We start from the raw sequence: 72,089 nt of genomic DNA, 5'->3' as shown, positions 1-72,089 counted from the left end.
TCTATTCACGTCTTCAGCCATTTCCTAACTGTATTATTTGGCTCTTGGGTGCTGAGTTTGGTAAGTTCTTTACAGATTTTGGATATTAATCCTTTATCAGGTATGTCATTTGCAGATATCTTCTCCCTTTCCATAGACTGTTTTTTAGTTTTGTTGATTGTTTCCTTCTCTGTGCAAAAATTTTTATCTTGATGAAGTCTCAATAGTTCATTTTTTTTGTCTCCCCTGCCTCAGAAGATGTATCTAGTAAGACGTTCCTACAGCCGATGTAAAAAAAAATATTAGGATTTTGATTGTTTTCTGTCTCACATTTAAGTCATCCCTTCATTTTGAATTTATTTTTATGTATGGTGTAAGAAAGTGGTCCAGTTTTATTCTTCTGCATGTTGCTGTCCAGTTTTCTCAACACTATTTGTTGAAGAGACTATTTTTTCCATTGGATATTATTTCCTGCTTTGTCAAAGATCAGTTGACCATATATAATTGTGGAGCCATTTCAGAGTATTCTATTCGGTTCCATTGATCTTTGTGTTTTTGTGCTGGTACCATACAGTCTTGATGACTACAGCTTGTCATTTAGCTCGAAGTCCAGAATTGTGATGCCTCCTGCATGCCTTTTCTTTTTTAAGATTGCTTTGGCTATTCTGGGTCTTTTGTTGTTTCATACAAATTTTAGGATTGTTTTTTCCTAGCTCTGTAAAAAGTCCTGGTGGTATTTTGATAGGGAATGCATTAAATATGTAGATTGCTTTGAGTTATTTTGACTTTTTAAGAATAGTAGTTATTCCAATTCATGAGGATGGAAGGTTTTTCCATTTTTGTGTTTCATTTCCAATTTCTATCATAAGTGTTCTATAGTTTTCTGAGTATAGATCCTTTACCTCTTTGGTTAGGTTTATTCTGAGGTATCTTATGGTTTTTGATGCATTGTAACTGGGATTGATTACTTGATTTTTCTTTCTGCTGTTTCATTATTGGTGTTTATAAATGCAAAAAAGGGGCAGCCCCGGTGGCGCAGCGGTTTAGCATCGCCTGCAGCCTGGGGTGTGATCCTGGGTACCCAGGATCCAGTCCCGCGTTGGGCTTCCTGTATGGAGCCTGCTTCTCCCTCTGCCTGTGTCTCTGCCTCTCTCTGTGTGTGTCTCTATGAATAAATAAAGAAAATCTTAAAAAAATAAATGCAACAAGGTTCTGTACTTGATTTTATATCCTGCAACTTTGCTAAATTTGGGTATCAGTTCTAGCAATTTTTTGTGGAGTCTTTTGTGTTTTCGACATATAGTATCATGTCCTCTGAGAATAGTGAAAGTTTGACTTCCTCCTTGATGATCTGAATGCCTTTCATTTCTTTTTATTTTCTGAGTGCTGAGGCTAGGACTTCCAGTACTATATTAAATAATAATGGTGAGAGTCGACATCACAGTCTCATTCCTTACTATAGAGGAAAAGCTCTCAGGTGTTATTGAGGATGATATAAGCTATGGCTCTTTCATGTATGGTCTTTATGATGTTGAGATATGTTCCTTCTATCCCTATGTTTTGAAGGTTTTTATTGAGAATGTATGCTGTGTTTTGTCAAGTGCTTTTTCTGCATCAATAGAAGAGGATCCTATAGTTCTTATCCTTTCTTTTACTAATTTGTAAAATTAGTAAATTTCGTAAATTTACTAATTAGTAAATTTTTGTAAATTTAGTAAATTTGATTTGTGAAATTGAACCACCCTGGCAGCCAATGAATAAATCTCACTTGATTACGGTGAATAATTCTTTAAATAAATTTGTGAATAGTGCATATGGTTATTTTTAAGAAAAAAAGTAAGAAATCATAGACTTTTATACCTTCATTTCAGCTATTATATACCTTTGTTATGGATATTTATACAATTATATGGAGAATTTCAATACTGTCAGGAGAGGGAACGGTTGAGACAAGCAGTTTGCAGGAGTCCTAATAGACATTCAAAAATCAAGTTGATTGTAAAGGGACACCTGAAATACCCAGAATAAATTTTTTGAAAATATATAATAAAACAATAGAAAGCCAAATACAATCCACCTCACCCCACAAAAAAATTATGATATATATTAGAGGAGAGACTATATATAAAATTATATTATTTTTAAATAATTGATGAGTTAGCGATGTTAAAATGAAATGCAAAATATGAAATAATTAGGCAATTTAAGCAGCCTATGTTGTACAATAAATATATGAATGAAGTACCATTCACTGAGTGATAGTATTGAAAGAAGAGATTTTCTTTTCAAAGAAAACTGTTGCAATGACTATGAAAGGGAAGTGTTAAGAATATAAGAAAGTTATAATCCCCATCTTCTAAAATGGAAAGCCAGATGATAATGTATAACATGGTAAATAAAGAAACAACAGTGCATGACAAGAGTTAAAATAATGAAAAGTATTGTCTCTAGAAAGTGGGGTGATGTTCAAAGAAAACAAGGCCAGTAAGTATCTGTTATTGATTTTTTATAACCTCATTGTAAGCACTATGTGACTTTAACACTATGTACATTTATTATTCAGATATGAAAACAAGCAACTTAAAAGTACAATTCAGAAAAAAAGGGCCCTCAAAACACAAAACAAATAAGCATAGGACAGATAAAGTAAAATAAATTTGACACATAAAGGTAGTGAAAACACAAAGCTATGTATATGTCTATGTATATGTATGCAAATACCCATGTCCACTCAGGAAAGCGATTTTAAAGGCACTTCTGATGTTTTATAGTTCATATGAAAAGGCTAGCAAAAAGGACCAGATTGGGTAATAGAAATTACTGTAACATTTGTCTCCTTGAAACCTTTTAAAACATAGAGATACAATGCATTCTTATCACAGAGGATGTAAAAAAAAAAGGTTTAACTTATCATCATTTGAGAATTATTTTTATGAACATGATTTGCATCCAGTTTAAATTGTGATGAAAAGGAATAAATATGTTCTACTTCCTCTCCCCCAAGCAATTGAGGGAGATTATGACTACTTTTTTGGAAGTGATTAAGAAAAACAGAATGAGTCACAAATGCTAGAAGTTAAACAGAGCTGAAATGGTAAATTATTTCAGAGCAGATGTTTAAAGGAAATGAAACCAACATTTGAGAAGAAAGAATGGGAATTAGAGATCAGGAGTAATCTTTTCAGTGATTTTTGCTGTACTCTACTTTTGACAGAAACAACCTGTCAAATCACTAACTGCATAGAAACTGTTGCTTTAGCAGGGGTACAGTTTCATTCTTTTGTGTGTTACTGTCCAGTTTTCCCAACATCATTTGTTGAAGAGACTATCTTTTCTCCACTGGATATTGTTTCCTGCTTTATCAAAGACTATACGACCATACAGTTGTGGGTTCTTGAAACCAACAGTACTTATTGACACTTACCCTCTATAAAATACTTTCCATAAATAGGATTGAAGTATTAACAATGATAACATCCCTATTCTGTGTATTAAGAGGCTTATAAATAGAAATGCTTTATGAGATGGCCATGATTTTATAATCACTTGAATAATTTTTGGGAACATTTCAATTTCAGCTCTGCTCTTCCCCAAGACCCAAACTTGTCCACAACACTATGCTGCTTTGTACACTTAGATAATTCTGCTTTTGTTTGTTTGGGAGAACACTGTCAAAGAATGTGTAAGTAAAAATAAAATTTTATTAATTCTGAATATATGCTTAAGAGTGAAGCAATGTCATCTAATCCACCTATCCAAACATTCATTGCAGAAAGTTAATAGGTACTTAAAGGGAAATTTTTCCTTTATAACTTATTGAAAAACAAAGAAAATAAGTTTAAAGTTACCTACTGTGGTAGGGAGAATAATGGGCCACCAAATATATACTTGCCCTACTTCTCAATCTATGAGAATGTGTAAGGTTATAGGACAATGGAGAACTAAGGGTGCAGATGAAATTAAGGTTGCTTAATTTAGCTGCCCTGGGATGGGAATATTATCCTGGATTATCCAACTGGGCTAATAGAATCACAAGGTCCTTATAAGTGGAAGAGGAAGGCAAAAGAGAAAGAACCAGAGATGAATGATACTGTGATGAACACTCAGTGCTGATGCAGATGTGCAGATGGGCCTGGAGCCATGAACTAAGGAATGTGGGCAGCTTCTTGAAGCTGGGAAAATCTAAGAAATGGACTCTTCCTTCAATCTCTGGAAGAAATGCAGCCCTATTTGCTAACACCATTTATACTTATTTTGGACTTTCAAACTCCAGAACTAAACAGTAATAAATTTGTATTCTTTCAAGTCATTAAAGTTGTGGTAGTTTTCCTGTGGCAGAGATAGGAAACTATGATACTGACTGTAGGAGAGACAAAACTATATTCATCTTAGATTTTTGGCTGATACTGTAACAAAAAGATTAATAAGAGAAAAACAGTCATTAACAAGTGCAATAGACATCATATGGGAGAAACCTAAACACTACGTAACTCAAAGTAGGGGCTAATCACTTCAGCTTATATAACATCTCAACAAAGAAAAATAAATTCATAGAGAAATGCCAGCACAAAAGAAAGCAGTTTCAGGCTTCCAAGGGCAGCAAACTGTGGGAAGAAGATAAGTATAAGATAGAGAACAAATGGAGTAGAGTATGTTTGCAGATTCCTCTGGTACCATCTCTAGATTGATAGGAGTCAATCTCCAGAAGAGGGAAAATTTACTCCCTTCTTTAGTCTAAATGGAAAGAGTAGAGGGAGCTTTTCTTGTGTGCTGTTTCTTAACTGCCTTCAGCTAAAAAGAATTTTTAATGTCAATAATTTGAGGGTAATACACTGTGGTTTTCTTCACTACTATATCCTATCCATCTGTTGCTAACATCCTTGCTAGATGTTAGCAATAGATGATGAAACAAGAGAGAAAATACTTATTTTCCTGTAAGAGCTTGAATTTTATGTATTACTCAAGGAGTTTTTTTTTTTTTTTAAGGCAAACAAAATTAGATTGAAAGTAACTATCAAGGGAATGGGCACCTGGGTGGCTCAGTCACCATTCAGTATCCCACTTTTGATTTCTACTCAGGGCATGATCTTAGGGTCATGAGATCAAGCCTGAGTTGGGCTCTGTGCTCGGTGGGGAATCTGCTTGAAATTCTCCCCCTCTCCCTCTGTGCTCTCTCTCTCTCTCTTTCTCAAAGAAATCTTAACAAAAAGATAGTAACTATCAAAGAAAAAGGAAAGTGTTGGGAAAGAAAATGAAAGACTTACTCAAAATAGGTCTATAGTTTGCAGTGGGCTAGAATCTTTCAGAAGATACCACAGGCACTGATAACTATAAAGTAGGAGTCAGCTATGCTCAGAATATTGTAAAATAGTATTTCCAAGACATAACATTGAGTTCACAAATTGTGAAGACTAGAGGAGCTTGATGCTTAGAGAATAGAATTATGGCATTTTGACAAAAGCTTACTAATAAAAAGGGTATAAGTTGATTTTGGAAAAACAGTTGAAGGTAGAATCTTAAAGGCTAGGATAAGTAGTTTGGACTTTAAAAACTACAATGAAAATCATCAAATAATTTAAGAAAGGAAATGACATTATCATATATAAATATTTTTAAGATGACTTCCCATGGATAATGCTGAATGGAACATGAATAAAAGCAGTTTTGGAGAAGAGTATGGAGGCTTTGATTAGTTTAATTGCAGTAAAATGCAGAGAGTTAAATAAAAATGAGACAGGGCAAGAATTGCTAATGGAATGGATAGGGGAGGAGAAAGATGAAAAAAGGATGAGTTATTATTAGGTTTCTAATTAACTGGATAGATGCCAATGCAATTTACTAGAATGGAGGAAATTTTCTAAGGAACAGTTTTGGAAGCAAAATATAGAGTTTCATTTCAATAGGTTAACCTTGAGAGGATTAGTAAAAATCTAAATTAAAATATTAAATAAGTTATTCAACACAGGCATATATATATATATATATACACACACATATGCACATAAATATATATCTGTAGACATGCATACTCACATAAACATATATATATATATATAATTTAATGAGCTAGGTTGTTGTATTTTATTTGGGATTTTTAAAAGATAAATGTACTTTAGCAAAGTTACTAATAGTAGTTATTAATATAATTTGTTCAGTTTGTTAGTAATAGATTCTTGAGGCTATAGTAAATGAACAGTTGTCATGTCAGTGACTAAAATGAATCATGTATGGGGAAAACAGATACAACTTTAAGTGAACTCTAAGCTTACATTTATTATAAGATTATAAACCAACAGTACTCAGAACCAGTTAAAAGCAAACAAATAAACAACAACAACAACAAAAACCCACTGATGTTATAGAAAGGGTTTTTGATGTTTTTAAAGTAAATTATAAATAGATATTTTAGGTTTCAAAATAGATAACACATTGAACTTAAATAAAATTGTATGATAATTGGTCTGTAAATATTCATTAATGTGCTTACTTTTCTATCGAAACCAGTACTAATTGTTAAGTGCTTTGAATTCTCAAAAGCATTTGTGTCCTGTCAAGTTTTCTGCTATTGGCATGTGGCATATGGTGTTAATCAAATTTCATGAAGGCTAAATTGAAGATATTTATGGCTTATGATTATAATTTTACAAGTGTGAAACATCTGCCAAAAGCCAGGGAGAAAGAAAGAGAAAGATTAAGAGAGGAAAGGGGAGGGAGAAAGGGAGGGATGGAGAGGGGAGGGAGAGAGGAGAGAGAGAGAGAGAGAGAGAGAGAGAGAGAGAAGGAGAGGTTAAAGAAAAGGAAAGGAGGGAAAGAAAACTTAGGACTAGAACCTGAGGAGCTTCTTCATGGTAAAATATTGGGTAAAGTACAAATGTCAAATGAGGTGGGAGGAAAACCCCAAGAAACCAGTGTGATTTAATCCAAGATAAAATCATGAGAGAATCATCCTCCATATTAAATAAACAGTTAAGCAAAATGAAGACAGAAATCCATACCAAAATGTAAACAGTGGTCTCCAAGATTTCATTCCCTGAGACAGAAAGTCTATGGGACTCCCCATAAGTGACAATGGAGAAAAGCCAGATTGCTAATTGAGTGCAGGACTTGGGCTTCCTCAGTTTACTTCAGTAGGTGAACACACTTTTGATCCTGCCTGCTGTGCAGGCACAATTAGCTGTTTGTGCTCAAGAGAGAAGGCAGAGACACCTGTGCAGATGAAAAGTAGGCCTGATAATTGACTTTTGACATAATCACTAATATACCAATTTCATTTCTGAATTATATAACCATCTTCTCTAGAGGGAAATAATTTATGTCTTGGGACAATTTCTTAACCTAGAAAAATGGAATAAAATTTTCAATAATTCTTAATTATGTATAAGCTAAAATTTATACCTCTAATTTAGGATTCAGTATTCTTCACAGCCCCATCCTAGCTTTCACTGAAAACATCCTCCTATTATCCTTTACATGGGTTTTGTAGCTACCAACGAATTATAAAAACGTGTATTCTTAATCAAGTTTGACACCCTTATTCTCTTTGCTAACTACCTAAGCATAGTCATTTTAATAAACTGTTTAGGTTGAAGTATAACCTTCATACAGAAAAATCACACTAATTATAAATAAGCTCAATGAATTATTCCAAAATGAATAAAGATGAACACATCATTGCAACCACCTTGCAGGTCAATAATTAGAACATCACCTGCATACCACAAAAGCCTCCTTCTCCCCCTTTCCCATAACTATGTCATTTCTTCTCCCTGATAGACCCACTACTAAATTACAATGAATTTTTACCAGTTTTCAGCTTTATGTAAGTAGATTCATAGAATATATTATTTTATAAGTGCCTTCTTTAATCAATGTTTCTGTGTTTCTTCTATGTTATATTGAATGGTAGTATTTTCATTTATTTTTATTGCTGAATAGTTTTTCATCTGATGATTGTACCTCATTTTATCTACTCAACTTTGATGGGCAATTGCAACTGATACTGCTATTAATACCTACATATATGATGAGAGTATATGTATACATTTAAACTACAATATGAACTATCTAAATTACCTGACATTCAAAGATTCAGGGAAAGGAATCCCTGGCTAAAAATAATAAAATCAACAAAGTGTGAATATAACAAAGAGTTGGTTATTATTACAAAACATAACGTGCACGTGCACACACACACACACACACACACACACACCCCTAATCATAAAGGGGCGAATAGTACGAAACAGGTAATAAAAGCAGACAGGACCCACATCTTGTGGGTCTTGTCAGTGGTAACTGAGTTTGCATTTCAAAGAGAAATGCTGACAGATTATTTTTAAAATCACTTTGGAGTATTATTAACATACAAAATGCTACAAAAGTCCAGGCTAAGGATGGTGATGATTTGTTCTCTGTAGTTACAGTGAAAATGAAGAGTAAAATGGAATGACTAATGAGGTGTTGTTGATGAATTAGTTGGTATGGGAAAAATTTTGAAGAATTAAAGAGGCATCAGTGATAACTTGAATTTTTAAATTGAGCAACCAGACAGATATAGCCCCTATTCCACAAATACTGGAGGAGTTTCAGAATTGATGATGGGCAAACTAAGGCAAAAAAAAAAGTGACTAAGGAAAAATTTCAAATTACTCATCTAGGAGATAATTTGGTATTTGAATTAACAGAAGAGAATGGGTAAGGAAGAAAGCTATATATACTGTCCACCTATTACATATTAGTAACTGTTCCTATGTTAGAAACTTTATAAATATATTATTTATTTTAAAGTAGTTCTACAATATAGCTAATAAGAGGGTTAATAATACGTTGCTTTTAAAGAACTTAAGAAATTCTCCATGACATGTTGTTCTCGTAAAATGTGATGAGTCAGAATCACATATAGATTTTTGGAATATAAACTATATTCCACTTGTCTCTCCAAGTGTTTTCTCCCTAGGACATCACAGTACTTTTCCATAGTAATGTTCAGGATGATTATTCTGACAAAGAGATGACTATATTGCAAATTAACAGCCACAGAGAAAGGAGTTTGGCGCCAAGACAATCATGGATATTGTAATAAGGGTGAAGCATAGTCTTTACAGGAAATATAATATCTATTATGTTCTGTTTTATATCAAAGAAAAGTAAAATCACAATTCAAAGATTCTAGTTTTTTTTCCCTTATAAATGAATCAGATGCCAGAATGTAAGGTAAAGGAGCAGATGACTAGGACATTTTCCAGTTTCCATTAAAATAATGAGGTATTTAAAAAACTTTATATGTAGGTTTTTAAATGGTCAGCAGTAATGTGAAAGCTTGCTGGACATAAATATACATCCACAGTTTAGTAAAATGGTAACTTTGTGGCACTCCCCATATGAAGAAATGAAACTATAGTGTTATAAACAATTTGAATTGCAATTAAAATGAGATTACATTAAATTACTGTTTCTGTTTTTGGTTTTACTACTTCACACGAGTATAAGATTTTTATCATTGACCTAATAAGTTTACATATTTTTATTAGTTTTTTTCACCTCTCAGAGCTCTCTCCAATAACTTTTTTCCTTAAGTTTTATTTAAATTCCAGTTAGTTAACATACACTGTAATATTTGTTTCATGTGTATAATATAGTGGTTCAAAACTTCCATATAGCACCCAGTACTCAGATTTTTCTGTAATCAATCACTTCTTTTCATCATTTAGTTGAAAAAAATCATACTTTTTTTCTTATATTTTTATTTATTTATTTAAGAGAGAGAGAGTGAGAGAGAGATAGAAGAGAGGGGAAAGGGACAGAGGGAGAAACAGACTCCTAGCTGAGCAGGGAGACTGATGGGGGGCATGATCCAGGACTCCGGGATCATAATATGATCTGAGTTGAAGGCAGAAGCTTAACTGACTGACTCACCCAAGCACCCCACAACTCAAAAATTTCAATAAAATGATATTATTATCAAGTATTTCTGGCAGTAATTATGATTACATGATTTGTAAGCCTCATATTTGTTCTCTGAAATAGGTTGTTAATGTATTTTGATCTCTCAAATTTTCTGTATGTCTTTAAATATAATTAATTACAGTGAAACATAATAAAATCAATAAATTTGATGTCAGTATTTTTTTTAAAAATCAAGTTTTATATGAATAAAGAACAAGAATTCTACAAACTTGTTTTAAACTATAAGATAACTGAGAAGCATTCCCAATGTAAATACTGTTAATGATTAGGCATTTTAAGTTTAAAAACAGTAAATAATTCCATTAATAGTGCAACCATATTTGTGTATGTGGAACATCTATAAGTGCGCTTGTGTGTGTGTGTGTGTGTGTGTGTGTGTGTGTGTATAGCTTCGGAATTTACAAATTACTCTAATATAGTGATAGAATAAGATTTTGATGTATTAAATAATGAGCTTTCATTTTCATTCATTCCTTTTACTCCTGCCATTCCCTGTCTCTAGACCTTCTGGACCTTCCACACTATTTTTTTATTTTTTAGTTAAAAAAAAAAAAAACATTTATTTATTTATTTATTTATTTATTTATTTATTTATTTATTTATTTTAAACATAGAAAGAGAGAGAGACAGAGACACAGGAGGAGGGAGAAGCAGGCTCCATGCTGGGAGCCTGACGTGGGACTGGATCCCGTGACTCCAGGATCGCGCCCTTGGCCAAAGGCAGGCGCTAAACCACTGAGCCACCAAGGGATCCCCCACTTTTTTTTTAATGACTTAGCAAAGAAACTTGAGGATGGAAAAAGTTATTAACTTTTAATATTATAGTTATAAACAGGAAAGTTAATGTTATATATCTAATATAGTATACAGTCTATATTTAGTATATATTTATATATAACATATATATACATACACTAAATCTGAGACAATTTTTGCCCTTTTCCTTCTTACTAAAAGCTTTTAAAAAGAGAAATTTTCTTCTCTTAATTAAACAAAGTAGTCAAATAGGACATGAAAACATGCTGAAGCTGGGGTAGGTCTCAAGAGAACTGCTTTCTGCTTCTCTAACTTGAAGCTAATCGTTTAAAGGATAGTTTGTAGGTGGAACAAATAAAAGGCCAGCTATTTGGGAAATCTGGTCAACAGGGTTATTATTTCAGCCTCATCTAGTTAAGGTATAGGAAAGCAGGTAAACATCACAGAGAAGAAACAACATCCAAGCTAAAATACAAATAGTATGGGTTATGTAAAATGGTTATGTGCAATGTATAAGCAGATGGAATGAGAGCAAACACAGTCTTGTACAGCCCAGAAAGGAAAAAAAAAAAAAGAACGAGATGATCTTTCATATTAATTAAGAGAATATGTCACTAAGAGCCAGGAAAAGGAGAGGACTTGTAGTCAGAACAGAGAATGCAGAGAAGTGCATGCAGGAAAAAAACAAATAAATATAGAAACAATGTGAGAGTACAAACATCTAGGTTGATGACAGCATGAAGAACCAAATATTAATATGGACAACTTGGTGCCTACTGAAATATGACAACCAAGGACAGGAGACTAGGTGGTCTCTTCCCACTTTGCTCTGGCATTTTAGCAATAATCAGATAGGCTCCCCTTCCAAGATAAAGTTTAGGGAGACAAACAACAACAACAACAACAACAACAACAACAACAACAACAAAACATGTTGAATGGACTGACTTTAGTTTAAATTGTGTAGGTTTTATTCTATTCTATAACCAAACAGAGTTTATCATTATAATGAATACCATTACCTCATGAATCTGGATTAGTTACGAAAATGTGACCCTTTGACTTACATTAAGCATTTAACTAACGAATGGAGAGGTTAAATGATTTGAAAAAGTTACAAACTTATGCATTAACAAAGGTAATGTTTAAACTCAGGCATGTTCAAAGGTGTATCAGGAAGTAAGAATCATTGAAAGCCATTTTAGAGGGCCAACTATTATATATAGTATATATCATTTTCTAATTTACAGCTTGTGTAATCCCCTCTATTTGAGTATGGACTGGACCTAGTGCCTTGCTTCCACTGAATAAAATATGACAAAAATGATGAGATGTCACTTCTGAGATAAGCTATAAAAGACTGAGACTTCCACCTCCCTAATATTCTTTCTCTAGTTCTTACATAATTTCCTGATAAAGGGGATCACTTGGGAGTGAGGGACTGAGAATGACTTCCAGCTCACTAGCTAGTGAGGGACTAAGAACAAAATCCAACAGCTATATGAGTGAGCTTGAAATCAGATGCTTCTCCATTCAAGCCTCTGGATGAGACCAGAGACTCAGTAAACACGTTGATTGCAGCTAAGAGACTACAAAGCAGAGGACCCAAGTAAGCCATGACTGGATTCCTAACCCAAGAAAACTGTGAAATAATAAATGTTTTAAGCCACTGAAATTACATAAATATATAATTAGGACAGGCTAGTCAGAGAAGCCAGATCAAACCAGAAGGGAGGGGCAGAGGCATGGTCAAGTTTCATGGGGAGAGCAGAGGCATGTACAACTCAGAGGGTGGGCAGGGGCAGGGTGACAGAACAGGATCGGGGTACAGCATGGCCTTAAAAATAATAGACTCATCTTCTTTTAACCATATATCCAGGTTAGGTTCACTAGTTCAGCGAATTCTCCCAATCATGGAGAGACAATAACCCAGAATGATTAATTACAAGATGGAGAGAAATTGTCTAAAAGTTTGAGATTTTAACTGTTCAGAGAAAACTCAATCCTTGTGTTTTAATTTTTATGCTGATAGTGACCTGTACCTAATAATTTTTTATTCCTTACCATTTATCTGAATTTTAATATGAACTCTTAACTATGCTATGTGCTATGAAAATGAATTACTTTTATTTTGTGCATAGAAAATTAAATATCCTATTAAGGAAAAGTTGATCAGGTATGTGGAATTTATATCTATATTCTGATTTATGTACAATGACAAAGACAATTTAAAATGCAAAGTATCTAGCTTCTCATGAGATTTTTTTTCTATGTAATTAAGCATCACTCTTTTCAATCACTACATCTTTAAGGAGGAATAAGAATTAAGATCTCACACTTTCATGGTTTAGCTATATGAACATCAATGTTTCATTTAGATTGTGTGTTTATTGAAGTACAGAAAAAAAGAATTTCAGTGTCATGAGATAGTTTTGGTTATTTGTACTCTGAGAAGAGATCTAGATGCTAAAAACCCAATATTAAACAATAAAAACAAAATAAAATATGCAAATATCTATATGGTTATTGAGCTTTAAATGCCCATTACGTAACTTTAATCGAGACCAGTGGGTTTTCCCACAAGCTATTTCAAATGCAAAGACAGAGTAGTGTAAAGGCTCATGTTTTCCTTATACAGATAATTTATTGTTCTTTGGGCTATCAGCATGATCCCACTATCTTTAAATGATTCTTAGATAAAATGTGAAGATTTCAGGAATTTGAATGAGAAAAAAATTTTGTCTATACTTTTAATACCCTCTCATTGAAATTTAACATCTCTTCCAATTATGAATCTCAGTTATAAACCACATCATTAAAAGCAATACCATGACATTTTTTAGAAAAAGATGTCCTAGATATTTACATACCACTTTACACATATTGCATATATCCCTAAAAATCATTTGTGGTTGTCACTACTTTGAAATTATAGTGTTTTATTAACATGAGACTGCATCATATATTAAATGCATTAATATAGAAGCACACAAGCTTTCATATTACAAAAATTTTAATAATTACAGTTAATAGAATTATTTCCCTTTACAGTCCATGTATTTTGTGTTTTTTAAAGCATTATTCTGAAAAGAAGTCCATAAGCTTTATATCTTGTGATGGTTTTAGTTTGAATGTGTTTCTCACATGAAAATCTGAAATATTTATTTCAGCTCTCAAATTCTATGCCCAAGGAAGGAATCTTTTAATCTACTCATCAGTATTTATGGATAAATACTCTCTGCATTGGGTGCTCTGCCATGAGAATTGTTTTGATTTGTTCTTTCCTCCTCCCTGTTTCTCCATATCTTCCTCCCTAAGTCTTTCCTCCCTCCCCTCCTTATTCCAGCCTGAGCACTGTCTCTTCTCTGTCTGTCTCTCTCTGTCTCTTTCTCTTCTTTCCTTCCTCCTGTTTCATTTTTCTAAATATTATAGTCAAATTATTCTCAACATAATGTGAGCTAATATATTTACCTGGAGAAACATCTTTACAAATTTGAAAAATTACCTGGAGAAACATTTTTACAAATCATGAAAAAGTCATGAAACTCAACATGGGGATATATCAAACCTCACTGATACCTAAAAAAAAAAAATTAAAAAATAATCTTTAAAATGAGAAACAGAAGTTAATTACAGATAGTGAAAAATATATTTTAACATTCACTGTGAACAGCAAAATTAAGAATTATTGCTAAAACTTATTTAATTTATCCTGCATTTAACAAATATAAGTTATATTCTATATATATTTGTATATTTGATTCTTTCATCAAAGTCTGAATCTGGTAGTGATTATCTGTTTGATTTTTTAGCATTATAGTATAAAACCATATTATCAAGTTTTATATTTCATCATTGACTTTTTCATGAAAATCATATAGGGAACTATTTTTTTTCCAAAAATAATCAAGAGATGCCTTATCCTTTTTTTTTTTAAAGAATCTACCTGTTATTTTCTCCAACTTTTTCTTTTACTATGATTTTTTAACCATTCTCTAAGACCACTGTCATGTATTAGATAAAATTCTATTTGTATTTGTAATTGTAAATTCTATTTGTATTTGTATTTGTAATTTTACTTTGCATTTGATTTACACTGTATATTTACTGTAAATCCCACAAACAGCAAGTAACTGATTCACAGACTGACATTATAGGTAAGGAATAGAATACATACTTGAAAAAACAAAAGACGTTTTAGAGACGTCTAATTTAATAAGTTGCCATTTAATATTATTTGCTTATAATGACTCATTTTTTTCAATGCACAGTGGTAACTCAAGTAAGAAATCTTTGTATAATAAGGATCCCTGTAGTTAGAATAAAAATAGTAGGATGAGGGAAAATAAGGACCTGTCCATTCCAGACAGATGGGGTAAAATAAGGCATTGATAGTATAATGTATTTGTAAAGCAAATTATATAAATGCTGTTATATAATGGTTATGTATGTAGTAGCAGAAATGCATGTATAAGGGGCTAGAGATGAAAACAGAGGCAACTCTAATATACTCAAAAGAATGTAGTTATCATAAAAGGAATGAAAACCATTGAAAAGCTTCAAAATGGGAATGACTTGGTCAAGATTGTATTTAAGACAGAAATTTTGCTGTCAGGGAGATGAATTGACCTAATGGGGAAAAACTGGAGAAAAAGAGACAAGTCAGGAAGTTACAGCAATCATTTGGAGGAGTGGTATATTAACCAGGGTTCCATGACACATAAAATTAACCATCACAGGCAGTCAGGACACAGATAAGGGGATTAATCTACTATGTAACAAAGAAGCAAAACAAGCAAGACTTACTATATGTCAAAAGTTTAATAAAAAAAAAAGAGGAAGAGTTAAAGACAAATTTCTGACTGGAGAGATTAAAAAATGATGAAAGCAGAGGAATCAAAGTGAAGATGAACAGAAAGAATAGATCTGGGGCAGACATTTGTAGAATCTAAAATACCTGTGGCAAATGCACAGGGTTAGCAGAAAAAGGAGGCTATGAGTCTGAAACACATGTGTACAAAGTTTGTGGAGAATTTTATTTTAGTCCTTGTCTGACAAGTACTACTGAAAATGAAATAAAGGAATGGAAATAGTAGAAGTGATTTTTAAAAGGTGAGTTGAAGTGGATATATATACAAAACAATAAAAATGAAGTAAAAGTAATACTTTGGAGAAAGCTAATGAGATTCTATTTTATATAAGACATCCAGAAAGAGATAATCTGAAAAGATGGTGATGATCCAAAAATTTTCCTGCAAACTATGCCAACTAAGCTGGATCTACAGATTAGTTAACATTTGAAATATAAAGTACTAGTTGAAACAATGACAATAAATAATTCTTAGGAAAATTTTTATAGAAAACCAAGATAATAGAATTTTAGAGAGAAAAAATGGAAAGACAACTATATAATGGTGCTAAATATGTTTACTGATTCTATTTCTGCTTTTCCTAGATCTCTTATCAGAAGCAGAAGTAGAATCAGTAAAATATGTTTGGGAAGAAAAAAGAGTAAGTAATTCAGTAAAGAGCCTGTGATGAACATAAAGCGGGTTCTAGATTTTCTGTAAGAAAAACTGAGATGGTACCAAATGGAATGACAAATCATGAGATTAGTAATGACATTGTGAAGATATTATACAAGTCAAAGGAAGAGCCCAGATTGAAGTATGTTAAGAGGTGGGCATAGATTAAAATATGGTGTCATTTCATGGTAAACTATTACAGCATACAGGGATAGGAGAGGGTTCATTTTGTGTGTGTGTGGAGGGGGTTTGTGTGTGTGGGAGGGGAAGGCTTGAATATCTTTCTAGATGGCTTAAACAGTAAAATAGCAATGGATCTATTGTATTGAAAAAAAGTTTTAAATGGGATTGGTATGGATTGGACTAGGAAAACCTATGGAGGAACTGGAAGAAGAGACCTCTGAGAAGAATAGATGTCCATGCATGTGTGTGTGAGTGTGTGTTTTTTAAATAATTTAGTTTTAGTGCAAAAATACTTAAATGATGCATTTTATCCTTGATTAATTTTCTTGAAGGAAGTCAGAGATGGTTACACAGGGAAGTGTTAATATCAGCAGAAGAATGAAGATGTGAAAACATCACTGAAATACACAAAGGGACAAAATTCACTGAAGAATAGTATCAACTGCCTAACACCAATTAGAAATAATTTCTCCGAAGCTATCCAGCAGTACTGTATGTCTAAAAATTATTAACTTCTTGATCATAGAGCTGAAAGGCAGACTGCATAATTGAGTAAGCTTATAATTTTTCAGAATCATTTCCCTCTTTTTTTTTTAAGTAAACATATATATGACAAATTTTGGCATGTATCAATTGTAAATAAATGAATCCAGTAAAGGTTATCTCTAAAGAGGGCCAGGGTGAATGGTAAGCCAAATCTTGGTTTCATTTTTCTTAGTTTATTTCACCTTCAGAACAAGTGTAGGCACTAGGTACTGACACTAGTATTAAGGACAAGAAAACAGAAGTAAATCCAACATAATAGGTAAAACTGTATTTGCTATGCTCTCAGTGGGTATCTGTCTCTGAGAATAGCTTCTTCAAATTTGCCTTCAAGAAAGAGTGGAATTATATAGAGTGCAGGAATCACCCTGAGAGTGAAAATTCCTGCTGTTTTTTGGGAAACATGATAGAAACACAGACTTGCACAGAAGCACTTTTCCAAAAATAGTGCTCTTCTGAGGATTTGGCCTTTACAATGACTGTCATTTTTCTGTAGAGAAGAGTATAAATGACCATACGGTTTTCATAGATGATTCCAAATGTGCAAAGTGATAAGAGAATACAGAAATAGTGTTTATGAACAAAAAAGCTAAAAATATAAAAATAAAAAGACCATCAAAATCATCATACTCCCGATTTCTCTCTCTCTCAATTTCTCTCTCTCTCAAATACACACACAAATGAGGAGCAGTTAGAGAGAATACTTAATATTTAGATGAGATTCTCATCTATTTTGATCAGGGAAGCTATGAGTCCCCATCAATCAACAGACCTTTGAAATTTTCCTATCACCATGGGAATAGCTTTCCCAAAAGTTTTCTGGGTGGTTTTATTTAAAATTACTGCCGGATGCTTCTAAAGAGAAAAAACTATCTAAGTCTATTGTGTTTGCACACTGCTGACACAAATGGTAACAACTTGTAGCTATCAACACTATATGATGATGGTTAATGTAAGTTTCATCAACCCAAACCTGTGTGTTCTCTTCTCTACTACAATACCCATGCCTGGCATTCCTTTTGTTTTTATGACACTGCCTTTTTTTTTTTTTTAAGAGAAGGAGGGGTAGGGGAGGAAGGGCAGAGGGAAAGGCAGAGAGAGAATCTCAAAGCAGACTCCTGAGTGTGGAGCCTGACTCAGGGCTCAACCTCACAACTCCAAGATCATGAGCTGAACTGAAATCAAGAGTCGGATACTTAATCAAGTGAGCCACCTAGGAGCCCCCATGACACCGTCTTAAATGCCAGTTTTCCATTATTTCTAGAACAGAAATCTAACACTAATGTTCAGCTACTAAAAATAAGTATGGCTCTACTGGTCACTTTAGTCAGAATCTGTTATGATTATTTGGTGCCTGTACCATGTTGGTAATTAGGTATTTAATTTAAATTCCTATAGCATGATCTGTGCTTTTAGATGTATTTTAAAACTCTTTTTCCTCCAATTGACCAACTTTTCCAGAAGGTACTTCGAAACCTCTATTTATGTTCAACAAATATTCCCCTGAATGTTCCTCCTTGCTTTTATTAAACTATTACTATCACTATGGTTCTCATTTTCCTCACCACCTAAAAGTGTTTTTTTTTCATGCTACATATAACTCAGAGTATGGAAATGGCACTAGTATCACCCCTGCTTCCAAATACTATTTTCAAAATCATGTAGTAAAAAATTCAGATTCCTCTGAGTGTGTTCTGTTTCTATTGTGTTCCATGACCTTTATATAAAAAGTATTGATTTACCTTCTGCTAACCTTCTATGCTCCTTTGATAGTTTAAGCTCCTGTTATCATATTCTTCTACTATATTAAAACACCTTCCATTAAAATATATTATTTAGACATCCATGAAAATAGCCCATCCCCCCGTCACAGTCCTTCTCTTCTATTTCCCTTCAATAACCCATATCCAGTGTTGAGTTTGGATTTTTCATCAAACTATCTTCTCTTAAATCACAAACTCAAAAACAAGGTACCTTCCAACTGCAACCTCTTAAGGCAGTATGCTTATTCAAGTATATTCTCTCTAATTTTTCATTTGCTTCAACAGGTTTTCCATCCTCTAACACATTTATATCCTATCCCATCATCAATTCCATTTATTTGACTATTTTCCTAAGAGCTCATGTTACTGATATTACACTTTTATCATTTAAGTTTATATCAACACTATTTTTTAAATATTTTATTTATTTATTCACAGAGACACAAAGAGAGGGAGAAGCAGAGACACAGGCAGAGGGAGAAGCAGGCTCCATGCAGAGAGCCCTACACAGGACTCTTGACCCCATAACTTCAGGATCATGCCCTGGGCCAAAGGCAGTGCTAAACCTCTGAGCTGCCCAGGGATCCCCTATATCAACACTATTTAAAGGCAGCCATCTGTCTTACCATATACAAGAAGATGCTTCTAATGAAAACAAAATTACATAAATTAGAGTAAAACTATGATTTAAATTGTTCATTATCAGTCTCAATTAGGCCCTAAACTTTCTGGATATAATACTATGGTGATATGGTAAAAGATCCAGGATTCCTAGAGTAAAATTGTAGATGGTTTGTGATAAGAGTTTTGGTCAAAGCAAGATCAGAGGTTCTAGTCAAAGACTTGACTTCACACAATAGGAGCATCAAGAGACTCCAATGTTTTCCTTATTTGTTATTTTAAAATGTTTTAGTATTTTCTAAGATAATATGAACTTTTAGGTTCTAGCTTCTTATTGTTTTTATTGCTATAAAAGCAGCATATTTATCTATCAAAACTTTATCGGAGAAGCAGAACCAATATGAGTGAAGTAAGAGATCTATTGCAGATACGAACTCTTACAAAATAGTAGGGGCTGACTGAAAAGTATCTTGGTGGATACTGTTTCTGCTTTAATTTAACAGTGGGTTTGAAGATTCTATAGGTCAACTTAGACAGCAGCTGACAGCAACTAAAGGAAGGATGGGTGTGAAAAAAGGAAGATGATAAACTGAAACCAATGAGGACAAAACAGAAGCAATAAGATGAGGCAGGACTATGAGGACGAGGGAGAACATTCTTGAATGAACCTGCATGTTTCTCTCAATGACATGCGTGAAGTTCAAGAATTGCTATCATCCTTTGCTACAGAACTGGAGATGCCCATACATCTCATCTAGGACTTGTAGAATCTACAGGAAGATATTTGGCTGCAGCTGGACTATCTGGGGGCATGGCAGCTACCCCCTATGAATGAGTTAACTTAGCACAACACTTACAACGTGCTTGAGCTCCCACTGTGCTTGAATACTGACACCAAGTTAACAAGTGGTTTTTTACATAAACCTCTCAAATCTTGTGCTGATTACCATCATAGTTTATTCATATTCTGGACTGGAAGAAGAATTTTTCAAAATATTATTCCAACTGTAGTAGGTTGGTAGGATACACACCTACTACGGTATCTATTTTTAAAAATTACATTATAAATTTTGGATTATCTGGTAACCCTAAATGTAATTGCAAGTGTCCTTATAGAAGGGAGCCAGAAGGAGGTTCAAGTATAAAAGAGAGAAGAAGAGGTAATGCAATGTTGGAGGCAGAGACTGGAGTAATAAACTCTGAAGATTAGGAATGGCCTACAAGTGGTATAATGCAGTGAGCTACAAGAGCATGGAATATTCTCTCACAGCCTCCAGCAGGAAACAGCCCTGTTGGCACCCTGATTTTAATTGAATGAAATTAATGTAGGGCTTCTGGTCTCTGGAAATGTAAGACAATAAATTTATATTTTTTAAAGCTATTGCATTTGTGGATATTTGCTATAGCAGCAGTAGGAAAGTAATATAGATACTACTGTGAGGAAACCAACAAAAATGGTCAGGAACAAAACTATACAAAATTGAAGATATATTGTCCCAAAGAGTAGAGACTACCGTCATGTTATAAAATCCACATGGATCGACGAAAAACGAAAATTCAGATTTCTAGTAGTTCAAATTGGTGAAAGCTAAAGGAGAGAGTATCTGCAGTATACTGGAAGAGTAAGTCAAGACTAACTCTTAAATTGAGGGATAGAAAGCCACAAGGGTATTTTATTTTGAAGATTGTTTCCTCTTAAATCTAACTCCTTAGTCTAATACAGCTGAGAAGCAGCTTATTACCCTTCGTAAAAGACTAAGTGGAGATAAACATTTCCTGATTCCTCACAGATTTCAGACAACTGAATTTAACATACATTTCAAATGCAAGAAACATGATAAAATCATTATAAAATGTAAATTAAAGTATTAAAAAAATATTTTAAAATATGATTATAAAACAATATTATTTTTAATATAAAGTATTAGCACATTAAACGCAATCTATAGTAATGAAAAAAGAAACTTAAAAACATTAAAGTAACAAATTGAGATGGAAGATTTAGAGCCAGATTTTAAGCTATATTTAAAAAATCAGGTTAAATGTTTAGAATCATGACAGTAAATCTTCTATAAACATTTGACTTGATAATTTTTCAGCAACAGAGCATAACATGCGCACATATAAAAATAAATATTCAAACTTAGGTTCAGAATTTTTTATAAAGTTGGACAATTTTCAGCTGCAGATACAGGCATTTAAATGTTCTAAAGTCTGAGAAAATTGATCATTTTAGCTATTTTACTGAATAAAAAGTGAATCAATCACAGTCTGATAAAGGAGCAGTTTGAATTCATCTTTAAAATGTATATCAAACACTAGCAAGACATTACTTCAAATTCCAAAAATATGAGGTAATGGTGGCTTTGTTTTGGTGTTAATTGAAAGATCAAGGAGGTGCTCAGTGGTTGGGTGGGGACTATGAGGACCCTCAGCAGTGCACAACTTCTCATTCAGTTCTTGTCTCTCTGCAGGAAGCAATCTCTCCTTAGCCATGTGTAAGAATATAATTTTACAATTAAAAAAAAAAGAATGTCCCTTAACAGATTTAAGTCTTTGAATTATAGTCTTCATGTTTTTGTTTGCTTCTGACATTTAGTGCAGGGTCATTTAAAAATCATCTGATTTAAGAGTCTCATTTTAAAGATGATGTAATTGGAGTTCTGATAGTTTCAGTGTGTTCTCTAAGTATACAAATTAAAGACTTTAGCCTAATAAAACATAATTTTAAAGGAAAAGAAAGAAAAAAAAATTATAAGGTACTCTCTAAAGGAGTAAAGTACTACAATTTACTCTGATAGAATCAGGAACTTTTATTTATTTATTTATTTGTTTGTTTGTTTGTTTATTTATTTATTTTGCAGGTGAAACAATTTTATTTCACAGTTGTCTTTAAAACCACAAAGACACTATGTTCTTCATATAAAAACATTAGTACAGATAACTATATTTTCTAGAAAATGATTATATAGATCCTCTCAAAGAAAAATGCACACCATTATATGGTTCAGACAAGTTACTTGGGAAAAACACATCTGGACCGATTCTTAAAACATACCAGAAGACCACGCTGCATCTTTTGGTTCAAAGTATAGATTACTGTCATCAGTAAGGGCTCCTGCATTCTTACATATTTGATAATACACATATAGACTGGTTTGTGACTTAATGCTCCGTTGGTTCATCAGCCTTTTCTGCAGGTTCATCAGCAGGTTGAGCAGGCTGTGCCTTTCTCTGTGGTCTTTCTTCAAGACCTTCCAGGAATGGAGATACATCATCATCATCATAAATCGTAAACTCCAAGTCTTTACCAACAATTCCAATGGAAACATTCTTTGTAGTTAGGTCCTGTTCTGTAGGAAGTGTCTCTCGTAAGGCACGCAGACCATGTTTAACCAGTTCATTCAAATTGCACTCCATAAACCCAGACATATGTCCCTCCAAGTAAGTACGAGCTGATTGAGAACGGGCTCCAATGGACATGGCTCTACAGTCAAAATAGTTGGCAGATGGACAGGTTTGGGAAATGTGAGGGCCCATATCATAACTAGCAATAAGCAGTCCAACACCATATGGTCTCCGGCCATACCGTTGTGTTGGTATCTGGGTCTTGCTTCCAATTAGAGATACAAGACAAGACACAGGAAGAGGTCTGTCAAATACAAATCTGGAATCCAAACACTCCTGGTGCATAAAATTACATAACAGTCTAGCATCAGCAGTAAGTCCCGCAATTGAGATACCAATATGGTTATCAACATGGAGAATTTTCTTCTGATGAGCTGCAAGCTCTGACTGTGCTATCTTCAATGCAACCAACACTGCCTGGGTTTTTGATTTCAGACCAACTGTGGCTGAACCTTGTTTGACAGCTTCCATTGCATATTCAATGTGATGAATCCTGCTCTGAGGGCTCCAAACAGTGACGTCATTGTCATACTGGTTGGAAACATGGTTCCAGCGTGGGTCCCGATGTGGCCTCCAGCAGAGGTGGTGGCTTCAGGAGCACCTTATATTTATTTTAATCAACATAAAATTCTCTTAAAATCTCAGTGACTGGTACTTTAATCCTAATTATTTAATCCATAACAGTAAATTTAATATAGTAAATTTAGAAAGATTTTCAAGTTGTCTTCAACATTCCAGTGTTGCTTGCAGGGATTAAAATTTTCATATAACTTAAAAAAATAATTTTTTTTTTTGAGAGAGAGAGAAAAAAAGGGAGAGCTTGAGGGAGTGAGATGGGGCAAAGGAAGAGGGAGCGAGAGAGAATCTTAAGTAGGCTCCACCCTAGCACACAGCCAGATCCAGTGCTTGCTCTTACAATCACAAGATCATGACCTGAGCCAAAATCAAGAGCAGGATGATTAACTAACTAAGCCACTCAGGTGCTCCTTAATTAAACTTTAAAATAAAATATGAAGTGTAAAATCTATCACTCAATTACACATTTTTTTAAATTTATTTATGATAGTCACACACAGAGAGAGAGAGAGAGAGAGAGAGAGAGAGAGAGAGAGGCAGAGACACAGGCAGAGGGAGAAGCAGGCTCCATGCACCGGGAGCCTGACGTGGGATTCGATCCCGGGTCTCCAGGATCGTGCCCTGGGCCAAAGGCAGGCACTAAACCACTGCGCCACCCAGGGTTCCCTCAATTACACATTTTAATAAAACAGCTAAACTAAATTTTTCAAGTCTCTAAGATATGTAATTATTTTAATCATTATACTTTTATTCCAAATACACATATTATCCCTAACCAAAAGTATATCATTAATGTATCTATGATTTATATCATCATCTCTATATTTTATTCTAAACCTTTCCAGAGTTAAAAATATCTTAACCTTAATGATATAATTACAATATTCCAAGTAAACTGGAATTAACAAAGTGAACTGAGGTTAAGAGCTGAGGTTACTAAGGTCACTTATTTGCTAGATAATTTTAGTTTAGGGTGATAACTGTCATACACATACACACAGAGTGACCAACTTCTTATTGTTGTTAAACTGGGACCACAATTGGGTTCTCATTGTTCATATTTTTGTGTTCAAGTCATGTCAGTATCTTAGTCATATTTGAGCTAGGGAGATAAACATGTCTAAATTTCTCCCCACACATGCATGCTAAAACAATATTTACCAACCTTTACCATCTGGACAATGTTATATTTACCAGGGTTAGAAATTAAAGGTTCCTATTTTGCCCTAGTAACATTTTGGTATAATTCTATCAGATTTTACATTTTTACACAATTCTGCAGGAACCTGTTTCTACTTTATGATTTGATTAAACACTCTCTCCCACTACCCCCATATCTATCTCTCTCTCTCTTTCACTCTCTCTCTTTCATTTTCTCTTATTAGGTCACAATTCCTACTGTATTCAAATTACATCTAGGTGATTTTTGACTGTTTCCCAAGGATCTGTCTGGATCTGAAGTTATGTATCTATATCGCTACATAAAATATTTCATAAAGCCACATCCTAAATATAAATTTAGTTTCTCATTTTGATAGGACTTATTGTCACTGTTTTAAAATTTCATCTATGCTAGTTTCAAGAAGAAAAGTTAATATAATTAGTTGAGTCTGTCTACATAAATATATGTTTAAATATTCCATTATCCCATCTAAATAATGTCAAGGTCAACAGTTAAATGAATGAAACTATGGGAATTCAAGAATACACTCAAAATTCTAACATAGGGTATTCTCTCTAAAAATTCTCAAAAGAGTAATTTATGTTAGATTAGCACACCAAAAATATTATATAATAGAGTGGCTAACAATCCTTTGTTTTTCTCCCTAGCCTCAAAGAGGAGAGAGATAGTGCGTTAGGCAAATAGAAACGTAAATGCCTGCCTTGTTCTGATAGATGTAAGGGAGTCAAGATCTTCCCTCTACCCTTTTTGATTTTTTCATTGGACCTAAGAATTAAATTGACATAAGAAAGATCAACAGAACAACATGCAGATTTAAATTCAATGTGATAGAAGAGCTTTCATAAGATAGACTCTTTGCACCTTTTGAAATACACCAAATGGATTGAGTATGTAATTAAAAAACATTTTTTTCCCTGTCAGTCATTGTCTTATATGCTTAGCATAGATGTCCAGCTTAATAGTGTATGATAACAGTGTTCCTAGAACACAAATGAAGACCTGGTGAATCAAAGAAATGTGAGAGGTGGCGCTAGGAGACAGATGTCTATGGAATGATGCACATCCTCTTTTAAGTTGGGAGGATGGAGACCTGCTTCATGAAGAAGCTGGGGGTAGGGGTGAGGGTGGGGAGAACATTTAACAACATGGGGACTGGTCAGGGGAATCCTCTTATTTTTGTTTTGCATATGAGGAACCCTAGAGTAGCTAGTTAAGGCTCTCTAATTTAATAAAAAATCATGGAGTCTTATGAAGACTCTTCATAAGTGTTAATAAGGATATTATCCACTTATTTTGGTTGCAGTTTCCAATTTTTAAAAATATTTAGGTAATCTTCTCCCCCTTCCCCAAATCCTAATTATTGTAGATTCATTAGTGTTGAACCAATGCTTTCTCATGTCTCAATTCTTTGTATATGCATTCTTTTCAGATGTATTAAACAAACAAAAAAAACCCTTCAAAAAAAAAAGATAGACTCTTTTATACTAGATGGAACAAAGAAAAGCAGTTATGGAAAAGTAATGCAACTATGTGGGGAGACTAGAGCAAGATAAGAATTATTTTAAAGAGGTCTATTTGTACAGAATTCTCTCTTGTTTCTGCCTCCCTGTCAAACAATGTTTCTTTTCTCTTGGTAGAGGGAGGGCACCTTTCACAAGGAGTTTTTATCTCCTGGTTTCAGACAGAAAAGGAAATTAGAATGACCTTCCTGTACCTGCTGATTCTCAAGTGCTTTTTTCTTAAAATAATCCTTATGCCAACCTGGTATATTTTGGGTAGCATATTCTGCCATAGTTTGCAGGCTAATTGGAGAAAGTGGTTCCACATTTGAAAGGGTTTTCACATCTGAGTATCTGAATATCTACTTCTACCCTGAAGCTTAAAACAGCCTTTCTTAGGAAAATATTAATGTAGAAAGTTGGATATATTTCGAGTTTTCCTAAAAGTAGAGTGGAGTAGAGGAAAAACAAAAGAGAAAAATAACTCTGTTGTTTGTAGCTATTCATTAGATTGGGTTCATCCAGAGGAACATGAAACAATATACGACACACACCAATCAGGTCAGGAAGTAGAAAGATTTAGCATAAAGTGCAATAAAGAAGGGGCTGATTGGAACAAAACGCTTCATGACGAAATCTGAGGGAAGTGAATAGAAATTTCCCTCAAACTGACATGAAATACAAGGATCTAGGTGTACTTGAAAAGGTCGTTAAATGTATTATAAATTTTAACAGGAAGTATCTATATAATACTAATTATTTCTAAGATTCTTATTAACATAGTAGAAAACAATATCGCTATGTTATTAGAAATGTCAGGACACCTGGGTGACTCAGTGGTTGCACATCTGCCTTTGGCTCAGGGTGTGATAGCAGGGTCCTGGGGTCCAGTCCTGCATCAGGCTCCCCACAGGGAGCCTACTTCTCTCTCTTTCTATATCTCCGCTTCTCTCTGCCTATATCTCCGCTTCTCTCTGTGTCTCTCATGATAAATAAAACCTGAAAGAAAGAAAGAAAGAAAGAAAGAAAGAAAGAAAGAAAGAAAGAAAGAAAGAAAGAAAGAAAGAAAGAAAGATGACATTCTCAGTAGATTGTCAGAATTCTCAAGTTTTATATAGAAAACCAGGCACTTCAATTGAATTCTACATTTTGTCTACATTTATTAAATTCTCAAAAATGTTTGTGTGTTGTCATGCTTTAGTTTGAGATTTTCTTTTTTAATATTTGGGAAAACACTGCCCCCCCCCTTCTTTTCTCCTTTGACATTTGTAACAACCTAACATTTATTTTTCTTTGTCAAATCACCAGCCAATTGCCTGAAGCAGTGTTAACTTTGGCCAATTTTCTAACTTTGAACATAGCATTTAATACCTTTCATTACCAGACTACTGCATATCCCTCCAAGTGCAGCTCCCACCTCTCCTCTGAGGAACAAACATACCCCTGGTGAATAATAGATAATATTTGCACTTCCTAGCATATACCCTAATCTTTCAAACTAATGAAAACATTAACTTCTGAGCTGTCCAAAACTGTTAAGTTGCCTGCCTTTATTGTGTTTCCAGGGAAATGCTTTTTATTATGCAATATGGGAATTGTCTCTGTTGTTTCTCTCTTACATAAACATTTGAGTTAGTCTGTTGCAGACTTTGCACTTTTATTTACACTTGATACTTCTACTTTGTTAAAGTCAGGGCTAATTACAAGTCAACAGGTAATTAGTTGAAGGAATTAAAGGAGAGAGGAAGAATTTTCAAAAAGGGGCAGAGAGAAATGATGGATATATGGCATCATACATTTGTCAAATACCTATAATGTACAGCATAAAGAGTGAATAGTAATACAAACTATGGGCCCTAGTAAATGTATCATTATTGGCTTATCAAATGTAATCAATTTACCACACTGATGAAAGAAGTTAAAAACAGAAGAAATGAGAGGGGGCTCAGTGATTGAGGGTTGGTACAAGAACTCAGTATTTTTTTTTTTTTAGATTTTATTTATTTATTCATGAGAGACACACACACACACACACAGAGAGAGAGAGAGAGAGAGAGAGAGAGAGAGAGAGAGGCAGAGACACAGGCAGAGGGAGAAGCACTCAGGGAGCCTGATGTGGGACTTGATCCTGGGACTCCAGGATCACACCCTGGGCCGAAGGCAGGCACTAAACTGCTGAGCCACCTAGTGATCCTGAACTCTGTATTTTCTGCTCATTTTTCTGTAAAGCTAAAACTGCCTTAAATATAAAGTCCATTAATTTTAAAAAATGGAATGAAGGAAGGAAAAAAGGAGGAAGAGAGGGCAAAGAGAAGGAAGGGAGGGAGGGAGGGAAGGAAGGAGGGAGGGAAGGAAGGGAGGGAGGGAGAAAGGGAATGAATGAGTGATTACTACAAGATCATTTCCAAAGAGGCAATTATGGAAAAATTAAGTCCATTCTTTTAAAAGTGTGTTGCTATAATACATAATATCAGGACACCCCTGATTGATTAGTAAGAGTAGATATGCTTCTGGGAATGGCCCTGCATTCAGCCACATCCAGCATGTACATAGAGGGCACCAACAGAAAGGCACAAGCAGAAGTGCTAGAAAAGAACAGGACTGGATGGGGAAACTTCTGTCCTGCCATTGCTGATCAAGTCACCAAAATTTCCTGCAAGCCTGGGTGACTGTTTGAGGGCAACACACTCCTTTATGTCAAGGGACCAGAAAAGGTTGGCATTAGAAAAAAGTGGCTTTAGCACTTAGGAGCTTTGAAACTGATAGCAAATGACCACAATCATGAAATCCCTGAAAGTAGTTAGGATCATTAACTGTAAGGAATTAGCACCCAGTGATACAAACTAATAATTCACATCAAAGTATATTTCAGAAAGGGTGAGAGAATATCCTGTCAGTTCAAGGATCCAACCTTCTTCACATTTCCCTACTCTCCCATCACAAAATTATCTGAATTTCAACTTCATACCAGTTTCTACCTTGGTAGAGAGAAATAATAGGTCTCTGAAGAAACACAGTTAGCTCAGTCACCCAAGCAGAGACTAAGTTACTAAGAAGCTCTACTGGAGGGCAGCCCGGGTGGTTCAGTGGTTTAGCGCTGCCTTCAGCCCAGGACGTGATCCTGGAGACCCAGGATCGAGTCCCACGTTGGGCTCCCTGCATGGAGCCTGCTTCTCACTCTGCCTGTGTCTGCCTTCCTCTCTGTCTCTCATGAATAAATGAATTTAAAAATAAATCTTAAGAAAAAAGAAGCCCTACTGGATTACTGGATTAGCAAACATTTCTTAACTAGACAATTTTTCCTCCCACTACAGAGTGGATTTGGACTCACTGGGGACAAGAGATCAGATACAGAAAAATATAGTCACTTCAATAGTGCAAGTAATTTTTACACTCATGGTGAATTAATATTTTGAAAAATTTTTGTTTAATTTTGTAATAAGATATGTCATACCCATACTAAAATACTACAGGCTTTAAACTCCCATATAGCTAGTGCTCTATATTTAAGCCTTTTTGTTTTTCTCTTCTAGTCATTTCAAGATGTGGGTATTGTAGAATACTACATGTGGAAAACTTGAAGGCTTCATAAATGAAATATAATTTCTTCTGATGGAATTTATTTTTTTAAAAATTTATGTATTTGAGAGAAAGAGAGCATGCAGGGGGCGGGGGCAGAGGGAAGGAATCCCAAGCAGACTCCCTGCTGAGTGAGGAACCCAAGGCAGGGCTTGATCTCACAATCTTGATATCAAGACCTGAGCTGAAATTAAGAATTGGATGCTTAACTGACTGAGCCATCCAAGTTCTATAAAAACATATTTCATAATAAATCTGGAAGTTAGACTAAATTTTCAAATTAATAAAATAATTATTGTTAGCTTGATCTATTCTCCTGATAGATTTCAATTAAAAGAAGCCAACAAAACTTACAAACTAAAGCCACCATTTCTAAGCTTTAGTGCAGACTGATTTGAATAAAGAAATGAGAGAATGGGGCAGCCCAGGTGGCTCAGCAGTTTAGCACAGCCTTCAGCCCAGGGCATGATCCTGGAGACCCGGGATCAAGTCCCACATCGGGCTCCCTGCATGGAGCCTGCTTCTCCCTCTGCCTGTGTCTCTGCCTCTCTTTCTCTCTCTGTGTCTCTAATGAATAAATAAATAAAGTCTTAAAAAAAAATAAGTAACACTTTAAAAAGAAAAGAAATGAGAGAATGTTTGAGCAACAAATTTAGAGTTATAGTCCTTTTGTCTTTGCACTTTGAAGGCTCATGCTAGAAGGCATGAAATATCTGGGTCTAATAAAATGGCTTGAATAAATAGTGGAAATAAATTATTATGAGAAAGAACTAATCTCCCACAGACTAATATAACCTTAGATACAAATTATATTTCTTTTATTTATATGCAAATAAGATGTTCTACTTGAGTCTTAAGAATTTCTTAGATATCTAATTGGCATTTCTTATGCTACTGGTGATATCTGAATAAGCAAAGAGAAACATACTCTATTTACCTAATACTGATCAATATTTACATTCCTAATACAAAACATTCTTAGAATCAAAGCATATGTTTAACAAGCTTTCTCATTTTTTTTTCTTCAACATATCAAAGTCCTGGCATTTTATTACTTTATTCATCTTAATCTTCCATTAAATAGTCTTAGTATTGTCAAATGTTTTCCCTTACCAACTGTATTTCTCATTTTAATGCTGTTAAAAAGAAACAGTCCGAAATGGAGTCACTTATATGCTAAACCCACCAAGATTTAAAAACTATCTTAATTCCCAAAGGAAGATTATTTTATCCCCAATACGCCCTTTTATCTCTCAAAGAAAGGTAATCTCACCTCAAACAATGCTTTTTTTCATTAATGTCTTCCCATGCTTTAATAACATTTTCCCTTTCTGCAGCCTTTTGAAGCTTTTTTCATATTTGTAGATGAATCACTCAATAAAACCGGTTAGATCTTTAAAATTTACTTGATTGAGGGCAGCCCAGGTGGCTCAGCAGTTTAGGGCTGCCATCAGCCCTGGGCCTGATCCTAGAGATCTGGGATTGAGTCCCACGTCAGGCTCCCTGCATAGAGCCTGCTTCTCTCTTCTCTCTCTGCCTCTCTCTCTCTCTCTCTCTCTCTCCATCTCTCCTATGTATTCTAATGAGTACATAAATAAAATCTTAAAAAAAAATTCTTTGGAGAAATTTGGCTATTTTGCTTGGCTTGTACAGTTTTCCAAACTCCAGGTTTTGATGATGAATAATCTTGGTGCAGTTCTACATGTATCTTTACACTCTGAATTTCCTGCAACTTGGCAACTATATGAAGAAACTCTAGTCTCTACTAGATCAGACTCTAGTTCAATCTCTCTGGCCAGACTACAGATGGTGTTGGTAAGTATATAAAGACACACAATGTCTAGTTGTCTCTCATTTAGATTTCCACAGCCATTGATGCTTAAATCCTATAAATTATTATTTTAGGGAATTTGCAAAAATGGTGAGATTCTAATTTTATCATTATTTTTGTTTTTGTTTGAAATGTCTTTATAAAACGACGCAGACTTCATCTTTGATTTGGCAATCCAAGGTTAATTTGGAAATTTGGAAAAATGCCTGATTCTTTTGCTTTATTTACCACATAATGAATGGTTTTCTATCACTCTCTGAAAATGGCATTTTCTATTTTATCTTTAGGAAATCATAAATATAACCAATATTGGTTGGCTTTGTTGCAATAAAAAAATAGTTATTTGAAACTCAAATCACTCCATCTTATGACAGTGGAAACCTGTTCATATTGAATCCTTAGTCTTTGACTCTCAGAGTCTTTAATAGTTTCATGCTAATCTGGTAAGAAAGATATTACAGAATAATATGTCTTCTGCCTCACATATTCAATCAGCCATTTCTTCAAGAAGCTATGGTTTCTGAAAATGAGAAATGGGATCTGGGTGTTAAGGATGCTAAATATTACTGGATTCATCATCATTTCTAGATATTTTTTAGATTTTTCTTTCTGAAGGATTTTCAGATCTTACAGGGAAAACTAACAAACATTTACATTAATGTTTATATATAATAAAGTACATGTGATGACATTTATTATATATAAATACTAAGACCTAATAAAAGTATATGTAAAATACTGTATTAATATCACTACTTATACAACTGTTACAATTTCAGTGATTTTTTTTTTGAGATTTTTTTTTCCATCTGCTTTCCCTCCCTCCATTTATATAGTTGTAATAGAGCTATACTGGCAAAATATATACTCATAATATGCTATATTGTCTCTTAATATACTGTCTTGGTTCTATAGAAAACTAAATCTAATGGTCATCATCACCTTATTTAGGTATCTTCTGATCATGTTGGTTATCTGAACTCATTGTCTAGTATATTCTTCGGAAATGACACATGAGGAGATATTTACTAAGTTCTAGCACACTGATAACATTTTGTCTATGATTATATTTGATCATTGATTTTGCTGTATATAAAATACATGGTTTAGTGCTGACTTCAGCCCAGGGCATGATCCTGGAGACCCGGGATCAAGTCCCACATTGGGCTCCCTGCATGAGCCTACTTCTCCCTCTGCCTGTGTCTCTGCCTCTCTCTCTCTCTCTCTCTCTCTCTCTCTCTCTCTCTCTCTGTGTGTGTGTCTCATGAATAAATAAAATCTTTAAAAAAAAAGAAAGAAAAATGGAAAAATGTACACATTAAAATAAAATGTCCTAAACAGATTACATAATACTTAATAAATTTTGCTTTTAATACCTGTCTCCATACATTATAAGCCTATTCACCTCAGTGATAGTCTATTCTTTATTTTTTTCATGCATTTAACAATGTGTCAAATTCTCCTCATTTATATAACGTAAAATAAAAATAAAAAATTTAAGTATAGCAGTTTAAACATGGGTTAAACAACAGCTTATAACAGCAACACAATATTTCTAAAAGAAACAAAACAAAACAAACAAACAAAAAAAAAAAAACCCACAAGATGATAAAGGCAGGACAGGCTCCTTTACCCAATTTGGTTACTGAAAAAAGTTGAATTAATGAAGTCTGTTTCTCTGTTTATCTGTCTCTGTTTCATTCTTTTTCTTTCCATCTTTCTTTTGTTTAATCATCCTTATGAGATGATACTGACATATTCTTAAAGTATAGTTAAGTAAAGTTTGATAGGTTTTGGCCTTGACATTAAGGTGAAATCATCAACACCATCCCGATAACAAACCTATTCCTCATTCTGAGAGGCGTGTTGCCACTTTGTCAATCTCTCTTTCCCTCTCCTACCTGTGGCCTGGGCATAATGATTTGTTTCTAACAAAATGTAATAAAAGTAATATAGGTTTTAAAGAGTTATAATTGCATTACCCAATGGCAAGTTAGAACATATTTATCTATGTAAGATATTCTAAATTTGCTACTAGTAATTTTTTATATGATCTTACATTTCTTTTTTTTTTTTTTTTTGATCTTACATTTCATCGCTTCATTGGCTGAAATCCCTCTTTGGTTACGTAATGTTTCCCTGATGTTAGAAATGACATTTCTTGGAAATACAAAATATAATAATAGAGATGCTCTTAGTATATGATTAAAAGACTAATTTCAAGAAGATATTTGAGGCCAGTACTCAAATTCATATTCAATACACGATTCTATAAAAGATATTAAATGAATACAGAGAATGAAAAATTTCTTATCATAAACTTGAAGTGAAAAGTCCTCTCAGTCTAAATTTCCGTATTAGTATCATTTTAACAAAATCAGGTTAGACTGAAAGATACGTATATATGGGTTACACATAAATAGAGTAAATCTTAAGTAAAGCACAAGTATATAATTTTTACTTATAAAGTTAAAAAATTACAATACAGGAAGTAAAATAAACTATGTATTGTTTAAGAATTTGGCTGTTAGAAAATTATATGCATGTTAGTGCTTGATTTAGAATGTATTTTCCTTATTTGTTTTTCAGTAACTTTCCAATTCTATTAAAGACAAGGGGAAGTTCCCTTGATGAGACACATAAATGTTGACATAAAATTTTTATTAGTTCTCTCAGTACTGGGGTTACATGATTTAATTCTTCATGTAAGCCTATAATATTTTCTTTCCATATGAGTCCCATTTGTCTTAATGAACATGAAAAATATAGCAAAGTCAAATATTTCAAATATACTCGAAGCCTAGCATTGTCGAAAACATAAGTGATTCATTCCTACCTGCCTCAAAATGATGTTTCTGATGTCCTTCTTATGGTTGTCTTGGCAAAATACTTATTTTTACTTGATAATATAGGACTTCAGTAAGAATTTGGGGGGGTCAAATCTTAATGTAGACCTCATCTTGATTTAGCTTTGGCAGATAAAACAAACACAGAAATCATACTTCTTGTTTGAACTCGCAATATTTATCATAGAAACCAAATTATTTTATTGATAGAAAATGTGCAATATGGAGAATGTTACACCTTTCCCCACTATAAAAAGTTAGAAAATGTAGGGTTGCCAATTATGTAATTTTGTATGACATAATTATGTCATTTAAATTCATATAAAATTCATATTCATATAAATTTCATATAAATTATTACTTCTCAATGAATTTAACAATGAATAAGCGAATTGTATATTTTAAGTGATTTGCTAGATAGAAAAGACAGCGCTGGCTAATAGATAATTATACCTGGAATGATGGTCAATAGAATAATCTTTTTTTTTAGAATAATCTAAATAAGGAGAAATATTATTTGGTATTATCCAGGACTTTTTCTTTAATTAGTATAGTTCAATATTCTTAAAATATTTTTTCTCTTAAAAATACAAAAAGTGTATATGCATATTAATAAAAGTAACTAAGAGAATTAATAAATATGTTAAATGACAGAACTAGAATACAAAATATTTGATACCAGAAACAAACAGAATGAACTTAATAATGTGACATTTACTGTAGATCAAAAGCCATACCTTCAAAAATAATAATAAAATAGCAGTCATAATTATAACTATAACAATTTGAGAAGGATTAGAAGCAAAGTTTGGCACAAAAGTAAAAATGGAATTGGAAAACTAAAGTTTTGAGCCTTAAGAGGGAGCTGGGCTATCATGGCGACTTTGAGAAGAACTTGAGTGATTATCTCTCTCTATGGTTAAGCCTCTATTTGTCATGACTAAAACTAATATAATGATCTCTTTAAGTAGATGATTTTGTGGTTCTTCAGAAAGTATCTATAAAATTTGAATTACAAACTAAAATTTTAATAAGTATGATGAGAAACTAAAATCTCTGATCTGACATTATATTCCAGATTTGCCCAATATGATGACAGAGCAGATAAACCTGCTAAAGCCCTGAGAATTAAATGGCCCCCAAATCACTGGCTGTCAGCCAAGAGGACCTCATGACATAGATCTGGGTTACATAGAGTGTAAAGGGATAAAAACCTGTAAATGTGGAGGCAAGTGGAGTTTATAAAGAGGAAACTGAAAATATGGGTATGTTCCCGGTAGGATTCATTCATTCATTTATAACTAATTCTTTCATGTCTGTTACAGAAAGCCTGAATTTACAAATGACCATTATCAGTCCTAGGAGATACCACTTCTAGAAACTGTAGTTGTGCTTTCATTATCTTTAAACATAGAACCCCCAATTTTTGGCTTGCTGCAAGACCATCTGGTATAATCTTACACCTCTTCGTTTTCTTTAAAACTATGAATTTTGACTAGACTAAATTCTGGTTAATGGTATGTGAGTACAGTGGCCAAATAAAATGTAGGAATTTCATATAAGCAGCAAACATTTTCCAGTATTTTAATATAAGTATATTTAAATAATGCATGAGATCTATTTATATTAAAAATGATGCATACAATTTCCATGCAGTTTTCATCAAGGGAATAACTCTCTCTCTCTCTCCCCCCCCCCCCCCTTATCCAGGTTCCTGGAATATGGTTAACATAGTTCTGTTTTGCGAAGTTGTAAAATGCAGATGTAGACATCACACTAAAACCAAAACAGCATCAAGATAGGAGGAGGCAGAGTTCTAGATCACATTTTGCTATAGACATATCTTACAAACTTTAAAAGGGCTATTACAGGTTAAATCCAGGATATTACATTGGATAAAATAAATTCAATTCTGTTTAAGCCACAGATTTTGTTCTCTATTATGTACTAAAATTATATCCTAATATATCTCCATACTAACAAAAGGCATCCTGATTGTCATTAATTAGTCTTAGATTATTTTCTTTTCCCTCTTCTCTCTTTTTATATTTCACTTGATAGTTTGAGGTAAATTTTACTGTTTGTCACAATTGCTAATAGCCTAATTATGATTAATTGCTTCCCTTCTATGGTCATTAATTGGCCTTAATAAATTGAAAGAAATTTAAACTGTGTTACCCTGAAGACCCTTATCATAATTATGTAAGTACAAGAATGACTGAATATTTAGTAAAAGATTTCAGAAATGAGTAATGAAAAGGTTTTTTAAATTAGTATACTTTCTAAAATAACACTTTATTAGAGAAGTTTTAGGTTCATAGCAAAATTGAAGAGAAACTACAAAAATTCCTCATATACTCCCTACTCCCACACATAAATACTCTCTCCCATTTTCTCCAACCACCACTAGAATAGTACATTTGTTAGAACCTACAGGGTCTCATAATTATCACCAGAAGTCCATAGTTTAAATAATGGTTCACTTTGGTGTTGTACATTCCATGAGTTTGGAGAAATATATTGTATGTATCCATCATTATGACAAAGTATTTTTACTGATCTAAAAATTGTCTGTGGCCCACCTATTCATTTCTCCCTCCTCCCTAACCCTTGACAACCACTGATCTTTTAACTCTCCATAGTTCTGCCTTTTCCAGAAAGTCACACATTTATTTGAATCATATAGAATATAACCTTTTCATATTGGCTTTTTCCCGCTCAGTTTTTAAGGTTCATCTATGTCTTTTTATGGCCTGATAGCTCATTTCTTTTTAGCATAGAATATTATTCCATTATCTGGATGCACCAGTTTATCTGTTGTAAACAAGAACATCTTGGTTGCTTACAAAGTTGGCCAATTAGGAATAAAGTTGCTATAAACATTTATGTGTAGGGCTTTTGAATGGATATAAGTTTCAACTCCTTTGAGTAAATACCAAGTAGTACAATTGCTGGATCATGTGATAAAGGTATGTTTAGCTTTGTGACAAACCACCTTAAGGTCTTCCAGAGTGACTGTACCACTTTGTATTCCTAACAGCCATGAATGAAAGTTCTTGTTGTTCCATATCTCTGTCTGCATCTGGTGTTGACAGTGTTCCAGATTTTGACCATTCTAATGTATGTAGTGTATTATTATATCTTATTGTTTTAATTTGCATTTCCCTGATAGCATATGATATTGAGCATCTTTTCATGAACTTATTTGCCATTTGGTTATGGGTCTGTCAAAGTCTTTGGTCAAATTTTAATCAAGCTGTTTGCTTTCTTATTACAGAGTTTTAAGAGTTATTTGCATATTTTAAGAAGTCTTTTATAAAATGTATCCTTAGCAAATATTATCTCCCAGTCTGTGGTTTCCATTTTTTTTTCCGCATTGTCTTTTGCAGAGGAACACTTTTTAATTTTAGGTCCAGAGTATCCATTATTTCTTTCATGGATTGTAATGTGTCTAAATAGTCATCACCACACCCAAGATCATATAGATTTTTCTCTCTTGTCTTCTAAGAGTTTCATAGTTTGCACTTTACATTTAGGTCTATTTTGAGTTAATTTTTGCGAAGGATTTAAGTCTGTGCCTATATACAACATTTTCAATGTTTTAGTATTTCAGTGCCATTTGTTGAAGTGATCATCTTTTTCTCCAGGGAATTTTCTTTGCTCTTTTATCAGAGGTCAGCTGACTATAATCAAGTGAGTCTATTTCTGGAAATTCTACTGTGTCTTACTGATCTATTTGTCTATTCTTTCACCAATATCACACTGTTTTTGTAGTAAGTCTTAAAAATCTTGATGTTGGTAAGTTGATGTCAGTCCTTCAATTTTGTTATTCTCCTCTAAGATTGTGTTGGTGATCCTGATTAAATTTTATAATCAGTTTGTCAATTATCTCGAAGGTAAATTACTGGGATTGATTCAGAGTAAACTGAATTACAGATCACATTAGTGAGAACTGATGTCTTTATAATATTGGAACTACCTAACCATGGACATGGACTATTTCTCTATTTTTTGGTTACTCTTTGATTTAGTTCTTCAGAGTTTTGTGGTACTCATCATGTAGATCTTACACATATTTTGTTAGATATAAACTCACATGCTATTGTGTCTTTACCTTCAAATTCCACTTGCTGATTCCTTGTATATGGGAAATAAACAGACTTTTGTATATTAACCTTATATCTCATTACTATGTTATAATGACCAATGAACACATTTTTTTTCCTGGTGCTGTCTTGGAAGATTTTTAATCACTGATTCAATTTTTTTAATAGATGTAGGCCTATTCAAATATCAGTAAGGGAGACAGAATATGGAAGACTCCTAACTCTGGGAAACGAACTAGGGGTGGTGGAAGGGGAGGAGGGCGGGGCGTGGGGGTGACTGGGTGGTGGGCACTGAGGGGAACACTTGACGGGATGAGCACTGAGTGTTATTCTGTATGTTGGTAAATTGAACACCAATAAAAAAATACATTTATTTAAAAAACAAAACAAAACAAAACCAAATTGTCTGCTTGTGTGAGTTTTGGCAAATTGTGCCTTTTAAGAAATCGATATATTTTGCCTACTTTATCAGATGTATAGGCATTGAGTTGCTCACAATATGTCTGTTATCTTTTTAATGTCAGTGAAATGTATAGTGATGTGCCCTCTTTCATTTGTGATATTATTAATTTATATCATCTCTCTCTTTTTTGTTAGCCAGGGACTCCTGAGTAGAGGCTTTCCAACCCCTGGGCTGTGTCCTTGTTTTTCGACACTCCGCATGGGCTCCTCTGTGTGCATTCGTGTCTGGCCTGGAGAAGCCAGTTCTGACCCCCTCCTTCTTTACAGCTAGTGTTATTCTGGCATTTGGTTAAACTGGCTTAATCTGTTTAAGGTTATCAGTGCATTTTAAATAGGGGCATTGAAGTTCACTCCCACCACCAGGGCTTTCTTTGGGGTGCCTGGGCCTTAAAACACTAGCCAAACACCCAATTCTCAAATCACAGCCAGGAGTTCTTGCTCCTGGCTGCGTCAAGATGGCAATGAAATTTTTAGAAAGAAAAAAAAACTTTTTTTTTTTTTTTACTTTTTTGATCTCTTCAAAGTGCCAATTTAGGGGACGCCTGGGTGGCTTAGACAGTTAAGCATCTGCCTCTGGCTCAGGTCATGATCCCAGGGTCCTGGGATGGAGGCCCTTACCAGGCTTCCTGGTCAATGGAGTGTGCATTCTCTCCTGTGTTTTCTAATTTACACATTTAATACTATAAATTTCCCTCCAAGTTCTGTTTTTCATGTATTGCACACATTTTTATAGGTTGTATTTTCATTTTCATTTAGTTAAAACATACTTTAAATTTTGTCATGTTTAATGTTCTTGCTTTCTTAATTTGTGGTTTAGTGTCTGACATTAATTTGGGGAAATTGTTTCAAATAAGTCTTTTGTCCCATTTTTTTTTTCTTTTCCTCTGCTATCCCATTAAGCATTTGTTATGCCTTTTGCAGTTGTCTAAAGTTGCTGGATCTCCTCTTTCATTTTTTTCAGTCTTTGTTTTCTTTGCTTTTTGCATTTGAAGATTCTACCGATATATCCTCCAGATAAGATTTTTTTCCTCAGCTGTATCCAGTCTACTGATGAGCCCGTGAAAGACATTCTTCATTTCTACTACAGTGTTTTTTTATCTCTAGCATTTGGTTTTTTTCTTAGAATTTCCATCTTTCTGCTTATGTTGTCTACCTGTTCTTGCATGCTGTCTGCTTTAACCATGGTATTTTAAACATGATTATTCAATAATTGGTGTTTTAAATATCGAGTTTGATGATTTTAACATCTCTGCCATGTATGGTTGTCATGTTCGTTCTGTCACTCCAAATTGTGTTTTGTTTTTGCCTTTTGGTAAACCTTGTATTTATTTCCCCTGATAGTAGAGCATGATGTACTGAGTAAAAGGAGTTACTATATATGGACCTCTAACTGTGTTGTTAATGTGTCATAAGGGAATCATTCTATAACTCTATAGAATGGTCTCAGTCTTTTAGCCTATGCCTCTGGACTCAACTTCACGTGTTTCTCATTTTTTTTCTTCCCTCTTAGGTAAGGCAGGATGACTAAGGTAGCTTGGAGTTGGGTATTTCTCTTCCCTTAGATAAATCGGGGTATGATAACAATAACCCAGTAGATTAGGCTTCTATTAACTAGTTTCCCCTGGGGACAGGTATTGTTAAGAACAGTGATTATGATACTTTTTATTGACACAGTTATACTCTTGATATTCTAAAACCATATATGTCAATCAGCAAATTTTTCTATTTCAACTTTCCATGATCAATGAAACTGTTTAATTTTTTTTTGTTTTTTTATTTTTTTTAATGAAACTGTTTTAGAAGATACCCATTTGTTTGAAGAGATAAAAGAGGTAAGACTGAAAAGAGGAAGTAATTTATGGCATCTGAAAATCATTATAATATGATTTATCTAAACGCTATCCCTGTCTAATTAATTCCCATCTCTAGGTTAGACCTTACAATATTCATACAGACTCTAAGTTAGCCCAGATCTACAGTATTCTGGTCATGCAATACAGAAATTAGGTTTACTTCTTATATTCCCCATCTGTGTCTCCACTCATTCCCTCTTCCTCTCCCCCTACCTCCACTTCTTTCTGGTATGTGTGCACATGTCCACCAGTTTAGCTAAAGTATAATAGTACGTTCAGGTACCAGTATCCATTTCCCAGTAGCACTGGGTCCTTGGGTCCTAAAATAATAAAAATTAAGTAAGAGCATTAGGCTTTCCTAATTTTTATCTTATTGGCACATAGAATAACCTGTGCAATAAGAGAAAAAAATGTCTACTTCAAGCCTAAAGGAACAATATTGAATATCACACAGAATTAAAAGCAATATAATTTTCCTCCCAACAGAACATGTTGACTTCTAATATGCATGTAATGGAAGAGAAAGGATAGTTAAGAACCATGAAAGTAGTAGCAGAATAATTTAGCTTGTGATGGCCCTTTTATCATTTGTCCTAGAGGCCCTTCAGAATATTCTTTTGAAACTGTTATATTTTATTTATTCAGTATCTATCTATACACATTGTAATATCTGGATTTAAATATGGGGATTTTTTTTTCTGCCATACTGCAGCAGATCAATTGTCTTTAATAGAGAAGGTGAATAAAAACTACAAAATGTTACATATCATTTAAAGAAACATGTGACCTCTATGAAGTGTTAACTGGATGACTGTGATCAATAGCCAGAGGAATACATATTGATTAGTTTTTATGCTGCTGAGTGCAAACATGCAGAAATGTGAAACACTGTCTAAGACTGAGAGATATAATCCCAGAGTCTAATGCTCAGATGGTGAGAAAACTAAAATATTCTCTCAGTTCTGAGATCCTGTCATGTATGGTTGGAATATACCAAATATATATATAATATATATATATATATATATATATAATAGTATATATTTTTTCTCTTTTCAACTCAATATATATATTATATATATATCAAATAATGTATGTATATTATTTTTTCTCTTCAACTCAATAAACATTTAAAGAACTAACATAAGTGACCATGAAAGTATAAAATAAATGAATATACGTATTACATAGACAGCCATTTTATTAAAGTCCCCTTGTTTCCTTTCATGAGAAATGTTACTTAGAAATTAAGATCTGTGTATTATGGCTGTTCATAATTAGTGAATTATCAGCATTTCTAGGTTCTTTCAGCAAACAATTCACAGGTTTATTGATCCATATGGATAGTTCTAATGCTAACCTACAGCAGCAAGATTTTTCCCTGCCTCCCATGATGCATCACTTACTTCACATACAAGGGAATTCTGGAACCAACAACATAAATACATTTTTTCATTTGTTTAATTCTATTATATACACAAATAAACTATTTCTAAAAACCCTCTAGATAGTATTATATCTGCATATATCTCATAATGCCACCTTAAGATAAAGTAAAAATTCTAGGTCGAAGACGTCTGGTGCAATAAATAACTGTGTGTGGTATTTCTGGCTGGCCTTTGCTCATCCATCAGTCCATTTTTTTAGACTGTTGTTAGAGTTCTAATTATTTTATTTGCCTATTTCAAGTCATCAAATTATCTTTCACAGTGATAAAATAATGTTAAAAGTACATAATTTGCCACTTGAATATATTGGTCATTTATTCCCCATCTTATATTCTTTATCTACTTCTCTATACCCACCTTTAGCTATGCTGATTTTACCAATATTTACTACTATTGCTATTATTTCCTACTTCTGAGCGTTTATGTAGTGTTGCTTCTAACAACAACAACAACAAAACTCTTTTTCTTCTGCGCAGACTAAAGGCGGTGCTAAACCGCTGAGCCACATGGGCTGCCCCTTTAAAAGCAATTTTAAGGGACACCTGGATGCTTCAGAGGTTGAGTGCCTGCCTTTGGCTCAGTGTGTGATCCTGGAGTCCTGGGATCGAGTCTCACATCGGGCTTCCTGCATGGAGCTGCTTCTCCCTATGCCTATGTCTTTGCCTCTCTCTCTCTCTGTGTGTCTCTCATGAATAAATAAATCTTATAAAACAAAACAATTTTAAGTCTATGAACCTTGCTGTGTATGTATGTTTGAAGGGTTTTTTTTTGAAGATTCTTAATAAAGTAAATACACACACGTGTATATACAAATTTCTCAAAACTTCTACAGTTTCTTTTGAGCTTTGCAAATATTTAATCTTCTTGATATGCCAGATACCTGGAGCCTCTGGTTTCTCTGCTGTTACTCCAAGAAATAGAGATTTCACAGCATGCATATTACTGAATAAGTCACTACATGAGCCAATTATCGGGGTCATCTAAAAAGTGTACAGCTTTCCGCAGTTCAAAAAACTTTAAATCTAGCAGGAGGAACGTGTATTCTATGTAAATTCTTTGCTTTTATAGAGTTTGTGGATTAAATAGAAAAGAAAGAAATATGCCTCACTGGATTGATGATGCAAGTTTCTGAATATTATCTATGTTAACATATTTAACCTTCTATAAGCACCACCTTTATGTTATCTGACAGTAGAAACTACATATTTTATAATGCTTAAATGAACTATTTTAGATTTTTCAACATTTCAGTCAAAACTTGTTCATCATTTGGTTGAAATACTTAGGATAATCTTATTCATCCAAGTCAATATCAACAGATATGTAGATATATGCACATTGATTTTCAAAATTTATCAATTATGTAACTTAACATAACTAATATTAAGATACTATGCACTGAGTGTATAAAGTCCTTATTTTAAGCACTGGATTTGCTCAAAGAGTTTTTGTGATAATATCATATAAGCTAACTGGCCTCTATATTTTGATGCTCATTAAAGCTAAACTATCATGCCAGATTTAGGTTAAATTATCTGTGAAATCTGATAAAACTGTAATTATGATTGCTTATTTTATTTAATTTAACTATTTCTCCTCCCAACACTACTAGGTAGTCACATTTGACTTTATGTTTCAAATAGTACTTAACTAGTGCATTGTATTCTTTTCTCACAAATATCTCAACATACACAGTCTCAATCATCCCATCACGGTTTTAGATTACCACCTTTGTCCTAGCAACCAGTACATTGTTATCTGTCCATTTAGTGCTTTTCATGGCCTATTCAGGTTATGATCATTTCTTATACCTGTGCAATTTAAGGATTTGCATACATGTTATTATCTCATGTTATTATCTCTCCCTGCATAAGAAATGCAGAACTTATTAACAGATAAAATTAACTATTACTTAATCCTTTGGAAATATATTTCTAAGCCAATAATGTAACTTTTTCAAAATGTTTCTCTTAGAATTGATTAAAATGTAAATGGTATAATGTTTACTAGAAGAACAATATGTATCAAGAAACCATTTATTCTGCTAGCATAAATGACCAGAGAAATAATATCATATTTTCAGTTATGGATTTAAATCCATTCATATTTATGAGATTGCAAAACCTACAACCATGAATAGTATTAAAAGTTTTTCAGAAGCAATAAAGATGTAAGTATGCATGATCATTTAGAGATAAAACTTACACTAAGTGGTCTTAAATTAAAAACATAATAAAAATGAATAGATCAGCTTTTTAAAAGTTAAATAATTATGGCTGGAGAACACTTGAAAGCTATTTCCAAATCTAATAATTTTTACTTGCTGTGTAGGCATTGTTTGTTCAATTGTTGCTTTGTTTTTATAAACAGAATAGTTTATGCATGCAACCAATGTATGAGGAATTGCATTTTATGAAAAAAGAAAATAAGTTTATTTTATCTTCTCTGGCCAATATAAATTTTCATAAACTCTTTGGGTATTTAGCCAACAATGACTTTTCTTTTTTTTTTTTTTTAACAATGACTTTTCTTAAAAAAATATTTTAAGACTTCTTAGAATGACTTATAAAGGTACCTCTTGTTTGCATCTTATTTCATTTCATATTTTAACAATACTCTATTGCTACTTAATGGAAGAACAGCTAAAATGTAATATGTGTGTATGGAAATATATAAGTGACTATGGTTGTGCTTATGCGTATGAGTGATTTATAGCTTCATAATGTTATAAGGCTGTTGGTAAACAGGCAAAAAATGTGAAAATTACTAAGTCCTCCTACTCACCAAATTTTATGTACTTTTAAAGATTTTATTTATTTATTTGAGAGAGAGAATATGAGCAGGGACAGAGGCAGAGGGAGAAGTCCCCATCTCAGACTCCACATCAGACTCCACATTGAGTAGGGACCCTAACCGGGGGATATGGGGAAGGGGCTTAGGACCCTGGGATCATGAACGAGCCAAAAGTAACCAGTTAACTGACTGGGCCACCTATCACCACAACTTTATAAGAAAGATAGTTTGTTCATCAATGTGTACTTTGTGAGGACAAAGAGTAATTCTGTGTTGGATATTATAAAAGATGACAAAAAGTTTACGGCTTTTATTATCAGACATCCCAATGTATTCTGAGAGACTCCTTTAAAATATCATATGCATTATTACTTTATCTGATTCCCTTCCTATACCACCACAGTTCAGCAATCGTATTTACTTTACTGCATTATACTTGTTTGTATGTGTCAAGGCAAAATTTACACCTCTGTTTAGCCTTGTATTCCTTGCAACAAATTCAGAACCTGACTTAGAGCATATGCTTAAAAAAAACATTTATTTGTTTTAGGATTATGATGAAAGGATGATTAGATTTTCATTCTCAAAAAAAAAATTAGGATTTCACAGAAAAGATAAGTTTCAACTGTCTGAAGCAATCCAAAGCAGTACAGCTAAAGTCCTCAATAAGTAACATATAACATAAGGAGTTGGGTGGATAGAATGGCTTTAAAACATTTATAGATATAATTTGTAAATTATGTAAAACTATGTAATTATGTAAAACTGAAGTTTTAGCAGTCTTCCTTCCAAGAGATCGGATATTAAATACATTAAAAGTTTAAAATGATTCACTAGAAAGATGAAAATAAGCCAATTAAAAAAATGGCAACCATGTGCTTCAGTTTTCACAGCTTAGCATGGCACTGTTCTATTTTCAATGCTATATTTATCTTTCTTAATGTGGGATTGACTCCAATTGGCTAAAAATACTGCGCCCTTTTTTAGTTCAATATTTGAGGTTCAAAAAATTGTTCATTTTAAATATTGGGTTAAGTTGTGTCTGATTTTTAAATTCCACCATTTGTAACACACACAGACATGAATGTGCTCCTTTAATAGCATAAACTATAAAAGGCAATGCTTTGTTTGTTTATCCTATTCTGATGATTATAATCTGGACTGCATTTTTTAAAGTAGGGTTGATTTAATCCAGTTATCTATATATGAATATATCCATATGTGTTCTTAATTTAGGAATTACCATGCCACTATATTCAGAAATGAAAACTAGGCCAATATTTCTATGCATTACTTTAAACACTACTATACAATAAGATTTTTCAATGTGCAGTTCCTGCTTAACATATAAATAGCTCCAATACTACATTGTATGAAAAATAATTGTCTTTCCTCTTAGACACTTTGGATTCATGTTCCCCTTGAGTTGAATACTAGTAGTACCTATCATTCTAAGGGCTAATATATTATTTCTAAGATTGATGGCTCTGTTAACTTTATTGTTTGTTCATACACAAAAGCCAGAAATTCCTTTTGGTGAACAGCCTTATGTGATTGTTGATTTTAATCAAGATTTGTCTTTCTTCCAGTGAGTTCTATAACTGCTGACTGCTTGCTTTATGGAATGAATCTAGAAAACAGTTCACTCCCTTTTGAAAATGTAGGCTTATTTTGTGTTAGTTATCTCTGCTAAAATTAATGCTCCTCAAAAAAATTAGCTTTACCTGTCTTTCCAATTGCTGAAAGTTTATCCAAGCTACTCTTGCTACCTCAGCATCCATTTTATTTGGCTAAGCTGTGTACAGGCACCTTAATTCAACACTAGCCTCTCATGCAAGTACATGCCCTAGAGAGCAGCCCACAGAGTCACAAGCAAATGTAAGCTGCTGATATGATTTCCTCAAAGTCCTTGTGATCAAAAGTCTTCTCAATTTCCCACACCCTTTCCTTTGTGCACTTCTTAGATAAGATCTCTATGGAGCTTATCAAAACATCACTCTTTTGATTTGCATTGAATAATCTATCCCTAGTCTGAGAACCCCAAAGCACTCCACCAACAGCCCTAATAAATGCATATGCCTCATGTCCTGCCATTGTCTGCCTGCACCTTGTCTTGACCTTCCTGGGTACCCCTCAAGCCATGTCATGTAACTCCTCCAGAACTTAAAAGTAATACAATTCTCTGTTTCAATTTATCTTATGGTCTTCTTTGAATTTTGGCCTCAACCTCTGGCACCCTATTCTTCACTTAGCAAATGTTAATTTAACAAAATCATTACACCAGTATGTAGAAGATACGATCTCTCCCCCAAGGAAAAGATGTAAAAAGCACACAATGAACATAATGTTTTCCAAAGTGTATATTATCTGAATACAATGAATGATATCCTGATTCATGTTCTTAAATACACAATGTTGATTATGGAAAGATGCTATAATTGTGCTTGTAATAATGTAGGTAATTTTATAATTATTGTATGAAAAATGTTTATACTTAGCCATAAAAATATTTATTATTAGCTCTTAAAACAAAATCTCTTTCCCTCATCAAAATACGTAGGAAAAATCACCACAGCTCTTGCTTTTCCTTACTGGGATATTAAGAAAATGAAGTAGTATGTTAGAAAACGGTTTTAATATTTTTGCTGAAAATTGGAGAAGAGAAATAATGTGGTAGCTGTATAAGGATATACCATCAAGAAAAATGTGTCTTTTTCTTTTAATGTGATATATTAGGGTATACCTTTAAGCTTAAAAAGATTGATCCAATAGAAAGAAAGGAATAATCCAGGAAAAAAAAATTTTCACTATAAAGGATTGAGGAAAAAGTGCAAGAAACTCCATGAATAGTGTATAGAGAGTGATTCAAGATTTCATCAATGAAAGGATTAGATATAGATAGGTTTAAAAAATCATATGAACACAGGTAACACATTATAGGTACAGAAGTAAAAAGATTATATACAGTTTATAGATTTGATAATGTGAGTTTGCTCTCACATGAGTACAACTCTTTTCTTGATGAAATAGGAAGAAGAATTGGTTGAAATTTAGAGTAGGCAGCAAATACTGTAGAAGGTTTTAAAAAGTGCAATGTGAAAAAAAGTAGAATGTGAGAAATGAGAATTTATTAAGGAAATATTATTAATCAAAAATTAGATATAGTTAAATTCTCTTTGGAAGGAAATTGTTTTTATCTTTTTTTCCTTTTACTATTATCTGAAAAAGTTACTTAATATTTCTATAACTGTATAGAAATCCTTTCTGTATATCCGTGATAACTCCATCATACTACATCTGTTATCATTGAATTTGTTTATGTATTTATTATACAGAAGTATATTTTATGGTCTCATTTATTAGTAAGCACTTAAAATTTGTAGGTATATTTTAAAATTTGAAAAACTGAACGTTCTTTGTTGTTGTTGTCATTTTCAGCAATAACCTCAGCTTCCCTTTTGTAGAACTAATTTAGATGGGGTTTTCCTAGGAGATTTCAGTGAAAAGACTGAGTAGCAAAATAACTGAGTGTATGCCATACAGCAATCTTGGTTTGTTTCATGGAATTCTAGTTGGGTAAGAAGTTAAAATGAATAATCTGAATATCCTGAGAGGATATATGAATGCTGATATGTCTGTAGTATAGTATATAAAATTGAAAGACAAGATGTTGTTTGTATGAGAAAGGAAAACTTAAAATCAAAATTTTGGAGGTGATGTAATTACTGGAAATAGAATTAATTTATAGATTTAGTTAAGGAAATATAATTAATTAAATTTATGGAATTAAAATTACTAGTGATAAAAAAGGTCTTGTATAATTACAATAGAAGAGAGTGGCTAATCTAGGAAAGATAAAAGATTATTGGAAATTAAAAGACAAAGAAACTAAGAGAGTAGACCCTAACCTCATAGGTGTTAAATATTGTTTTGTCATTAGGACTATTAAGGGATCAAATGGTTATTTTGTTTTTTGTGTACATAGTAGAAATTCATTTCTGGTTCTGTTAAGATCTGTGAGTCCATGAAAGCTGCTTTGTTCAATGAAGAACAAGCAAAAATAAGAGACTGCATTTCAAAGTGGAAGCTTTAAGAATCAATGAACAATTGATTGCTATAACAACCTAAAACTAAGCAAAACTATTCTCTTTCAGTTCCAGCCCTTAAATGATTAAGATGAGAAAAGCACTTTAACAATTCATTCTGGACATGCATAACAAATAAGAAACAAATCCAAATTATTTAAGCCACTGAGATCTGGAGCATATTGCTGATGCAGCAATAAGCCATCTTATTTGACAAGTAGATTGTTAATGCAGTTGCTGAAATAACCAAGAACAATGCCTGCACTAACAGTGGAGAGAAAGATGCTAAATCTTTAACAATTAGGTGCAAGGAATCTGGACATTAATAGGGGAAGTGAATGCAGTCCTTCATTTAGAAAATCAATACTTCTGAGACATTTTTTTTTTCTCACATTTGCTGGGAATTTTGGAAATTGAGGACCCTCAGGTAAGTCTCTTTCTTGAAATTGCTTTCAGCCTAATCGTGTGCCTCTTCCCACAAAGTCCTGATTAGGGGTAAGCCCTATACAATAACTGATATCCATATGTGTACACATGACAGTCCCCCTGCCTTTAGAAAGGATGGTCCAGAAGGGTCATCCCAGCTTCAGAGCTGTCAATAGTATTTGTCGAATCTTTGTTGTAACTGTATTGCAGTTCAACTCTTCATTTTGCCCTGTTCTACTTTTTTCTACTCCTATACATGTGTTCATCCTGTGGGTACTCTCTAATAAGATTCTTATTTAAAAATTTCTATTCCTTAGGAAATCGATCTGTTGTAACTGTTTCCAACAGTAGCTCAAAAGAACAGACTCTCAGTTGGAAATATAGAGCTGGATCACCTACCAAACATGCTGGAAATATGGATCCCATTAATTGTGCTAGGTAAATCAAAACATATAACCCAGAAGAACAACGCAATTGTGAAAAAAATCACAGATGGCAAATTGGTATAGGACATTAATAGAAGGTGGAAGAAAAGTATAGTAGGTGCACTATTATAAGATCAATGGAGTTAGATGTCCCATGCAGAGTGCTATTAATGCATTGGAGAAGATAATAAAAAAAAATCAAGGATGAATATTAACCAATTAAAGATGAACATGAAAGTCAAGAAGCTGCTGTAGCATCATATAACACAGCCATCTCTTGCTGGATTCACAGAAATATTAGAGTATTAGGCACAAGACTTATTTATAAGAGTAGCATAGCTCCAAAGAAAGATAAATTCTCAGACATTTCAAGCCAGTTTTGACCCAGTTGGGATGGAGTGTGTCTCTAAGACTTGGAATTGAGAAATCTAGGTTGATGATTTAAAACTTTGAACAGGGACACCTGGGTGGCTCAGTGGTTAGGCATCTGCCTTCGGCTTAATGCATAATCCCAGGGTCCCAGGATCGAGTCCCACATTGAGCTCCCTGCATGGAGCCTGCTTTTCTCCCTCTGCATATGATCTGTCTCTCTGTGTGTGTATCTCTCATGAATAAACAAATAAATACAATCTTTAAAAAAATAAAAAATAAAACTTTGAAACAATATCTTTCTAAACCATCTATTCTCACAGAAATGACCCACTCTTCCCTAAAAGACAAACTATTAGCCCTTCCCCACAACTGTCTGTGCCTTGTAAGGAAATATACACTTCCTCCAACTCTACTCCTACCTTCCTTTCTTACCAGTAACTTTGATTAGGTCACATTAAAACAAGACTACAGAGTGTTGGACCAGTAACGGAGAGAAAGGACTACACCCCAGTGAGGCTGCAGACTTAGCCAGCATACATTCAGGAGCTGGGAAATCATGTATGGCACTTGATCCTCAGGGTAAGTCAGAGGGTACCATAATGTTAGATAAGAAAGAATTTAGTGATGTAAGTGAATTCTTCCACGAAATAGTTATTAACAGAAACACATATCCACCAGGAGATAAGGCTAACTCATAACTAGAAGCTTTATGAGTAAGATGCCCTGCACCAAATAATACTGTCATGTCATTTGGTGTGGGAAGGAAACACATTGGTCAGAGAAATATGAAAGCTATATTATTGGAATGAGCATATTTGATGCTTGGCAGAGTCCTCACATTGAATCCTTGGTCTGTGAGTTAATGGTTATCATCATGACAGATGCCAAGTAGAAGACTTTGGAATTATTCCTCATGCCAGCTGAAGGTATACTTTAAATAATTATAATATATTCTAATGGGAATAGAGAGAGTTGTGTCACCTTTAAAGATGGGTGATACTCCAGCAGCCCGGATGGGCTGAAGGTGGCTCACCTTCAGCCCAGGGCGTGATCCTGGAGACCCAGGATCGAATCCCACATCGGGCTCCCTGCATGAAGCCTGCTTCTCCCTCTGCCTGTGTCTCTGCCTCTCTCTCTGTGTGTCTCTCATGAATAAATAAACAAAATCTTAAAAAAAAGATGGGTGATATCCCCTATTATAACCCTATTGAATTAACAAATTTCAGTCCTACAAAAAAATTAGAAGTATCCTTTAACATTCAGTTAATAGGCCACTCGCATCTTTAGCAAAGTAACATGGGGTATTAGAAATATGGTAAGTGGTCATTGAGCAGGGCAATGTGTTACTTCCTATCACTATCAGGAAGGAGTTCCAGAAACGTTTTGGATTTATTTGGGATAAACAAGAGTACAGACTTATATTTTTTGCCCCAGAGAAATGTTAATTCCTTCTAAAATATCATAGTCCAAAGGGATCTGGAGCTTCTGTACATTCTCCAGAGTATCACATTAGTCCATTAAACTAATGATATAATGTTAATCTGTATGGATAAGAAAGAATTATCAAATATGATAGAAGGGGCTAGGAAGACATATGGCCCCAGAGGTTAGGATATAACCCTTAAGAAGATTCAATAACAACTATAACATCAGGAAGAATCTTTAGGGACACAATGATTTGGGCCATGTAACTTATCCCCTTAAGTACTGAACAAATTATTATAATTTGAACCCATTCCCAATAAGAAGGAAGCACATTTTTCTGAAGACCTCTTTGAATTCTGGAACCATCATATTCAATACTTAGAAACAGTATTCTGATTAAAATACCAAGGGACATGAACTTGCCATGAATCATGCCTGTTGGCACTGATTAGGTCCTGGGAAAGGGGGCTCTCTCCAATAGGACTAGATTATGTTAAAAGTATGCCTACAATTAGGTTTTCATGACCTAATCACCTCCCAAAGGCCTCACCTCCTAATACCATCGCCTAAAATATTAGGATTCAATATACAAATTTTGGGAGAACAAAAACATTCAGACCACAGAAGACCATTATCTAGAATATATAAAGAAATCTCACAGCTTAATATTTAAACCATAAAAAACTCAGTCAGAATATGGATAGACAATACCCACAGACATTTTGCATAAGAGTATTTATGTCTGGCCAACTAGCACATAAAAATGTTGTATGGTAACAGAACTTCACTATACTTATTGTGGTTAGCACTGAGTAATGTATACAATTGTTGAATCACTATGTTGTATAATGAAACTAATATAACATTGTTTATCGACTATACTTCAATAATACATGTTTAAAAAATGCCGAAATGTTGGATGTTATTAACCAGTAGAGAAATGCAAATAAAATAACAATAAGGTATCACTATACACCTAAAGAATGGCTGAAATAAAAAATAGTGATAACACTAAATGCTGGTGAGAAAGTAGGGAAAGTGCATCTGTTATTCATTGCTCATCAGAATGTAAATGTAGTTTGTCACACTGAAAGATAGGCAATTTCTTTTAAAAATAAAAGGAGAGTTAGTCACCAAAATACACAGTAATTACTCTCTTGAAAATTTATCCCAGATAAATGAAAGCATATGTTCATGTAGAAACTTGTGACATATGAAGAAAAGCAACCACTGCCTGAAAAGCCTGAAAGAGAGCAGTATCATCCATGGACAGTCAAATGAATTAAGGAAGAGCCACAACAGAGAAAGGAACTTGACAACAAGAATATATGGTATTGGGGTTTTTTTTTGAAGAGCAATAATATTCAACATACACAGGAAAGAGTGTATAGTTGCTTGTAGTAGGGGTGTTCCAAGATGTGACCCTTTGTGATCTCATTCAATTCCATAATTTTTAATGCCATATAAGGATGAAGGATTTTCAAATCTTCATACCTATCTGCTGCAATTCTCTTTAATTCTAGACTATCCAATTATCTACTGAGCAACACCTCCATTCGGCTATTTAACAAGCATTTATAAAATTAACATATCCAAGATTGAATGCATGACAGTTCCACTCCCAAACTTCTTTCCCTAGTTTCCCCCTTCTTAGTGGTAACATTGTCTGTCATTCACCTTGTCACACAGACCCAAACGTTGAAGTCATCCTTGATTTTTTTCACCTCAAAGCTCACAATCCATCAGCTCCTCCTGTCAGTTCTACTAAAACTTATTTCCCCAATTAAACAATTTATTACTACCTTCAATACCAAACTCAATCCCAGAGTATCATCATCCCTGAGCTGGACTAATCTGTTTACCTTTTATTCCAATTTCCTGTTATCGCTCATTTCCCTGGTGCCACTTTATTTTCCTTATAGTCTGTTCTCTAAAACAACTTGTGTGATGTTATGTTGTAGAGAACTTACCATGCTTTTGATCAAAATCCTCTAAAGTGTTCATGCCACATTAGATTAACATCTTACAAAACCATACACATATGTATAAATACGGAAATACCTTCACAAAGATCCCCAAAGTCATTTTTAGAATCTTCTTTAGCTACCCCTTCCAAAGTATCTCTCTTACATGTTATAGCTACAGCCACAATTTCTATTTCTTCCTTAAAAACTTCAAGCTTATTTCCACCCCAGAGCTTTTATACTTGCTGCCTTCTAGAATAAAATACTTTCATAATAGATGTTCAAAGATTAAGTTTTTGTTTAAATTTCACCTCCTCAGAGAAGATATTAGTGATTTCTATCAGGAATATCTGGCCTTCTGTACACATCCCTCACTATCAATTCTGATCTGTTTTTCTTCATAGCATTAACCATTACATGAAGTATTATTTATTTCCTTTCTTTATTTTATTCTGTTAGCACAAGAATTCAAGTTCCATATGTCAGGTCCATGTTACTACAGGAGTAACCAGTAAATATATTTTGGATGCCTATATAAATGAATAATCTAGCTTAACAAAAAAACCCCAAAATATTCAAATATATGTATACATATGATTAAAAAAAGAAACAATACAAAAATGCAAAAGCTATAGATATGCAAATTAGAGAACATTTTACCATAATATTATATATCAATGCAAACTAAATTTTTTAAAAGGCAATTTTATATTGGAAAAATAACAGTTATAGTAAAAGTTTATCCTTATTTTAAAAAAATGTAATTCATAATTTTTACTTCCTACCTCATCTCATGCCAAAGACTGTCAAATTTAGTATGGATTAAAAAACAAAAGCAGTCAACATTAGAGCCTCCACTTAAGTTACTATCATCTTAAGTCATTCTCTTAAAATACATCCATTTTTCACACTTGCCAAACTGGTAATTTAAAAGGAGATAGAGTAGTAACAACCCACACACATCTCACTTATTTTTTTTGGTGGCATTGGTTAATGAGATTTCTTCAAGGATTCAGTATTGCTTTTGAATACTCCAAACCAATGCAAGCACTAAATTAATTGTTGTTTTTTTAAATATTTTATTTATTTATTCATGAGAGACAGAGAAAAGAGGCAGAGACACAGGCAGAGGGAGAAGCAGGCTCCATGCAGGGAGTCCAATGTGGGACTCCATCCCGGGTCTCCAGGATCATCTCCTGGGCTGAAGGCAGGTGCTAAACTGTTGAGCCACCCAGGATGCCCTAATTTTATTGCTAAATAGGTGTGAAACAAATATAAAATCAAATTCTTGAAAAATAATCTTAGAACATTCCCAGGATATCTCTAATATAAACCACAGTGAAATTTGATAAGAATTCGCTTCTCATGTGGTTCTGTATCTCCTCTAGTCTAAATGAAAGATAATACATTTGAAATATCAAAATATTAGCTTAATTGAATTCTCCATTAGTCCATGAAGTTTCATCATTTTTATTTAGCTTACACATAGTAGCAAGGACAAATACCTGCATGGCCTTTGAGTAATATTAGGGGAGGATTCAGAGGGTATTTATGTATTTTGAGATATACACTTTTTATACAGGGAAAAGAACACCCATAGGTGTTTTAATTTTAATGATCACTAATTTAATTCAAATATGTAATAAGGAGAATGTTGAAAATTTCAATATAGTGTACATTTAATATAATTTCCTTATAACACTTTTTAATGATTTTTTGGTCTTAATCTGCAAAGCAAACATGCAAACTGTTTAAAATTATTATTATACTTAAACCAAAACAATTATAAAAATACCAATATCATTTAGTAAGTCTACGTTTATTTTTATATCTGAATCAGATTATTGCTTTGCTCCTAGCAGACTTGGTGATATCCTACGGTATTAAAAAGAAAAATAAAATATTACTATCTCATAGCTAGGCAACATTACATGGTCATAGTTGTCTTTTAACCAATTCTTGATTTTTTTAACTTCTTTTTTTATTGGAGTTCAATTTGACAACATATAACATATCATCCAGTGCTCATCCCATCAAGTGCCTCCCCTCAGTGCCTGTCACCCAGTCACCCCAAACCCCCACCTATCTCGTTTTCCACTACCCCTTGTTTGTTTCCCAGAGTAAGGAGTCTCTCATGTTCTGTCACCCTCTCTGATATTTCCCACTCCTCATTTTCTCTCCTTCCCCCTTTATTCCCTTTCACTACTTTTTTATATTCCCCAAATGAATGAGACCATATAATGTTTGTCCTTATCTGATTGACTTACTTCACTCAGCATAATACCCTCCAGTTCCATCCACATTGAAGAAAATGGTGGGTATTTGTCATTTCTAATGGCTGAATAATATTCCATTGTATATATAGACCACATCTTTATCCATTCATCTTTCAATGGACACCAAGGCTCCTCCACAGTATGGCTATTGTGGACATTGCTGCTATACACATTGGGCCGCAGGTGTCATGTCATTTCACTGCATCTGTATCTTTGAAGTAAATCCCCAGCAGTGCAATTGCTGGGTCATAGGGAAGTTCTATTTTTAACTGTTTGAGGAACCTCAACACAGGTTTTCAGAGTGGCTATACCAGTTCACATTCCCACCAACTGCAAGAGGGTTCCCCTTTGTCCACATCTTCTCCAACATTTATTGTTTCCTGTCTTGCTAATTTTCACCATTCTCACTGGTGTCAGGTGGCATCTCATTGTGGTTTTGATTTGTATATCCCTGATGGCAAGTGATGTGGAGCATTTACTCATGGGCTTGTTGGCCATGTCTATGTCTTCTTTGATAAAATTTATGTTCATGTCTTCTGCCCATTTCATGACTGGATTGATTATTTCTTGGGTGTTGAATTTGATAAGTTCTTTATAGATCTTGGATACTAGCCCTTTATCTGATAGGTCATTTGCAAATATCTTCTCCCATTCTGTAGGTTGTCTTTTAGTTTTGTTGACTATTTCTTTTGCTGTGCAGAAGCTTTTTATCTTGATTAAGTTCCAATAGATCATTTTTGCTTTTGTTTCCCTTGTCTTCATAGATGTATCTTGCAAGAGGTTGCTGTGGCCAAATTCAAAAAGGGTGTTGCCTGTGTTCTCCTCTCGGATTTTGATGGATTCTTGTCTCACATTTAGATCTTTCATCCATTTTGAGTTTATCTTTGTGTATGGTGTAAGAGAATGGTCTAGTTTCAATCTTCTGCATGTGGATGTCTAATTTTCCCAGCACCATTTATTGAAGAGAGTGTCCTTTTTCCAGTGGATAGTCTTTCCTGATTTGTCAAATATTAGTTGACCACAGAGTTCAGAGCCCATTTCTGGGTTCCCTATTCTGTTCCATTGATCTATGTATCTGTTTTTGTGCCAGTACTACACTGTCTTGAGATCACAGCTTTGTAGTACAACCTGAAATCCAGCTGTGATGCCCAGAAGCTCTGGTTTTCTTTTTCAATATTCCCCTGGCTACTCGGGGTCTTTTCGATTCCACACAAATCTTAAGATGATTTGTTCCAACTCTCTGAAGAAAATCCATGGTATTTTGATAGGGATTGCATTGAATGTGTAAATTGCCCTGGGTAGCATTGACATTTTCACAATATTAATTCTGCCAATCCATGAGCATAGAATATTTTTCCATCTCTTTGTGTCTTCCTCAATTTCTTTCAGAAGTGCTCTGTAGTTTTTAAGGTATAGATCCTTTACCTCTTTGGTTAGGTTTATTCCAAGGTATCTTATGCTTTTGGGTGCAATTGTAAATGGGATTGACTCCTTAATTTCTCTTTCTTCAGTCTCATTGTCAGTGTACAGAAATTCCACTGGTTTCTGGGCATTGATTTTGTATCCTGCCACATGCCAAATTGCTGTATGAGTTCTAGCAATCTTGGGGTGGAGTATTTTGGGTTTTCTATGTATAGTATCATGTCATCTGCAAAGAGGGAGAGTTTGACTTCTTCTTTGCAAACTTTAATGCCTTTAATTTCTTTTTGTTGCCTGATTGCTGAGGCTAGGACTTCTAGTACTACGTTGAATAACAGTGGTGAGAATGGACATCCCTGCCTTGTTCCTGATCTTAGGGGAAAGGCTCCCAATGCTTCCCCATTGAGAATGATATTTGCTGTGGGCTTTTCATAGATGGCTTTTAAGATGCTGAGGAATGTTCCCTCTATCCTGACACTCTGAAGAGTTTTGATCAGGAATGGATGCTGTATTTTGTCAAATGCTTTCTCTGCATCTATTGAGAGGATCATATGGTCTTTGTTTTTTCTATTCTTGATATGATGTTTCACAATGATTGCTGTATGAGTGTTGAACCAGCCTTGCATCCTGGGGATAAGTCCCACTTGGTAATGATGAATAATCTTCTTAATGTACTATTGGAGCCTATTGGCTAGTATATTGTTGAGAATTTTTGCATCTGTGTTCATCAGGAATATTAGTCTATAATTCTCCTTTTGGTGGAGTCTTTGGGTCTGGAATTGAGGTGATGCTGGCCTCATAGAATGAGTTTGGAAGTATCCCATCTCTTTCTATCTTTTGGAACAGCTTTAGTAGAATAGGTCTTGTTTCTTTAAATGTTTGATAGAATTCCCCAAGGAGGTCATCTGGGCCTGGACTTTTCTGTCTTGGGAGGTTTTTGACGACTGCTTCATTTTCCTCCTTGGTTATCGGCCTGTTTAGGTTTTCTATTTCTTCCTGTTCCAGTTTTGGTAGTTTGTGGTTTTCCAGAAATGTGTCCATTTCTTCTAGATTGCTTAATTTATTGGTGTATAGCTGCTCATAATATGTTTTTAGAATCATTTGTATTTCTTTGGTATTGGTGGTGATCTCTCTTTTTTCATTTGTGATTTTATTAATTTGAGTCTTCTTTGTTTTTAATAAGGCTGGCTAATGGTTTATCTATCTTATTAATTCTTTCAAAGAACCAACTCCTGGTTGTGTTGATTTGTTCTACAGTTCTTCTGGTCTCTATTTCATTGAGCTCTGCTTGAATCTTTATTAACTCTCTTCTTCTGCTGGGTGTAGGATATATTTGCTGTTCTTTCTCCAGTTCCTTTAGGTGCCAGGTTTGCTTGTGTATTTGAGTTTTTTTCCAGTTTTTTGAGGGATGGTTGTATTGCAATGTATTTCCCTCTCAGGACTGCTTTTGCTGTATCCCAAAGATTTGAAATGGTTCTATCTTCATTCTCATTAATTTCCATTAATCTTTTTAATTCTTGTCTAATTTCCTGGTTGACCCTTTCATCTTTTACCAGGATGGTCTTTAACCTCCACATGTTTGAATTCCTTCCAAAGTTCTTCTTGTGATTTAGTTCTAGTTTCAAAGCATTGTGGTCTGAAAATATCCAGGGGATAATCCCAATCTTTTGGTATCAGGTAAGACCTGATTTGTGACCCAGTATGTGGTCTATTCTGGAGAAAGTTCCATGTGCACTGAGAATAATGTGTGTTCAGTTGCATTTGGATATAAACTTCTGTAAATATCTGTGAAATCCATCTGGTCCAGTGTATCATTTAAAGCTGTTTCTTTGGAGATGTTGTGCTTAGAAGATCTGTCATTTGCAGAAAGCGCTGTGTTGAAGTCTCCTAGTATAAATTTATTACTGTCTAAGTATGTCTTAACTTTGATTTTAATTGATTGATATACTTGGCAGTTCCCACATTAGGGCAAAAATATTCCTGATTGGTAGGTTCTCTTGTTGGATACCTTTAAGTATTATATGTGTCCCTCTTCATCACTTACTATAGGCTTTGGGATAAACTTTACCTGATATGAGGATGGCTTCCCCTGCTTTCTTTTGAGGACCATTTGAATGGTAAATGGTTCTACAACCTTTTATTTTCAGGCTGTAAGTGTCCTTAGGTCTAAAATGAGTCTCTTGTCGACAGCAAATAGATGGGTCATGATTTTTTATCCAGTCTGAAACCCTGTGCCTTTTAATGGGATCTTTAAGCCCATTCATGTTCAGAGTTACTATTGAAAAATATGAATTTTGTGTCATCATAATACCTATTCAGTCCCTGTTTTTGTGGTTGTTTCCTTGGACTTCCTCTTTCTTTACAGAGTCCTCCTTAATATTTTTTGCAGAGCCAGTTTGGTGGTCACATCCTCTTTCAGTTTCTGCCTATCCTGGAAGCTCTTTATCTCTCCTTCTATTCTGAATGAGAGCTTTGCTGGATAAAGTATTCTTGGCTGCAGATTCTTCTCATTTAGGACCCTGAATATATCCTGCCAGCCCTTTCTGGTCTGCTAGGTCTCTGTGGAGAGACCTGCTGTTAATCTAATAGTTCTCCCCATATAAGTTAGGGATCTCTTGTCTCTTGCTCTTTTAAAGATTTTCTCTTTATCTTTGGAATTTGCAGTTTCACTATTAAATGTCTAGGTGTTGTATGGATTTTATTGATTTTAGTGGGGGATCTATCTCCTGGATCTGAATACCTGTTTCCCTCCCCAAATAGGGAAGTTCTCAGCTATGATTTGCCAAAATACATTTTCTGGTCCTCTGTCCCTTTCGGTGCCCTCTGGAACCGCAATTAAACGTAGATTTTTCCTTCTGAGGCTGTCATTTATTTCCTTTAACCTTTCCTCATTGTCTTTTAATTGTTTTTCTCTTTTTTCCTCAGCTTCCTTCCTTGCCATCAACTTGTCTTCTATGTCACTCACTCGTTCTTCTACCTCATTTACCCTTGTTGTTAGGACATCCAATGTGGATTGCATCTCATTTAACTGATTTTTAATTTCTTCTGATTAGATCTAAATTCTCCAGTCATAAAGTCTCTTGAATCCTTTATGCTTTTCTCCAGAGCCACCAGTAGCTTTATAATTGTGCTTCTGAATTGTCTTTCTGACATCGAATTGTAATCCAAATTCTGTAACTCTGTGGCAGAGAGTAATGTTTCTGATTCCTTCTTTTGTGGTGAGTTCTTCTTTCTAGTCAATTTGCTCAGTACAGAGTGGCTAAAAACAAGTTGTGCTGGAAAAAGGAAGAAGAAAAAGAGATTAAAAAAAAAGAAAAAAAAAACCCTAAAGAACAAAAACAAAACAAACAAACAAAACAAGGGGGGGTATCCTCTGGTTCTCTCGACTTCCTCTGGAGCTTTTCAGCGCTGCTCAGTCAACAACTTGCCCTTTCCCTGTCCTTCTAGCTGGTCTTAGGGGAGGGGCCTGCTGTGCTGATTCTCAGGTGTGCACCTGGGGGAGCTGCCCCGCCCCCCGCCAGGTGCCCGACTCACTGGGAGCTATTTATCCCATGGGGCTTCTGTTTCCTGGTCGCCCAGACCCTCCCAGGCACAGGGTGACACCAGGAGGAACAGCAACAGTGGTTGGCAGCCAGCTCTCCAGCCCTGGGTCCAGTCCCGCAGTAACTCCTGCAGTCTTCCAGTCCACACTGGTCTGATGCTCCAGGGATGGGGGCACTGACCTGCACAGCTCGGGCAGGAGCTCCTGCAGAATGAGCAGGAGTGTCCTTGCTGTCCTGTGTCATCCCGGTCTCCACCTATCCCGCGGGGGGGGGGGGGCGCGGGGGAGCGCCGGCTCCTGGGCTGTGTCCCCCGGGACCCTCGGCTCGGGGCCTGCACCACCGGAATCGCGCTCTCGGGCCGCACAGCCCCCTCCGTGGGAAGACGCCACCCGAGCTTCTCCCGGGCCCTGCCGGTCGCTCTAGCCCTTTACGGAGCTCGGCCCACAGTGTGTTGCATGCTGCACCCCGGGGCGCAGCTCCTCTGTTAGTGACCCCGAACCTCGGGGCTCCACTGCCCCTCCTGGGATCCGGCCCGAGTTCCCTGGGAGCGCCTTTCTGTCCGGGAAGATTGGTAAATTTCCTGCGACTCTGGGACTGGGCTTTCCTGTCCTGGAGGCTCTTGCCGGGCGGCTTTAGCCCGGCTCCTCACGGGACCCCTCCCCCACTGTTTTCTTATTTATTTTTCCCCCATCTTCCTACCTTGTTAGAAGCACAAATCCTTCTCTCTGTAGTTTTCCAGCTGTTCTCTAAATCTCAGGCCGAATTCGTAGGTTTTCAGGATGATTTGAAAGTTATCTAGGTAAGCTGGTGGTGAGAGGTGACTTGGGGACCCTGCTCTTCTGCCATCTCGCCTGCCCCCCCCCCAATTCTTGATAATGGCAGAGGTCTTGGTGACTTCTCACAAGTATTTAAGTCTTGATCACTGGATATATCTCAGCATCAATTTAACAAATGGAAGGTATATGTTATATGAGAAAGAATTTGTAAGTTTTTTTTCTGATTTTGTTTTATTTTGTATTAGTTACACAATTCAAGTAAGACACTAATAGGTTGCCTATAATTTTCATTTCTCGGAAATGCATCAATTATATGTAGCCAAATAGCTCTATGTTTTCGATCACTCACTAAGATTACGGAATCACCCTTGCTGCCTATTTAATGACTTTGTACACTTTGTTTCTTACCATAACTACTATAGCACTAATGCTAGTGACCCCCTCCAACTTCACTGAGATGATGGATCTTATTTCAATATCATTTATTTTGGCTGTAATTCCTTGTGTACCAAAAACAACTGGTAAATTTTGTTTTCAAGATTATGGTGCCATTCTCATCAATTTATTTTCTATGAGCATGGACCTTCTTAGGTAAAATTTGGAGTAAGTAGGTGGTGGTTTTTTTTCTTGTCTTTGAATTAATTTCCCTATGCATAACGTATTTCCTATTACTTTTATGCTTCATGTCAGAAGTCAATATTTGATCACAGTCTTGTTAAACCACACCATAAAACAATGAGAACAACCGCTGGCTTCCCAAATTCACAAAATGAATGTACTTTGAATATGGTTCAACAGTATGTTCCATTCTTGTAGGTTGAAAATCTATCAAAAAGTTATACCTACACATCTCTCAATAGTATGAATTTTTTTCATCATTTTATCTCTAGTAATGTATTTGTTAAATATTTAGTGACTAAGATTAGAAAAAAAAATCTTGAAACATGACGGAAGTTTTAGTTTTCTCTTTCAAAAGATCCTCAGGTTTTTCAAGGATAGAAATTGCAATGGGAAGCATTATGAGAGAGGTTTAGAGGTCCATTTTTTTTTTTCAAGTTTTTCAAAACCTTCCAGAATTTCTTATTCCAAATGTTGAGATTTCCCCTTTACTGGCAACTGTCTTTACTTTAACATAGAAATCTGGAAATAATGATAATCCAAACATTGTGGCAATTATGCCAGACAGAATTATTTTCTCAATGTCCTAGGTTTTTTTATTTTTTAAACCAATGACACATGCAGATTCGGTTTTAAGTATATGCCTTCAGTAAAGAGTTATGAAATATAAGCTTGTTTATAAATATTAAATTGAGGCACACAGAGCTGAGAATAGAATGACTTTTTAAATGAATAATAGGACCATAATTGAAATTGATAGGTATAAGGTCAATTTCAAAGTGTGATATAAGAAGCTGCCTTAAAGAAGAGTTTTATTCATTTGCTTGATAATGTAGATTCTTTGACACTTTACTGCTATTTCTATTGTTATTTTCTCATTAAGTTCTTATTTTTTGGCATGGTATACTATTCAAAATACTTAAGGAAAGAGTAACATTCATAGGCAGCTACTGCAGTGCTTGAAGAGTTGAATCAATAAAAATGCTAAAAAAATAAAATCAGGCTACAAATATTATAATAAAACTGTGAGCTTTTGACTTTAACATTTATTAAATTCATGGAGATACTAGTAATTAATATAGCATATACTATGTAAATATATTATTTGTATTTTACACATTAACCTAAACATGAAGTCGTGTAGTAGTGGCTTGACATATGACCCAGATGATCAAAGGTAAATGAGAATAAGTGTGCTAAAAGAAGAAATAAATAGATTCATAAATCAGGACACTTTTACCTAAACCTGAACCCAGGTTTGAAAACATATATTATCTGAAATTCAGAGATGCTAGATACTATTTTACAATGTTCTTGAGTAACACTGAAGTGAGATTATATTTACATAATTGTTACTTAATTTTATTACACACTTCATGAGTTTTAGCAAGTGCTACTAAACTTGTTTTGTCAAGAGCTACATCAATAATTTTTAATCAATGCATAACAACTTGACATTTTCTAAAGCTCTAGAATTTCTAACTGTATGTGTAATATACTTAAATATTCAAAATCCCAATTCGCTCTAGGTTGTTAAATACTAGGGTTTTATTTTATAGATGCAGTTTTACTATAACTGAGTAAAAACGTATTATATCAATTCAAAATTTTGACATTAAGAATATACTGTTAATCACAATGTTATTTAATATTTAATAAAATATTAAATTATTGATAGCCTTCACTATCTCTGTCCTCCCAGAAAGAACTGATAATGTTTCTGTTATAGTTAGGTATGCATATGTGTATATGATGAGAATAATAGTAATAATAACAATTAAACATCTAACAGGTGCTCATCAAAGAGTCTTATATATAATTCAATTAATCTCATCATATTGATAATAATCATTCCTCCCTTACCAATGAGGTACTTGAGATGCTGAGACATTATATAACATGTTCATAATGGGCTGAATGATGTTCAAAATTCAAAAATGTATGGTAAAGACCTAAACCCCAGTAGCCCAAATGTGAACTTATTTGGAAAGAGGGTCATTATAGAGGTAATTACATTAAAATGAGGTCACACTGGAGTAGGGTGGCTTTTAATCCAATATGACTGGTGTACTTAAGAGAGGAATTTGGATGTAGGCACAGTTACACAGGGAGAATGCCATGTGATGACAGATGCAGAAATTAAAGTGATAGAGTCACAAGCCAAGAAACACCGAGGATGGACAGCCATCACCAAAAGCTAGAAAGAGGCAAGGAAGCATTTTACCTAGAGAGAGAGCATGGAGCATGGCCCTACTGACAACTTAGTTTTAGACTTCTAGCCTCAAGAAAAATTACAGAATACATTTTTGTTGTTTTAAGTTACCCATTTTATGATATATTCTTACAACAGCTCTAGGAAATTAAGGCAATGTCCAAAGATATGAGCTAGTATATGTTAAGAACTGTGAAGGCTTTAAACCTTTACCCTACTTATAAGAGAATGAGTTAGTCTAATACAATTTTATGGATGCTGGTCAAAGACATTAGATTCCTAGGTCAGAAACAAAATACTTTATTACTTATAGCACAGTAAACATTTGAAATTCAGCATATTTTTTTTCAATTCCTCTTCTCAGTAAGTCCAGTGAGGACAGAAAGTATGGCTCAAGACAGAGGACTACATAATGCATGGTTTCTATTACAAAATTATGGGAAGTAAGTATGGCAGTCTTTTGCTTTGGAAAGAGACAATATCTCTCTTTCAAGAAAGTAAGTGTGCCCTTTGGAAGAGAGACACTTTCTCTATTTTCTGGGATTATACTAATAACTGTGAAAAAAAGTCTCAGAGTACAATCTCTGTCTTCAGTCACAGACTGTGAAGAAATGCAATAGGCCTATAGGGAAATTTTCTAAAAGTAAGCATCACTGCTGGAATTTTAACCTAGGATACCTGGTTCTCAAGTAGGTATTTTAATTAATATACATTTATATGTTTATAAGGATATATAGGAAAATACAAACAGTAAGAAATTTCTGTCTTTATCACATGCATACCCATATCTATTATACTTATGTAAGTGTGTAACATATAAAAACATTATATAAAATGCTTTATATACATATATACATATATACACATATGTATATGTCTTCTTGTGTGTATATATATATATATATATATATATGTGTGTGTGTGTGTGTTTATAACCTTCAATTTGGATGACTTAAAAATGAGAGAATAATAATAAATTATCAATTTCCCCAGAGCATCTTCAAATAGCTGTCTACTTCAAGGCCTCTCCCTTTACCTCCCTCTTTCCTTTCCCCCTACTCTACTCTTTATGTGCATGTGTGTGTGTGCTTATATACCAGTATTTATGCAGAGATTGATAACAATTAAAAAAAATAAATGTAGCAAAATATTTGTGTATAATTTGCTTTTCTCTATCTAAAAAATCTGTACTTTTAAAGTTAGCCTGTTAAAAAAGTACAGAATCTCATGGAAATACTAGCCTTTGCTTTCTAAAGTGTATGCATCATTCAAATCCTCATTTGCAATGTATGAGAGTTCCAGTTGCTCCACATCCTCACCAACATTTGGCATGGTCAGTCTTTTTAATCTTCACTAATTTCTAGTGAAGTAGTTTCTCACTATAAATAATTACATATTTTAAAAATTCTTATTTGATCATGTTATTTTCCTACATACAACCACTTCTTAGTTACCCATTTCTTTAATTAGAACTTCTCCTTATAGCTTGGATGAAAAAGTCATAAAGTATAAATTAAGAAAAGAGCAATTTTCCCATACCTGCTGGTTCGATATAAATAATTTATGAATTCACTCACCTCTCATGTCAATGAAATAACTTTAAATTTACATGAGAGACATACACTTAAAAATTCAGTGGGAAACAAATATTATTCAATATTTATCAAACTTTTATAGCTGAGACAATTTATCTTGGAAATGAAAATGACTAATTCCTACCAATTTTTTAAAGTTTTTTTTTTAATTTATTTATTCATGAGAGAAAGAGGCAGAGATACAGACAGAGGAGAAGCAGGCTCCATGTAGGAAGCCTGATGTGGGACTCGATCCCAGGACTCCAGGATTATGCCCTGGGCAAAAGACAGGTACCAAACTGCTGAGACACCCAGGGATCCCATGTTCCTACCAATTTGAACATATCATTAAGAATTTTTATGTGTCCCTAACCCCATTATCAAAGAATATAGGTTGGGCAATATACTTGAGATATGTGTAAATGCAAAAACTAAGATTTTCATTTGATAAACAAGTCAAAGGATTTGTGATAGTATTGATTCCAACTAATGAAATGTCAAAAGTTAGGAAATGAAAAATAACAAAAAATATGAGTCATTGAATAGTTAAAAACTTAAATAAACAAATGCAAACTGAATAATTTATTGTCATCTTACAATTAATAAATATAGACATTTTAAATCAAAATATTAATTGCAATTTTAAGGCAATATCAAGCTTATTCATATTTTGCAGAAAATCTATCAAAATATTTGGACACTTTTTTCAAGATTCTTAAATAATATAAATATTTTTTAAAAAAGAAAAACCATTAATAGTTTGAAGATGTACTTGTATCACACTGTAAAAATCCTCTATTTGACTAACATATTCAAAGTAAATGTAACATTTATTTTGATAAATACCAATTTTCCCATTAAAAGTTTGAAATAAGGCAGGGTAAGGTACAATTTCTCTCTTACTCTCTTTCTCCCTCTTCTCAGGCCTACTATATTGTTTTTTGAAATAAGCATTTTAATACTCTATGAAAGATGTTTTTAAATCATTTTAAAATTATATAATTAGGGTATAAAACTCTAAGCCAACTCACCTGAAGTTCTTAGTAGTTGTACTGAACAGAATGAAGTTGGAATACCAGACCTTTCTGACTGCAGACTCATACTCTTAGAAAGTATAATAATCGCTATTATTAGGTAACAATATACTTCATTGAGAAAACAAATAATTTAAAGATTCACCACAGAGAAATATGCAACAGCAAAATCTTATATATTTTGCAGAATTTATAAGAAAACATAGATCATTTTTTGTGCAATTATGTAAACATAATTAGAGATTGCTTCACAGGTTGGTATCTGCTGTTATTTTTCTCTGTCTTTCATAAATAACTCTTGAAGATAACTTTGACCAAGTGACTACAATATCAACTTCCTCTGGCTATTTTGGCTCCATGAAACTTAGTCAGGTTTCTATTCATTTCACAAGTCCCTAAATTTTGGACTGTCCCAAGTTTAAAGAAGCACTAAGGTGCAAAACAGCCCTTTTTATACCTTCACTCTAAGAATTGATTGACCACAGGGAGATACATTTCTTGTAGAAAACTTCTGTTTTTTCCACCTGCTCAGCCTGTCTACTTGCCCTTACACCTCACAATGTTCCTGCCAGTCCTGATTTATTCTATTAAAATAATCACTCTCCGTTTGATCTAGAGATGTGTATAGATCATGTGAAGAGGCCAAGCACTCTTCATACTGCAAATTTGAATAAAATCTCTTCTTACATAAGTCTGGAATAGTTTTATTTGACAAGTGTTTGCAATTTTCATGAATATTAACCTTTGTTTCATGCAAGATCCTGTTTCCTTTCAGACTTTACAGAGTTTACATAACTAAGAGGTGAAGTTATTCTTATTTTATTTTTACCTTGCTAAGCATCAGTGACTTTACTTAGCTCTGTGGCAGTGTAGTGAATAGAATAACATTAGTGCAAAACATATTACTTCAAAACAACTTGACATTTTCCAAAGTTCTCAACACTCAACTTCATTTTAATTCAACATTTTTATACTTCTTTTAAGTGGGTAATGTGATAAGTCATGTAATAGGAATTTTAAAGATGTAGGAGTGCAGCTGTCTATGCTAGTCATGTATATAACTGATACAATTTTACAATAAACAGCAATTTCTGAGAGGAAACAAAACTTTCTCAAAATAAATATACAAAGGAAAGTGACCCTTATTCATGGAATACAAATCTGTAAAGTATAAATATATATGCAAATACATGGTTAGGTAAGAGCATGTGCAATTTTAAGCACTGGCAAGTGATTTAAAGTGAAACTATTTTTTTCTATAAAAAAGATATTTTGATATATTTCTATTTAAGATAATACATTAGAATGCTCTTAAAGTTTTCTTACTTAAATAGAAGATGTATTGGGATATATATATATATATTTATCCAACTTTAAAGTTTTTGATTCAGTTGTTTTTAGTTTTTTGATATACTTGTACAACCATTACCACTCTCTGATTTCAGAATATTTTTATAACCACACAAGGAAATTCTGTACCTTTTTTTTGTCACGCCTCATTGCCCCCTGCCTTTGGTCACTGACAACCACTAATCTACTTTCTGCCATTATAGATTTGCTTATTCTTGGTATTTCCTATACATTTCAATTACATCTTATATAAATTCCATTCAGTATGCGATTTTTTGACTGATATCTTTTCCTTAAAATGCTTTCAAAATTTTCCATGTTGTGGCATTGATTAGTACTTATTTCCTTTCAATTGCTGAATAATCCACTTATTGATATGCACAATTTGATTAGCCCCCCATCTGTTGATGGGTATTTGGACTCTTTCTACTCTGTTCATATTATAAATGCTGCTGCTTATGTACTTAGTGTCTAGGTTTTTGTTTGGACATGAGTATTTAATTATCTTAGTTATATACCTGGCAGGGAATACTGGATCATATCATAGATTTATATTCAACACTGTTAAGAAATTGCCAAATGTTTCTCAAAGTGGCTATACCATTTTAAAATCCCACTACCAATGTGTGAAGTTTCCAATTTCTCTTTGACAAAACTTACTCTTTTTACATTTATTTTCACTTTCTTAGTGAGAGTGACATGTTATGTGGGTTTTAATTTGTGTTTTCCTAATAACTAATGATGCCAAGCATTTCTTCCAGTGTTTTGGGCATCCATGTATTTCTTTGGAAAAATACCTATCCAAATCCTTGATCATTTTTAAAACTGTATTTTTTTGTCTTTTGACTTGTGAGAATTCTTTATACTGAATACCAGTTCTTCATCAGATGTATGATATGAACCTGATAAATATATTTGATATCATAAATATTACATTTGATATGTCAGATATAATAACATACCTGGTAATATATCTGTATTGTATACTTGATAAATGACATGTATGTATGTAATTACATAATTATTTTTAACTGTCCTTTGAAACAAAAGCATTGTTAATTTGGATATCAAATTTATTTTATTTATGATTAAGCTTTAATTGTTATATCAACTGCCTAATCCAAGGTCAAAAGATTTACTCCCATGTTTTCTTCAGAGAGTTTTATAGTTTTAATTCCTACAGTAAGCATATGATACAATTTTAGTTAATTTTTATGCTATGAAGTCAAGTTTAAATACTTTCTTTTATAGGAAGATATCTACTTGACCTAGTTCTGATACTTATAAAGATTGGATATTGGTTGAGAGTCTTTCTCTCAGCACTTTGAATATTTTGATCTCTCTGGTTTCTTTCTTTCTTTCTTTCTTTCTTTCTTTCTTTCTTTCTTCTTTCTTTCTTTCTTCTTCTTTCTTTCTTTCTTCTTTCTTTCTTTCTTTCTTTCTTTCTTCTTTCTCTTTCTTTCTTTTTTTTTTATCTCTCTGGTTTCTAAAAGAAATGAGTTAATCTTATTTATTAACCCTTATTTATAATGAATGATTTCTCTGTTGTTGCTTTCAAGAACTTTCATCTTTGATTTTCAAGAGTTTGATCATGAATGATATTGGTGTTTTTCTTTAATGTATCATACCTTGTTTGCTGAGCTCCTTGGATATTTAAATTAATGTTATTCAAATTTGGGAAGTTTTAAAACATTATTTCTTCTTATATCTGATCCTTTATCTCTCCCCTTACTTTCAGGGAATCACACTGTGCACATTTTTGTATGGTTGATGGAATTCCACAAATCTCAGGGGCTCTATTAATGTTTATTCCTTCCTTTTCTTTCTCGTCCTCTGATTGGGTAATTCTAATTGACCTATCTTCAGGATTGTTAATTATGTCTTCTGTTAACATAAACCTGCTACTGAGCACTTCTAATACATTTTTCATTTCCATTAATTCCAAAATTATATTTGGTTCTTTTTATATTTTTTAAGCTCTTTATGATATTGTCTTTTTTATGCCACCTTATTCTTATATATTTTATAGGTCTTTAGACATGGATTTCATTGGTTCTTTGAATATTTCTTAATAAAGCTAGTTTAAAGTCTCATAAATCTAATATGTGAACTCTGTCAGGCTTAGTTATGTTAATTTTTTCTATATATGAGGCATTCTTTCTTTTTTTCTTTGCATGTCTAGATATTTTTTGCTTTATTTGTTTTTATACTGGATACTTTAAATAATATAATGTTCTGAGTCTGGTAATCAGATGCAGGGTACATCACCACTGCTCTTTGTTGTTGTTTTGTTACTGCTTCTATTTGTTCACTGACTTCTAAACTAAACTAATTCACTCAAGTTTGTATTATTTGTATTATGTGGCCAATAAAGTCTCTGCTTCAATACTTAATTATTACCTGTAAATCAGACAGAGATTTCCTTAGGTCCTTGAATTAAGAAGTTTCTGTCTTTTATAAAAATATTTTTTAAATATTTAATTTATTTATTTTAGAGAGAGAGACAGACAGAAAGAGAGTGCTCCACTGAATGTGGAGCAGGACACAGGGCTCAGTCTCACAACCCATGAGATCATGACCTGAGCTGAAACTGAGAATCAGATGCCAAACTGACTGAGCCATACAGGCACCCCAAGACGTCTTTCGGTCTTGACCACCATGTACAATCAGCATATTTGGGACTGTCTTCTACATCCTGGTAATTTATACCCTGGTCAATGTCTTCACACCATTTGTGCAGAGACTCGTGATTCATTGTAAAAGAGAGATAAAGGCCTTCTCTGATATTTCTTGAACATATAAAGAGCTGTGCACATATGTATGTCCTTTTGAATTTGTGGCAGTATGTTCAAGTTTTTCAAAACACCCTATTAGGCAATCTCATTCCTCTGATTTCTGTATTAAGTTTTTTGGCTAGCCTCATTTTCCCCAATTTTTATCCTCCCTTAAACTGGTGCAATGTTAATTTCTACCAACTGATTCCAACAAATACTGCAAAGCAAAGACTGTTCACACTGAGTGAACTCTTTGTTCCAATACAAATCGTTTTGTAAGTCAAAATTTTCAAATAGTGGCCAGAAAGGTTGAATAGGACAATTCTCCAGATTAGATTTTGGGGGGATTTTCAAACTCATTTTGCCACCTAGTGGCTGCTAGGCTTCCAGTTTTCATGGCAACTGTATTTGTTCATTTACCAGGATACTGTGAAGCTAAGAGAGGCGTACAGGAATAATACAACTTAAAACATCACAAACTTCACTGTCCTTTCTGAGATTCTGTCATTTATCTTGAATAAATAACTCACATGTTTCAAGCCTTTTTGGTTATCAGTTTTGATATATGTACAAAAAGTCCCCTTTATTTTTTCAAGCCAGTGATAAATATTAAGAATTAAATTAAAATTAAAGACATTTTAAGATTCAATGGCAAACAGAATTATCTATTTATAGTTACTAGAAGGAAATTGTTTAATTAGATTTATTTTACATTGTAATAATTTGTAGGATTTAAGTATTTTTGTAAACAGTTTTTAAAGATTTTATTTATTTGCTCGGGGGAGAGAGAGAGAGGCAGAGACATAGGCAGAGGGAGAAGTGGGCTCCCTGCAGGGAGCCTGATGTGGAACTCAATCTCAGGAACCCGGAATCATGACGTGAGCCAAAGGCAAAGCC

General features: G+C 33.9%; 1 protein-coding gene across 1 annotated transcript; it reads right to left on the bottom strand.

The window, feature by feature from the left end:
* Positions 1-22,401: 22,401 nt before the first annotated feature.
* On the bottom strand, positions 22,402-61,097 carry LOC129516469 (proteasome subunit alpha type-1-like). The gene is made up of 2 exons (XM_055335877.1): positions 60,847-61,097; positions 22,402-23,333 (listed from the first exon to the last, which is right to left on the bottom strand). The coding sequence occupies exons 1-2, from the start codon at positions 61,095-61,097 to the stop codon at positions 22,502-22,504; spliced, it is 1,083 nt and encodes a 360-aa protein (XP_055191852.1). The 3' UTR covers positions 22,402-22,501.
* Positions 61,098-72,089: the final 10,992 nt, after the last annotated feature.

This window comes from Nyctereutes procyonoides, unplaced genomic scaffold, assembly GCF_905146905.1.
Source record: "Nyctereutes procyonoides isolate TBG_1078 unplaced genomic scaffold, NYPRO_anot_genome, whole genome shotgun sequence".
Lineage (NCBI taxonomy): Eukaryota > Metazoa > Chordata > Mammalia > Carnivora > Canidae > Nyctereutes > Nyctereutes procyonoides.
Note: the sequence above shows the minus strand (reverse complement) of the source record. Positions and strands in the feature narration are given on the sequence as shown.

Excerpts from the sequence above, each read along its gene's own strand:
- LOC129516469 (XM_055335877.1), bottom strand. The coding sequence starts at position 61,097 with ATGACACAGGACAGCAAGGACACTCCTGCTCATTCTGCAGGAGCTCCT. Across the intron at positions 23,334-60,846 it reads CATGGGATAAATAGCTCCCA|CCACCACCTCTGCTGGAGGC; the intron begins GTGAGTCGGGCA and ends GTGCTCCTGAAG.